The following is a 71,943-nucleotide window of genomic DNA, read 5'->3' on the forward strand; positions in this document are numbered from 1 at the left end:
CGAAACATATTCTCCCAGTCAGGAAAAATGCTAAGGTGGAGATTCAGAAAGGCCTATAAACTTGTAGACTAGTAGAAGCAATGCCTTGCCTGAAAAGTAGGATCACAGCAGTAGCAATGGAGACCTTGGCAGGGCGAGAAGGGGCCAGTATAGGCAGTGACCAGCTCTGCAGCCCACTCAGCGAAGGCTGCTTCCAAAGATCAAGGGTCAGCTAGGTGCTGAGGGATGGACAGATCACTGGACAGTGAGAAGGAGAGATCGGGCATGGATGACTTTCCCGGCTGGAGCCACAGAATGAGAAAAAACTATGGCCATCACTGCCCTGAGCCTGGCTGGAGTTACCAATTTCTGCCTCTAGAATCATCTCACGCAATAGATTTATCATCCTGTAAATCCAGCAGCTGCTCTTGTCTGTTGTTGCAAACGAGAAACTCATCAGAAAGCTCTGGAGTGTTTCCACCGTGGCGGACCTGCCTGTCAAGTTAGAACAAAAGGGAATGTCACAAACAGTTTCCATTGTGGAAACGACAGCCCGTGCTCCTTGGCTGGAGACAAATGTGATTCCATAAATCCAGACCCCTCCCCGCTTGCTCTCAGGGAGGGAGTGTATATGTGTGTATTTATAGGCCTCAATATTATTTTCCTTTGTTTTGGAAGAGGCCTGTACCTGCTGGGACCAGCGGAGGTCTGCAAAGAGCACGTGGGGCTCACAGGCCTGCTGGGACCGGAAAGTTTGAAAGCTGTTTTGGGTTTCGGCCACCTCAGAAGTGCACTTCTACAAGCCTTTGATTGGATAGAAAATACCATGTGCTCTCATTCCAGTGTTCAATGTGTGAGCCTGTTCAAGGCTTGCCCTGTGGCCTGCTTTGTGTCTCTCTTAGCTCGTACATTCCTCCAGAGCAGGGGCTCCACTAAACCTCTTCCTTCAGTCTTGTGTACCAAGAGCCCTTAACACACTTCTGAACGAGACAGAAAAGGGGAAGCAAGTGCAGGCCGTGGTCTGCCTCCCCACATCTACTTCCCTACTGGCTGGAGTCAGCAGGGCCTCACCTGCTTCCCTTTCCCTCCTGGCTTATTTACCTTACTCTCCTCCTCCTTACTCTTCACAGAATCTCCATGGCCCCCAGGGTGGGAAGCTGGGGAGCTGAGAGCTGAGCTCACACCTGGCAGTCCCCCAGGATAGAGACTTGTTCAGGCCTGAGCCTTGGGTGGGGAGATGTGGAGACCAGCAGGCCTGCACTCTGTGGTTGGTGGAGGTAAACAATGCCAGATAACAGCCTTTTCCAGCCCCGCAGCACTTTCAGCGTGTGCAGAGAGGCCTAGTCCTGATGCCAACCTCCCCAGTCACATGCAACTGACAGGCAAGGTTTGACGTGCCTGGCGGGAAGAGAGATGCCTGAGAGAGGCCTGGCGGGAAGAGAGATGCATTCAACCACAGATGGCGGCCTGCTGGCTCATGGCCTCACCACGCATGCCTTCTACTGTGGGACAGGGGTGTGCTACTGATCTAGTCCAGTCCCAAAGGGTGCCCTTGACCTCGGCGGTGATATGGCTGCCTCCCTCTCCCTTCATAGGCAGGGAAGAGAAGGGAGACACAAAAGCAGACATAAAAGCTGCCAGAACGGGTCAGCCAGAAACAGCCCAACCCCTGTTCGACTCCACTGGAGGAGGATGAAAAGGGCCACGAAATCTCCTCACCCAGATGGGATGCTGTTCTGAGACTCCCATGAAACCTGTCTCCTCCCTCCCTGCTGGTTGCTCTGTCCTCTGCCTTGAAGAACAGGTCCAGTGAGCTTTCTGCACATGGAAGGATGACCAATGCCTACTGGTTGTTCTTTCAAAAGCTTTGCCTGCCTTAGGCCCTGGTCTTCTGGACAGAATTCCGTTGGGAGCCACGCGAGAGTGAAGGCTGAGATCCAGATTACCAGGACAGGTTCAGATCACGGTGCTGAGCGCCGACATTTGGTTTCTGCCTATAGAGTTTATACAGCATTATTACAGCTGGGGAGTTAGTTAACAGAAATTCAGACATGGCTTCTGAGTCTGGATAGTTTCTATTTGTTAAAAATAGACTGTCTTTTGGGGGCTGAGGAGGTGGCTCAGTGGGTAAAATGCTCTTTGTGCCTGCAAGAAACGTGGGTTTTATCTCTAACACGCAGGTAAAAGAGTGGTGGCCACGTCCATAATCCCAGAGCTAGAGGGGCATAGACGGGTGATACACGGGGCTCTCTGGCCAGTCACACCAAGTCAATGAGCTTCGGGTTCAATGAAAGACCATTTCTCAGAAAATGAGGTGGAGCGATCAAGGAAGGTACTTAGCTTTGATCTCTGGAAACACACACACACGCACATGGTCACGTTTCAAGAAACATGAACAGGTTTATAAGCACAGCTGAGTTGTGTGCCTAATACAGGGAATTTCCATATGCCCTTGTCCACATACATGCACAGCCTCCTTGGCACTGAGGAAGTGTTTGCTTTCGCACACAGACTGACCCTACTCCATCACTCCATCACTGTCACCTAGAATCCACGATTTACCTGAGGGTGTCCTCGGTGAAGAGCGTTCCATGTGCTTTGATCAGTGCGAGAAGTCCCATATCGACCACTGCAAGCGAATCATGTTGAACACTGTCACTGCCCCATAGACCTCCCTTTCTCTAGTCCCCTTCCCTTTCCACATCCGCTGATCTACTGTCTCCATGGTTTTGCCTCGTCTGCTGTGTGATATAATTGCAATTTATCAGTCGATTCATCAGTTATTGACTTTGGGCCCCTGAAAGATCACACAATTTATGTTTCTTCGTGTGCGTTCTCATCTTGCTAGCTCGTTTCTTTTTAGGGTGGAATAATATTGTCTGATACATTTACTTAACTCATTTGCAGTGCGATTACAAAATTCCAGAGACTGGATAATTTATAAAGAACACAAATTTGTTTCTTCTCATTCTGGAGGCTGTTGACAAAATGCAAACAGATCTGATGCTCTAGAGGGGTTTGCTGTTCCCTTTCAAGATGCCGCCGCATGGGAGTAACTACAGGACAGGAGTGAGCCTTCAAATTGTGTGTGCGTGTGTGTGTGTGTGTGTGTGTGTGTGTGTAGATCAAAAGTCAACTGCAAGTATTGTCTCTCAGGAATGCTTTTACAAGGTAGAATTTTTTTATTGGGCTCTGAGCATCACAGAAAAACTAGGCTGGCTGGTCAGTGAGCATCAAGGATCCTCCTGTTCCTCCTCCCCCATGCGCAGTGTTCACCACCACCTACAGCCTTTTTACATGGACTCTGGTGACATGAACTCAGGTCTTCATGCTTGCATGACAAGCACTTTTCTGTCTGAGCTATCTTCCCAAACTCTTATTACAAGCTTTATTATTTATTTATTTATTTATTTATTTATTTATTTATTTATTTTTCAAGACAGGGTTTCCCTGTGTAACAGTTCTGGGACCAGCTCTTGTAGACCAGGCTGGCCTCAAACTCACAGGGATTCACTTGCCTCTGTCTCTGGGATTAAAGGCGTGTGCCACCATGGCCCAGCACATGCTTCTTTTAATTGGAAATTTTAAAAGCGCTCACAAGTGTCTCTTAATTTGTGTGTGTGTGTGTGTGTGTGTGTATGCATACCTACCACTTATGGGAGTGGGTTCTTTTCTTCCACCGTGATGGCCTTAGGGATCAAACTCAGGTAAAGCTTGGTAGCACAAGCTTTTGCCCACTGAGCCAGCTGACTGACTCACAAACTTTGAAGTAATGACCTGAATCACCTTGTTAAGACCTTTTTTTCCTTAAGGCTATCAAACTGGCCTTTAAGTTGCGTCAAATAAATAACAAGAGATAAGCTCACAAAAGGGGCTGTTCAAGAAAAGGCTAGGGGGAGGGAGGAGAACTCGGAGAATATGCAGGCACAAAAGACAAGAAGAAAGTTCCCACAAAGGAGTCAGGCCCCTGCTGCTGGGAGGCAGGAGCCAAGGAAGTGTCTTTGGAAGGTTGTAGGCTTCTGGAGTGGGGGGCACGGTGAGTTTCCACTAAGTATAGGAGTAGCTGGAGATTCGGGGCGCTTGGATACAAGTGAGATGCAAGTGTAGTTGTGAAAGCTCAAGCTAGTGGGGCTGAGGGAGCCGCAGATTTAGGAGGCTGATCCTCAAGTCCTGAGCAGTGGCAGCAGAGATCCCGGGTGGGAGGTATGCTGGTCCCTCGAGCATGTGCCAGGATGGGGCTCACCTAACAGGCCATTTGCTGGCTATCTATCTGGACACAGTAGAGCAGGGTTGGGAGGACTATTCACAATGAAAACTTGCTAGACTCTACACATCAGCACAAGTTGGGGAGAGTGAGGGTCTGGAGGGGCAACCAGGCAGCAGAACTTTGGGATCCGAATCTTGAGACAGTTTGGTCTCCATTGGTGGCCTGTGTGTAATGGGACCAGGAAACCACCTAGCCAGCCTTGCTGACTGACAGCGAAAGACTCAGAACCAGTCAAATGCAGAGTACAGGGTTATACGGAAACCCCTTAATGTTTCAAGAATTTGATTTAGCTCCAAATAAGGCTGATGCATTGTAGTTGTTTGACGTTCCTAAAGTCTTCGATTTACTGCCCACTTCCCCCTCTTACCCACCCACCCCATCTCTGTTTTGTTGAAGAAATTCTGATTTAGTTTTCTTGGGACTCAATCAGGCCCGGCCTCAGCAGGACTGCTTAGAGGCTGCGCCCTGTTTGCCTGTGTCAGGCCCTTTATAAGTTACACTGAGATCCATTATTCACGAAGGTATTAGACAGGGATATTACTTCTTCCCTTAGCCAGCTAGGCTCCTGCCGTGTAGATCTTCCCTTCCTTACTCATTGGATAAGTGATAGTTTGCATAGGAAAAGGCAGGAGAGATGCTCCTTTCTTTTCTTTTCCTAAACACAACTGTTTAGGAAATATTAGGTGCATTGAAATATTCGACATGGAGTAAAATGTTTAACTAAAATTTAAATTTATTTTTATTTTGTGTGTATGCATATGTCTATATATTTGAGCACGCATATACATGATGCATTTGTAGAAGCCAGAGGATAACTTGTGGGAATTGGATCTCTTCTTCGCCTCTATGGATCTTGGGGATCAAACTCTGGTTGTCAGGCATGGTGGCACGTGCCTTTACTCATGGAGCCACTTCCGTGGCCCCACATTCATTTTTTAAAGAATCACGAAGCTGTGGGTGATTCACTGTAATTTCATCCTAACTGATGCTCAGCTGTATTCAGATCTTTGAAATCAGTTCCTTGTGGCAATCACTTGTGGTTGCCAGACTGTGGCTAGTCGTGGCCAGGGAGAGATCCATATTTATCACCCTCTGAGCAGTCCATCTTCCGCAAAAGCAGAGGACATTGGTATCAAATTCAGTTTTATAAAATAAGAAAAATGCACTTCTATTTTTATGTTATCTTGGAGGAAATCATATCTGGACCAGTCAAATGTGTCACAAATGACTTAGAAGACCAGGTTCGACCATGGAAGATTATAGATTTCAAACAATTATTTACAAAGTGAGGGTAGGGCAATGCTGGAAGTATGGGAAAGACAAATCCTCACTCTATAGGATTCCCAGAGTCCTACCAGGAAAGACATGGGCAGATTTGAACATGAGTTCAGAGGGATTGTGGGAAATACCCAAGGCTCTTAAGCTGTATGTACGGCTACATGTTTTCCTGGAAACAGTCAAGATAAACAGGTCCTTAAGTGATTTTAAGTTATCGCTTCATATGAGTAACCACGGGCTGGTTAGCTTCCGTCCATTTGACACAAACTAGAGTCACCGGGGAAGAGGGAACCTCAGCTGAAGAACTGCCTCCATCAGATGAGCCTGCCAGGCATTTCTTGACTAATGATTGTGGGAGGGCCCAGCCCACTGTGGGTGGCGCTACCTGAGCAGGTGGCCTGGGTTACATAAGAAGGCAGGATGAGCAAGCCATGGAGACAAGCCAGAAAGCTAGCAGTTATTTCTCCACATCTGCTTTAGCACCTGCCTCCAGATGTGGGCTCCTGGCCTGGCTTCCCGATGGCGGATTGGGACTTGTAAGGAGCCCCAAGGTACTTTTGATCACGCTGCTGATCATACTGACAGAAGCAAACTAGAATACCACATGCACATGAGGTCTGTGTCTTGTGGTTGGCTGGAGGTGGCCTAGATGTGTGGAAATTAAAACTCCGTATTCAGAAGCTCTAGCTTCCCTCCAGATCTAGGGAGATTCATATTCTAGTACATTCCTCTCCTGGGAACATGGTGCTCTGGACAAAGGACGTTAGGTTTGTAGGCTGAGCTATCACCTTGCTTATACATCTGAAATAAGTATTGTGTTGCATTTGCATACTCACAATATTAAACACAAAATAGACTTAGCTAGCATAAAAGTTGCCCATCAGGTCAGTAGGAAAGTCTTGTGACTTGGGGATGCTGTGATCACAACTGCTCTAGATAACTGGTTTCCCGTTATCACTTTGTGTGCGCACACCCTGACAGAGTGTTGAGTACCTAGGAAGAGATTATCCTTATAGCTCACTGGGGGGAGCTAAGAAAGAAACCTCAGCTTCAACTCTAAAAGAGTTAAGGCAATGTAAGAGGACAGATACATTAAGATATAATTTATCATTTATGTACAGAGATCGGCTAGGTCATCATAGTATCAGCATTACCAGGAGGAAACAAGGGAAAACATCCATGATCAGAGCTGCGTATGGTGGCATGTATCTGCAGTCCCAGCACTTGGGAAACAAAGGCAAGAGGACCACCGTAGCTTAAGAGCAGCATGGGCTACACAGTGAGTTCTTGGCCAGTCAGGGATCCCCAGAAAGACTATCTCGGAAAACCGTCACATATACTTGAATGAAAATGCCCTTATATAACCAAATAATCCACAGCCAGCTCCCTCTTCCAGCATCTGGATCTAGTGAAATGATGCGAGCGAGGCCTAGTCACTCTTATTTCTTAAAGCATTCCTGACTGCTGGTGATGCTCAGACAAGTCAGAGGACTGAGCCGAGGTCACTGAATGTCGCCCAACAGAGGAGCTGCTCCTGAGGAATCCTCAGCTCCTGTTATTACTGTTTATTTTCTCCCGTGAGAGAAGCAAAGCAAGACACCTTTAGATAAAACATCACTCCATTTACACCATCTGAACCACTTGCTTCTCTAACTCTCCGGAAGCTGAACAAGGCCACTGTGACAGGAATTAAACTCGATGGGACCAGTTCCTTGCTTTTGGGTGTTGCAGATCCCACCACAGGTGTAAGAGACATATCTGAATTTGAATTTCCACAGTGAGGAGGCTGAGAAACCTAGACATAAGAATCTGGGCTTAATCAAATTAATGATGGCATTGCTCTTTGCTTTACTACTATATCTGGAAGATGTCAGCTGTCTGCAATACAATGGTGACTTCTGATTCCATTATGTCCTTTAAGATCACAGGGCTCACAAGATTTCAGACTATTGTCCTTTCTTACTTATCAATGAATTTCAAAAGGGTAAATTATTTGGGATTTCCTTAACCATTGTAAGGTTTGCATGACCTACCCCCCCAAGCTAAATCATCAAGTTCCAGAGGATGTCCCACCCCACAAATATCAACCAGGCAAGAAATGTTTTGGGTTATTATGTGTGTGCTTTTTTTAATTGTATAATTCATTTATACAAAGAAATCATTTGATTGTTCTATTTACAGCCTTTTCCAATTTTCATTTCCACTGGAGATATATTTCACATAACGGTTAACGATGACTTGAACTGATCGCCAGTTTAAATCTGGGCTTACATGGGACCTCAGTCCTCCTCCCTCAAAAGCATGACCACATTTCTAACACAAACATTTTGCAGTGAAGAATCACCAGCTTCTTTTTGAAACAAAGAAATCCAACCAGAATTAACCTAACATAGTCAAATTTCCAACACGTTTTACAGTTTCTTTTCAAATTCCGTATTTGCAGGTATGAGAAACCAAAGCAAATACAGTTCGCGCCCCCTCTGGCCTTCTACAACTTCCTACACACTGTCGGGTCAGACTTTCCTGTCACCCTCTGCTCCTCTGGCCCAGCCAGACATTTTACTTTGGACGAACTCCTCTTTCCTTCCCTTCTCTTCATTATTCCAGTCTCCTGCCTTCTCTTGCTTTCCACACAACACGAAAACTTTCACCAAAGTCCTTCTTGTGGTTCCTCTCAGTAGTCTAGAGTACACTAAGCCATCCCATGGGTCTTTACTACCCTGACATGATACACTGTAAAAACTGCAGTTTTCTTAATTGGCTCAACATTATGGCTTGGTTTCACTTAGTAAAATTAATACGATTACACACACACACACACACTTTAATCAGAAAGAAAAACTTTAAGGACATGCCAATTTTGAAAAAGGCATCAACGTAAAAAAATAAAAGCAAATACTAAAAACTACTTTACAATAAAAAAATTAAATAGTTGGCAGAATAAATGAATGAAAACTGAGGAATGTGCAGTGAAAACCTGACACAAGGCATTCCAGTTGACAAGATGGAAAACACACCAAGTTTGGTGACTGCTTTCCAAGGAAGCAGTGCTTCACTGTAAATATGGAAATATTTCAAACTCAAAAATCTTCCATGTAGATTGTAGGTGTCATTATTAAAATTTCATTCATCATTTGAGGTTTAACAAGGAACACTGACAGAATTTCAGCATTTACAAAACTAAGTTTGGCAAACACTGTAAATATCACATTTGGTTGCAATTGGGAAGTCAAGGTGAACCCAGAGTCAGGACAACACTGGTTTCATATATATTTCTTCTGATAAAAAATACCAGGTTGGTATGTTTCAAATAATCCATGAAAATACCTCTTTAAAGTCTGCAATTTAACAGTAATCTGTATATCTTTAGCTGCCATTAACAACGACGACAATGACAATAACGGGGGGAGGGAGGGGAGAGAGTAAGAGAGAGAGAATCCCAAACCATGAACACACTGCAGCTGGTACAGAGTAACCCTAGGATGCTCCCACTGCAAGAAAAAACTGTACAAATTTATAAATAAACAGCCTTCCGCCAGAGAACACACATTTACACCAGAGTCTCTTTCCTGTTGCCACCTGACTGGGCTTTGTCCCTTGCTCTTCGCAAGCCAGGCTGTGCTCGGTGTGCCTTCCCGCTCTTGGTGTCTTCTGTCTGCACACTGGAGCCACATTCCAGCGCACTTTCACTGTCTACCTGCATGAGCCCCGGAACCATGGACGACCTTCGCTGGGCTTGGAGATTGCCAGCTGGGGGGTTGTTCTCCTCACACTCTTCATGCAGCTCTGGCAAGCCCTGCAACTCTAGGGGGCTGGCAGCCCGCTGGAAAGGGGCGATGGCGGAGCGAATACAGTTGAACCATTGCTGCTTATGGAACACGTCATTGGCCTGTAGTGTGTGGGACTGGCCTGGGCAGGGGTCTTGGAAGCGGACTCTAAAGATATTTTTAGCTGAAGGGAGAAAAAAGGAATCAAGATTAAGAAAGTGGTCATATAATCTAAGGAAAGTTCTAGTATTTATGTGATACACACTCTTAAGATGGCCACTAGCTAGAGGTCCCTGACCAAGTTCAATTTTGTGCCAGTACATAACTGGGGAACGAGTTTATTCTTATACTTAAGGGTCAAGACTAACTTCATTTGGGTACATTTGTTTCTTCTCATTACTGTTGTTTTTCGAGATGGGGCTCTCTGTAGCCCAGAATGGCTTCAAACGGGCGGTGATTCTACTTCAGCCCTTTCCCACCCCCCAGTCTGGGTCCTTTGAGAACTTTCTAGAACTTATATCTTACCTTTGTCTGAGTTGCCAAAAGCCCCTCGGAAGGAACCACCCATGCGCACATCTCCATCCTGCAGGTCTTCCAGCACCAGCTCCTGCACAGGGATTGGCTGCCGGTAAACCTGGTAAGAGTGACGCTCATTTCGTGTGACAGGCCGAGTCAAAACCAAGATGTCTTGAAACAGGAAAATGTACAGTTTCTGCAGAAATGAAGAAAAAACCCAAACTTCCTAAGTAAGGAACTTGATTGTTAAAGAACTGGATTTGACATTTAGAGTTCTGATTTTCCTTTATAAATGGCATCATAAAATAGTGGTCTCAAGGCCATGTGGGTTTTACTTGGAGCATTAAACTTCAGGCTACCTGAAGTTCTTTTCTTTCATTGGGCCACACTGACCAGGTTAGGCAACAGCTGAGTAAACACGATGTATCGCCAAGACCTGCAAATCAGCAGGAACAGGTCTGAAACTCCAGTACTGTCCGCATGCTGCTACAGTGTTCATGGTTCATCTGTCTACAGAAGCCTGTTTGTTCAGAACAATTAGGCCCTGGGATAGAAATCAGATAGGCTGGATTTCAACTTGTTCTTGTTCTTAAACAGCCCCAAGTTATACATACAACACTGGAAAGTACATATAAAACAAAAATACCATTCCTGACTCCTATCCTGAAGGTTCTTTTGTAATTAATATTTAAAAAATAAAATTGCTTTATTTAATGTGCTGCAGAATTTCAGTGTTAAAACCACTAACATCACTATAAAAGATCCACTTCCTGAGGTGTGTGTTTATGAAACATTAACAGGAGACCCCAGCCACACACATTGGTTTACAGCTCACAACTGGATATGAATGATTACTTGCCGAGGTGTTTAAGTATTATTTTATTCTTATTTATTCAGAAACCAAATGCTTGCTTTACCAAAGCTGGTCACATAAACAAGCAGCAACCTTCTTGCGAGCAGTGGGCTTATTTTTACAAACCTGCCTCATAATTTTGTACGGGAAATTAAGCAGGCTGGGAAAAGGGAAGTAATGGCTTCCTTCTGGTTCGTATTCTAAGCACTCACATGGCCACTTTTATTCTTCAGCTCCCCATGGCACAGCAGCACTTTGCTCGCTTCGATCCTGGGGTCCTTCTGCTTCTCGTCCAGGTATTCCAGCTTGTCGATGTAATACTGACACTCGGATTCCCCTTTCTTCAAGTTGATGTCGGAGAGAACCCCTTGTATTATCAATACCTAAAGATGATAAGAAAACAGAGCGGATGGAACAGCTGCTGCATGTCAACCTCCCTCCCTCCACAGAAAATATTCACAAAGGATGGAATCTAAAGCCTGAATGGATCCTAGAAATCAGCCCAGCCAGTCTCTACATTATACACGCAAGGACTCAGTCCCAGCCACACTGAGTGACTACTCCACGGCCTCCGGACAGTGGAAGGAACCAGATTCAAGCCTAGTCTCTTGATGACGTGAGAACTGAGAGGATCACGCTATGCTTTTCTAAGGTGATTGATGCCAAACTTGGAATACTTGCTTATTACTTACTGCTTCCTCCAGCAGCTGAACATCTGGGTGGTCTTTTGCAGTGTGTCTAAGGATTTCTTTTAACAGTAAAGGGTATTTGACGAGGCGACTTCGAGGGATATCCAGGAAACTCCAAAGATCTAGTTTTCGACTGAAGGGAGACTCCAGACAGCGCTGGAGGAAGTCCTGGACTCTTGGGTCTTGTTTCTTCTGATCCAGAAGAGCCTTGGCTGCCAGCTGGTTACTACAGTAGCCTTTGTAGGCATTCAGGCCTGGTAACTGGAGATTAAAAACAAAGCACGACACAACGCTGCTATGACTGGTGCATGAGCAAACGAAGAGCACAAACCACAACAGACAGCACAGCTACACGTGTGTTTCACAGGGCAACTGAAGACTCGTGACTCTACTTTCCCGCCTCACTAAGATGTCAGCCATTTGTGCTCCCAGACACCCGAGCTGCTTCTATCACCAGCCTCACAATCCTGACACTCCATGGGCCTGGCTCCTTCTCCTGTGCAGTCATAAACATAGAAACAGCCTTCATTTCTGAGTCCCCAGGAATTCTCCTTCAACAGCAGGCACTCAGGCATGTACATGAGAGACTGATGCATAGCATTATGGGAATTCTGCTTAATCAAGGACATTATTTGTAAGCAGGTCTGTAACACAATCAAGCTCTGTACTTTTTACAAGATTATAAGCTCGTATCATCACAACTTTGCTGGAGTCTGGTGTTTCACAGTTTTTAGAATCTAGTGGAGTAACATCCCAGGCTGCAGCACGTCCTGTTACATATGATGACCTGCTGACATACCCAGTTCACGAGAATGTGACCGATGTGTTCCACTGTCCCATCAGGCTTGGTTGCTTCTCCTATTCTTGCCAACAAATCTGAAAAGTGTACAAGAGCAAAAAGAGCAATGATATGCTTATTGAAAAAGAACTGGTAAGTACCACATTATTATTAACTTAAAATTACATGTGTTTAGTTCTAGTCAGAGACAAATGGAAACTAAGAGCAAAGCTGACCTTCATGCAGAGGTATGTAAGCGTCCAAATCACCAAATATATGTGTGAGTTCCTCTTCTGACATGATAGACAACTTTAACATGGGATCATGGTAGGCCTATTAGAGGAGAAGAAAGCATCACACAAAGAATGGGCATAGAAAACACTTGAGCAACCTGTCCTTGAGTGCACCCTAGTAACTACATAGCAATGGCATAGTTTTGGAGAGACTTCAGTTATGTTCATCCCTAAAGGCTTACTAGAGGTCACATTTGAAAAGCTGTGCTTCAATCTCAAGTCAGAGATGTCTTCAGCACTAAAATGCTTTTACTTTCCACTTTAAAGGTTAAGAAACCACCTTGTAGAAGCTGTGAAATGTCATTTGTAAGACTGGCACATGTCAAATGCCTACTGACCTTCCTAGCAAGCTTGAGGTCCTCGATTAAGTCCTGTTCGCCTCGGGACAATTCATATATTGCCTAAAAACAGCCAGAAACACAAGAAGTCAGAAATGAAAATGATGCAATTAATATTTACAGTGCTTGATGTTTTAAACAGCTATTTTAAAGAGACCTGGTCTGAAAATTCTACTTCAAGATGGATTCTCAAGTAAATTTGCATTTTTTCCTATCATTTACCCACCAGAGTTGCTGAATCTGATGAGCACTACCCATTACAAATTGTTACAGACTGGGTGGCTATGAACAGTTGCTTAAATAGGAAAATTAGCTTCTATTTGTTCTGGCAAGACATGCATTTAAAAACTCTTTTCTTTCTTGGTGTAACTCAGTAAACACGGTTTGGGTACTGAGTGCCAGCATACCTCCTGACGTTTGATCTCTCGAGTGGTCAGGGACTCCTTCATACTGATGTCTAGCATCTCTGACCATAGCACACTACTTCTTCTCTTGGTGGGTGTTGGGACTGTAGACCTGCTGAATGACTTCTGGGCAGAGGCTGGGGATCTATGGTCACCACGAAGGGTAAATGACTTAAAAGAGGCAAATGAAAGAGAAAATGAGATTTGGAGGCTACAACAATTATCCTATATTAAAAAAAAAACACATTATAACAAATTAAAACACATTTTTAAAGAATATTTCAGTATGTAAAGCAATCATTTAAGTTTTAATCTAACAGGCAAAACTACTCCAGTTAGTTTTGGGGAATTAAAATGTTCTAAGAGGAGCCTTTGACAAAGGATCCAAGTGAACAGAGCTTATACAAACACTGCTCTGGTAAGATGTATAACAACGCAAACATGTTTGTACAGCTCAAAGGAAAACAAATTGTAGGCGTCCATAAAAAGCGTCCTAAGCACACTCTTCCTTCTCTCCTTTTTACCTGGATGGTTTGACCAAAGCGCCTGACGGCTCCATTTCTGACGGGAGAGATTAAGTTTGCCAAGGACGTGACCCGAGCTAGAGGCCGAACTCTTTTATTGCTTGGTTCCTGGGAAAACAGAACAGATCACAATAAATATGTGTTGAGGTGTAATGATTTCATACAAGCCCAGACAAAATTAAACCCTCTTACAAAACAGTGTTTGTATAAGACAGGGAGACAGGGAACTACAAAAATGACTGTTGTTCTTCAGGTTAAATTAGAACAATACCAAATAACAACAGCTTAAGAAAACCAATGTCTCATCCCTGTCCCAGTATTGTATGATTCCATTCTTAACTACTTTAGCTGGAGGACACCTTTAAACATGTCTGACACTGAATTAGGTCAAAGAATGCTCAAGCCCAGGCAGAGGGGAGGTTCAAAGGACTCCTAGGTTTAGACAGGCCTAGAATCCTGGCTCCAGCTCTTGTAACGGCCCAGCCAGAGCCTCGCTTGTCTGGGCTAAGAACCAGCAAAGCCTTTAAAATATCGCATAGCAAATATGCATTAATATTCATAGATTTCAAAACTTCACAAAGTTAGTGTGAGACACCCGGGACATATCATCAGATGACTTTAGACAGTCACCGAGATAAGGAACTCCCGATAAGGGGATCTACAGGGGGAGCATATGCTGTTTGCATATGGGACCTTTTAAGTGTCAAACATGATAAAATAATTCTGATGAGAGTTCAGAAGGATAATTTAAAATTACATTAAGATCACCAAGGCCAGGCATGGTGGTGTACACCTTTAACTCTAACACTTGGGAGGTAGACTCAGGTAGATCTCTTTGAGTTCACGGCAAATTTGGTTTACAAAAGAGTTGTAGGCTAGCAGGGTTAGAGACCCTGTCTCAAAAAGAGACCATCATTAAATTAAAAAGTATAAAAATAACCTTATAATGTAAGAACGAACTGGGAGAAAAGTTTGAAAGTAGGTAGAACTTAATGAGTCAAACAGCCCAAGCGGCATGTGGGCACACACACACAAAAAGCAACGCCAATGACCGAGAGACTTCAAAGGGAATTCAACTTTGGAGGCTTTAAGAGACAGAGTTGGAAACCACTCCCTCCCTCCTCCAAATACTAACTGCGAAGCAAAATGTAAACTATGAAAGCACGATGAGCTGAGAAAGAAGCCTTTGAGACGGGTAGTGAAATGGCACACGCTGCATGACGGAGGCCATGCGTGAATGTCTGCAGCACACATCTGCGCTGACTGAGTGACACAAGCGTGTGCAGGGCAGCTTGAGGCATTCCTTTCCATTTAGTAAAGACAGCACAAAGAGTCTCCTGTTTGAATGGAGATAGAATTACCTCACAAAGCAAGATATGCCAACATTAACCAGACACAAAGCAGCTGCCACGACTCTCTTGTGCTTTGGGAAGCAGAGGTTAGCACCTCTTCCCTGTTCAAAGCATAAAAATTTCACTTCCCAGTAAATCACCAAATCTTTAATTTCCAGTGGAAGGTCCTTAGAAAGGTGTACCTCCCAGGGAGTCAGAAAGTAAAAGTCAGTGTAACAAAGATGAAAGGGATTTTTGATATTATCGTACTAAATAAAATAACTGATAGATTCTTGTCTTTATAAGACTAGTTATTGTAAAACTACTAATTTCTTAGTAATGAAAAGTTCTATCGTGTTTAAAGTGAAGGAGCATAAGTATGATTAGTACTGTGCTAAGGACCAACCCAGGCCCCTGTGAGTGTCAGGCAGGCGTCCTCTCACTAGAGCATTTAGACTTAGGTAACAACATGTTGATTGATGTAAAAACACACTTATAGTTTATAATTTATACAGATTTCGCTCATGCATTTCTTCAGGCTAAACACATTCTTAGTTCTTTAAAACTAGCTACAATCTCTCTTCTTTACAAAGGATATCATTATTCAGTCTGTAAAGTCTAAAATGATTTATAAGGAAGTATATTATACTTGGTGGATTTGGACAGATTGCCAAGAGTTCTAGACAACCTGGCCTAGCCTGAGTGACCTGAGAAAAACCAAAACAAAATAAAACATGTAAACAAAAATGGCAAACATGGTGGAACAACCACTTGGGGACTCCTACTCAAACAAAGGAAATTTAATGAAAAGTTAAGTGTAACACTGGAAATGGCCTGCTGTCAGTCTCAGGACACAGACGCTGTGTGAAGACAAGATCACACATAAAAGTTTTTGTGGAGAAGTGAAATGGATTAGGCACTCAAGAGTCACCATAATAGCAGGGACAAAAATCCTTATCTTTAGGAACATGGGTTATAACGTGAACTGTGTAAATCACAAGCAAAAGTAGTTTTTCTTCTACAGGTCCAAGAGAACCACTTTAGTTATATGGATTTATTAAGGACATGAACATCTGTATTACAAGTGTTGTTAAACCCACATTCACCTCTCCCTATAGACAGGACCCAGCAGGGACATCTGGAGGTGATAAAAGTGCACACCCACAGGCACCCACACATAGGGACACACAGACACACCCACACCCACAACTCCAAAGGCAAGGCTTAATTATATAATGGTGGTGGTGGTGACGACTTGCTTGGAGTGCTGGAAGCTCATTACAGCAAACATAAACAGATTAAAGACATCCATGGACACTGACACCATACACTCTCCCCTCAAGACAAGCAGCAAATCTGGGAACCTAAGAGTGTTAAGGAGGCTTACCCTAAAGGAACTTCCGTAGGCAACCTTTTATGAGGGCTAAGTTCACATGGAAGGGAAAAACACTGCTCTCAGAAGGCTATTCTATTTACGCAGGTTAATCTTTAACCAACTATCTAGTTTAGACAGCCAGAGAAATCTGCCTGACCCTGGGGTTTTAAGTTACTGATTTTCACAATTCACCTCCATTCACTTTATGTGCCAAAATATTTTCTGAATGTCTATAAACAGAAAATGAAGTCTCCTTTAAAGTCTGACTGGGATGTATCTCTATAAACACAGCAGCCTGGATGAAACCCTTCGTGAAGTGGGCTTTTGTAAAGTTTTTTACCTAATGATGCCATTACTGGGCATATTTTAGAGTCCAATAAAACTTTAAAAAGAATGTGTCTCGCTTTATTCCTTTAGGATTGCTCATAATTTCTCATTTGGCAAGAATTTTAAAACCAGAAAAAGAATAAAAAAAAAAAGTGTTTTTTTTTTTTTTTTTTTTTTTGAGAAAGATGAAGCCAACATTTAATTACACAGCAGCCTCTCTTTACACTCAAGTCATTAAGGCTGTGTTGACAGTTCTAAAGTCTGAACCCCATCCCTGGAGAACACTGTCTCACCAACCAAAAGGCTCATCCTTGATGGCCCAAGAGATAGCTACTTTGAGTATTTCCAGTCATGGCATTGTATGAAGCACATTCTCTTCCAAGAAAATGCTTATTCATTTTATAAAACATAAGTACAACCCAAAACCAAATAGTAAAACTCACTATCAGCCCCCAAATAAAGGCATTTTCTGAAGATGGTAGTTTAATACCCCAAATGTATATATAGCAAACAGCTTCCCTGAGACACGAAACAAACTGCTCATGCTTAAAACAGACAATTACATCTATTTTGGCAAAAAACATCACTACCATTAAGAGATTTGTTTAGTTGAACCCATAACCATTTCTACCACCTAAGTGAGCAGGAAGCAGGACACTGAGAGACACAATCAACTGCTAAGATTACATGAAGTGCGTAAGATAACTTTTTTCATAAACGTTCATAGAGACTTTTGAAAGTCAAAATGATTTCAAAGCAAGGCAGGCTGAGTGTCAGGGTTCCACTGGCTTGAATCTTCTTTCAGAAGAAGAAGGGCACAGGGAAAACTGAACTAAGTACGTGTGGAAAGGAAAAGGAACACGAATCCGGGGTCAGGCTTTACTCACTTGTCCACCAGCGTCGAGAGGAAAATATTCTTATTTTTACTTCCTCCCCTAAAGCGGTCCCTTAGACTTAGTAATGTAAGTTAAAAACAAAGACAACTCATAAAAGCACAGTCATATCAAACATGAGAAATGTTTACTCGGCGACGCATATGTATTTTAAATCTTCTTTGTATGTAAGCAGTACACAATCTAGCGATGTTACATACAAAAAAGCTGCCTAAACATAGACCACAGTTCTTAAACACATTTCAGGCTTGCTTAAAAAGTTACACATTTTAAGATTTAATACGATTAAAAGTTTAAAGTAAAATTTTAAAGTCTTAGAAGTTCTGCGGAGTTGGAAAACATTCCTTTGATCGATCTGTTTCTCTTACCTCCTGCTCCCTGAAGGGCTGGTTATTAACATCTAGGACTCGGATCGTCCTTTTAATGGGCAGAAGACCTCCGATCTCATCATGAGCCACCATGCTTTACAAGTGTGCCTTCGAACCTTTCGGGTTAGTCCCCCTGAGAGTCAGCCCCGTAGGGCACTACTTCCAAGGCGCCCCGGCTTTTCTTCCCAGTGCTCAGCCTGGCCCGGCAGCCATGCGCCCATGCCTCCTACCCGCGGTGGAGCTCCGTGCTTCTGCTAAGGCAGCGAGCACGCACGCAGACCTCAGGACTCCGGGGCGGGGCCAGGCCCCACGTGACTCCAGATAACTGCCAGAGGGGCGCACCTAGGCTGCCGCCTGAGCCGTGCAGGTTGCTTTGACTCAAAAAGGCCCTGGAACTTTTTGTTCAGGAAGAGCTAAAGCCCACAGGAGGCCTAGGTGAACAACAGAGGAACCTACCTCAGTTACCTCTAGCACTGTTACAGACAGGGACACTCTTCCTTAAAACTGATGCCTTGGAAAAAAACTAAGTACAGGTTAAAAAACTATGTAGCAAAGAGTTCTGGGTTTAAAAACTATGTAGTAAAGAGTCTAATTTCCCAGCAGTGCTGGCATATGAGCAACTGTAAAACTACCGGCTTCTTAGAACATGGTTCCCATGGTGGTCAGCGGGAGGGAGCATAGGGGGAAGAGTAATGGGAGAGGAAAGTATGAAAATATCACAGTGAATCCCTTACTTTGTGCAAGGAAAGTCAACGAAAACTAAAGTAGGTCCTGCCCCCACCCTGCCCCCAGGGCCGACACGGGAATAAATACAGCGGACACCCCCAGTTCACTCTATACCTGCTGGAATGCCCCAGTCCTGGGGATACTGGGTCAGTTAAGATTTTCAGGTTCAGAATGTCTGCCACAAGACATTTGTTTGTTTCAAAAATTTTAAGAACTCGGTGTGAGAGATTTTTATCTTTCCTAAACTTATCTTGATGTGGCTCTAATAGTGTCAAAAGAACCATTACAAAGCCTTGCATTTGATAAGGGCCTCTTGGAGATGAGGTCACACAGGAGAGGCAAGGTTCTGACTTTGCAAAGACTTTCCTTTATGGAAGGGCAACATTTCTCAAGGTTGGTCCTAAGATGAAGGAGACTTTCTTCTGTACTTGCTTTACAGAGCAGGCTCATCTTGTGCTAATATCATATGCTAGTAATCTGCAAAGCTATTTTTCTTAGTATTTACAAGCGTAAAATAAACCTTGTGTGAAAAAGGCACTATTCTAGATACTTGGGCGATAAAATGTAGGCTTTGTAGCTGAGATCCCACTGTGTAAAGGCAAAAGGCAGGTCACATGAAGAGGGATGGATAGAGGGAAGGAAGCTTTTGCAAGTTCCAAGAAAGCTGTGCAGCTATCTAGCAAGCGCCACTTGCTCTGACCTGACACGCAGGTAGGAAAGCTCCCAGGGAAAAGGTGTAAGGTGGTGTTTCTGTGGGGCTTGAATGCCGTGCTGCTTCACACAGGTTAGAGTAAGGGTGTAAGGATGAGAGACAGACCCTACAAGGTCACAGGCTAACAACAGATGGCAAAGTGCCTTTGCTGTGAGCCAGGTTGCTAATGTCTGTGTGGCTGGTGTGGAAGGTAGCTAAAAGTTGACTGGGGAAACAAGGCAAAACTCAAAAGGTGGTGCCAAGACCTCTGCCTAAGGCGGGGGTACTGGGAAAGAATGGATACATGCAAGATGTCAAACAATGATTTCCCACAACAATGTTAATTTCATTTGAGACACTGCACCTGAAGAATAGTGAACACATGAGTGTTCACAAAACAGAAGAGCATGCAAGTGAGCCAGCATTTGGGACCGAGAAAAGAGGTTTGCATAGATTTACATTGGAAAATCTGGATGAAAAGAACACATTCAAATGACATAACACCAGAGGAATGAACACCAAGGGAAAGAGAATTCCACAAATGTCTTGAGAGACAGCAAGAAAGCAGGGGAATAAACAGTGTTAACCATAAGGAGAGGTTAAAGGAAGGAAGGAAAAGACCCACGGATCTTTACTGAGGATCTCAAGGGATCTGTCAATAGGGACATGGGTAAATTGGGGGAGGTGAAGAATAGTGAGCACGAGACTTATGACTGACCAATTTACAGCCTAGTGCCATCCCATTTAGGAAGGGCCATTGCTATCCCCGAGGCTACCAATGTGGTTTTCCTGAGACAGGGCAGCCATGGCTGGCCCGGAACACACTGTGTATATCAGGCCCTGCCTCTGTCTCCTGGGTGAGTGCTGGATCACAGCCCTGTGCTACCATATCCAGGCAACCATGAGTTTCTCACAAGATGATATCTTGTAGTTTTGAAATGTTTAACCTTGGAGTGGTGGAGACTGCTATAGTCGCCATCCACTTGTTACTTGGTTGTATCTGGGTGACATGTGCTTGGCTTTAAAGCTGGATGACTTTTTGTATAAAATGCTTCTATAAGCACCACTCGAAGGTGCCTGGAGATTGTGGACTTTCAGGTAAGGTCAAAGGTCTGTTTAAGTTCTTTGAGCTAATTAAATAGTGTAGGCCAGGACCCACTGAGTAGTCTGGTTCTGTTAGCCTCATCAATTAAGAAACAATGCAAGTGAGGCCAATACTATGGCCACACAGTCTCACGAGAGAGTAGAGGGTGAAGTGCACTGAGAGTTAGGAAAGAGAAGGCCAGGGGGTTCTCATGGGTCTCTTACTCAATGTCTTCTCGAAACTGTTTTTCCATTTGTTCTGTCTGAAGTATGGCCAAGATAAGGAGGGGAAAGGATAGCTTTCCTTTCCTTCTTTCAGCTGGGGACTCAAGAGGCAAAGACCCAAGTCGCAAACAGAAAGTCTACATAAAGCAAATAGGATCTAGCAGTAACAGACCGCTCTAAAACAAAACAACAGCAAAACCTCTTGGCTCAGTCTCATTTTAAATGTGCAAGTTTATGGTCTAACCATGAACAAGACAACGAGGTACCATTCCCACGGGCACAATGTAGACATGCACGTGCTCACTTGGCAAAGCTTACTAACCCACTCTCCTCAGTTTACTCAAGGGGTAAACTGAAAAGGGGTGATGAACAGGAGGGGCCTTCATGGTCCTACCCTATAGCTCTATGCATGCAACTTCAGTTAATAATGCTATAAAACTGTAACCACTGCCGTCATCTGAAAGACTGGGAAGATGGGAATTTTAACTTAAGAAGTTTGTCTGAAGGTGTCTGGTGACTCAGTGCCTGGAGAGAGCTGATTCTGTTTGACTCTGTTATGGTGCACCTTTCAGACAAGGAAGCATACACAAAATCCTTAGCATATGTTCTTGTACCTACAAAGTGTCCAGAAAGCATCAGATGCAATTTGGTTCCACACTGATGTTCAGTTAATAATTGCCAATACCTTACAGAGGAAGAGACCAAAGGCAAAGACCAGCACATTAGGTGATTTACAATAGCAGGGCAGACACAGAAAATTCTAGTTGTTTAACTTTAGGAGAGGTCTTATTTCAACCAACGCTCGTGCCTTATCAGGCTGCCAATAGCAAGTATTTCATAGCTCTTGACTGATGGCACCAATGGAGGTGCAAGCTGGTTGAATTTTCCTTGTATGGGAAATAAGATCTGTAAACTTAAAACTTAACATTGAGTTCTCTAGAAATAACAACACAGTCTGGTGAGCAGGATCAAGTTTCTGATAAAATGACTGGTTTCCAAGGTCCTGATTTAGTTATAGTCTTTGTTCTGCCTGGATGGAGAGGGCAAAGAGAAAGGTCACCCTGTATCGACTCTCGACAGAAAGGGACTCTTAGGTGTGCTTACATCCCTCCCACATTTAATGTTAAAAACAGAGTCAAGAAGTAAACTAAATCTTGAAAGGAACCACTACTTTTTGCTGTAAATACTGTTTCCATTTTCTTTTATCTGAAGCAAACCAAGTTGGAGAGCATTCGTCACAGCTAGCCAAAGACCAACTAAGTTATCTGCTGCCCTCTACAGGAAATACTGTGAAAAGCAGAAGCAACCTGCTTTTCTGAACTTGGTAATCACGTATGGGTTGTTACACAGATGATTACATCTACAAATTTTTCTTTTGAAAAAAATATGGATATCAACTAAATTTATACCTCTATCCCTCATGTGGCTTGTATGTTTATATTACTAAAACATATTTAAATACTGTATGGTGCATAAAACACATTCTACAGGTCACAAGAAATACTTTCGGACCTTTTCTTACTGTAGGGAGCTGTTTCATTTTAAAACTCTAGAGTTAAAATCACCAACATCTACCATTTATCTAGCTAAATAGATAAGTTAAAAATAACACTTAAAATTTTACTTAAAAAGGAAGCAGCAATCAAAAAATGGGAACTTCTGAGACTAGTGTTCCAAAGTGTGAACAAGCTACAAACAAAAAAAGGGCAGATGAATATGAAAGAAATGAGTTATTTGTGGATTTGTTTAAAAAAAAATAGTGGATTAAAAAACTGAGTGTATCCAAGCTCTACTAAGAATGTTGCTTCAGGAAAAAGCTCTGTTGGAATCAATTAAGCGCTACTAAACAAGACAGTCCAAAACATGAGTTTGTATCTTGTTCTTTGCAATGACAACACAAACAGCAAACAAAGTGGGCACATATGCTGTTAATGGTGACTTTGTCTCAGATATACACGATAACAATTTCTAGTAAAATATGTCATCTCTTACTCTTGTTTTGAAATCTTTTATAATTCTCTATGTATGATACTTGTGTGCTCCCAAGTATGGGTGAAGAAGCCAAAAAACAATTGTAGGGCTTGCTTCTCTCTTTCTACCATAGGTTCAGGGGATCAAACTCAAGTTATCTGGCTTGAGTGGCAGGTGCCTTTACTTCCTGAGTCATCGTGCTGGCCCAATAGGTCTTCTTATGCACTAAGATGCTGGATTCCTCCCGTTCCCTGAGCCTAGTGCTAGGGCCACACGGCCCAGGCTGCTGTGTCTTCAGCCTAGGCTCTTCACTCTCCTCACTGCAGTTTCAGCCCTAGCTTCCTCACAGCATCAAGCCTCACCTGCATTATATACTGCTTGCATCCACTTGTGCTTACGCAATGCTGCTGTGTGCAATTTGTGCACGGGCTATGAGGAACAGATGACACGGAGGGCATTGCTGACGAACGCACATTAGGAGCTGGTGGCTAATAAGAGCTTCTCTTTAGTTCCTTGAGAAAACAATTCTGTGGTGTCTCTTACATGGCTCTTCAGTGTGTCCCAGCAAGAACAATTCTGCCTAGTGTGGTCATTAGCTTAATTACACACATTGCATGTGCAGTCTCCTGCCTCACTGCCCCATCCTATTACCTGTGAACACATCTTAAGACAGACCATCTGTCAGTCAAGTGCTATTCATGGAGGGATCCCAGGTTAAGACACCTAGGGATCATTCAATGATACAGTGGTGGTAAGGACTACAGGGCTGGATCGAGATGTGAGGCACTACTGATGGAGAGGTAAGACCATGTAAAAGTGGCAACAAATGAATAGAGGGGCAATGGTAATTTTATGAGCTGCAGAACTGGCTTTTATTGATTTTTAAAAGCCCTGAATAAATATTTAGAAGATCCTTCCTAATGTTTCAGAATCATGGTGACAGTAGCCAACTTCAGAGACCTTGACACCTCAGTCTCCCCATTTAGACCAAGATCTGAAGCAGTACTGCACACTAGGGATGGACAGAGAACAGCCATTAGCTAAGGAACTAACTGTTGCCATGGTGGCTCACTCTATAAACAATCAACTAATACGTGCTTCTTGTGGGACTGTGGTGAATAGCAGTAAATCATGGTAAACTAATGTGCTATTTCTTACTCCATTGATGTGCAAAATGCTGTCTTACTGGGACAGATCCTTTGGCATTTGGTCTACGACTATTAATCTGCTCTGTGTTCTGGGAACCTCCATTCGTATGGATGACCACAAGCAATTAGTTTTTACGAGGGAAGGACAGCAGTTCATATTTTCTTTCATGTTCTGAGGTTGCTTTGTTGCTTGCCACAGATTTTGCAGTGACATGGATAGTACACAAACATTATGTCAGTCTACTATGCCAATAGCATCAATATTAAAAAGGCTTAGTAGCCACTTGTGGCAGTCAGGAGAGCTGGCCCTGGAGTCACGAGAGTGGGAGAGCTGGCCCTGCCCTGTGCCTGGGCAGCGTATTAGAGATGACCCTGTTGGAGGAAGGTGCAGGTGAGCTGGCCCTGAGGGTGTGAGAGCAGGAGAGATGATCCCACCCTTCCCTCATATGCTATACAGTGGCATGTGTGAGGGAAAGATGTCTCCTCTTAACACTTGAGGCAAGCAGGAGAGCAGGCCTCGGGGGCATAAAAATGGAAAAGCTGACCCTGCCCCTTACCAACTGCAGCATTTGGGAAAGCTGGCTCTGCACCTCACCTGGGCAAAAGCAGCAGCGCTGGCCCCGAGAGTGAGAGCAGGAGAACTGGCCCCACTCCTTGTTGCTGCTGCATTGGGTGAGCTAGCCAGGGCAGTGTTGGAGAGTGCGCCTGGGTGGTGACAACAAGAGAAAGCCGGTGGGCTGACCAACCCAGCTACCACCCAGGCCCAGAACCAGGGCTATAAGTTAGTGCACCCCAACATCCACCTTATCCATGAACTGCTGGAGCATGTAAAGAGGCTGGATCTGCAGATCCAAAACTGCAGATCTCCATGACGCTAGGCAACAACAGGATGTCTAAGAGTCCCAGTGAGGGCCCAGTATGGATAGTGCAGCAGAAGTCAGAGGCCTCAGACCAGACCAACGACCAATGATGTATGAACTAAAGGGCATACTGTGTGACTCACTGGGCTATACTGCAGCTTCCACATGGAGAATTGTTTGTTTGTTTCTTAGTTTTTCTTTTACATTTTATTTTTTAGGGGAGGTTGCAAGGGCAAAGGGCAGATATGCAGGGACGGGGAGATGAATGGGATTTGGATGCATGATGTGAAATCCACAAAGAATTAATAAAAAGTATTTCTCTCTGTGAGTTCGAGGCCAGCCTGGTCTACAAAGGGAGTTCCAGGATAGGCTCCAAAGCTACAGAGAAACCCTGTCTCGAAAAACCAAAAAAAAAAAAAAAAAGGTTTAGTAAACAGCAAGTGCTCTGGAAATCAAACGCATGCCATGAAAATTCAGAGACTGCCACTGGGGAAGTTTAAATAGAGCCAATGGCCCGAGGCTTTCTGGACTCTCTCCTCTGAAGGACAGGCGTGGTAAAGGGCATCCACTACTTACTAGAACACGGCAGCAGGCAGGACCCAACATCTTTTAGAAGGGGCATCTACTGTACCTGGGAATTCTCTCATCCAAGAATGAGACAGCCTGAAAGGTTGAATGTCAGGTCCTTCCAAAGTCTTGAGGTTTTAGTGGGACTCTGAGAAAAAGAAACCTCTGTAGTAGGCCAAGGGTGTGGTTTAAACTACAGGATGCTAACCTAGCACAACTGATCCAGTCTACTGGGTTAACAGCAGACAAGAATGCTGGGTGATACCTCTGGCCATATCAGGAGCAGTTCCAGAATACAAAGCCCTAGGATATTAGAGCAAGAAAACTGCTACTTAAAACAGCTCCTGGTGTGCTGGTGCAGCAAAATAAGGACGCACCCAACACCCCAAGGAACAGTGTCAGACAGAGTGAAGTTAAAGGCTGTGCAAGTGCCACAGCAATCTATTATATGATAGTCCATTTGGAATCATGCCTGAGCAAGAGTACAGGATATTGGTAAATTATATCAATTCAAGATCCAGACTACCATGCAATCCAGTATATTTATACTTTAACTGTAATTGGCGGTGGGGTAGCCAGCCACTCTCTATAACAAATTGACAGGAGATAAAAACTTGGGCAGCAATTCAGTGGATTAGCGTCCATGTTTGCACTGCATACACTGAAGCAATGTCCTAAGGAGACGGGCCTAAGAATGTACTTCCAGAAGACAGAGTATAGTGGTCTGAATAAAATGGCCCCCATACGTCCAGAGAGTGGCACTGTTAGGAGGTGCGGCTTGTGGGAGTAGGAGTGACTTTGCTGGAGGAAGTGCATCACTAGGTGGTGGGCTTTGAGGTCTCAGAAGCACAGACTATGCCTAGTGACTCCCAGTCCTCCTGATGGCTCCCGGCTGATCTAGATATAGAACTCTCAGCTCCTTCTCCAGCACCATGTCTGATGCGCACCGTCATGCTTCCCACCATGATGATAATGGGCTAAACCTCTGCAACTGTACACCAGCCCCAATAAAATGCTTTCCTTTGTAAGAGTTGCCATGATGTTATCTCTTTATAGGAATAAAACCCTAACTAAGACACAGGGCAATAAGGTACACACTCAGCTGTACATCCTATAGGACAGGTGGGGGACAGGGGCATAAGAACAGATTCTTACAGGCTCCTGAGCAGTAGCAAACATTCAAGCTAATTGGTCAGGAGCTTGAGAAGCCACACCAAAAAGCTAGACATAAGAAACCGTGAAAGACACATATGGATGGATACACGGGAGTGGTCACAAAATGAGAGGGGCTTTGTTTTGTGTTAATCAGGGCTAGGGAATAGGAGGACTCTGTAACAGAATAATTTAGCTTATGTATCCTAGTCCTGATGCAATAATCCATGATGCTAAAAACTGGACATAGAGCATCATTCCAAACAGGAACATCAGCTTATTCCCTTAGGATAATATCTTCATGGTTTGTCTGTGGTTTAGCATGTATCCTAAGTACCTTCATTTTTACGTCTGAATGTTCTATTGTGTGCATATATCATTTATTTATCCTTTCCACTCATTATGGTGTAGCAATTGGAAGGTCCCGGATTATGTACCCTCTCCCTTTCATTCTGTTAACTTGATGTGTTCACGGACTGGTTTTATTTATTGAACCTACTTTGTGCTCTAGCAGTGTGTCCCACATAGTTATTATTGTACATAATCCTTTTAATATGTGACTGAACCTACTTTGTAAGTATCTTGTTGTGAACTGCTACAGATCATATTTATAAGATACTGGTTTATCATTTTTTCTTGTATCATCTTCAGCTTTGGTATCAGTGTAATTCTGGCTCCAGAATGAATTAGGGAGTATTCCCTTCCTTTCTCTTTCAGTCTCTCTTTCTAGAGAGTTTGAGAAGAACTTTTGATAATCTTGAAACACTGAGCATAATTTATCAGTGCAACTGTCTTGTTCAGGCTCAATCTTCTTACTGGCCATAGTCATATGCAGCTCCTCTCACTGTGTTTGGGTTGGCATGACCAGGCACCTGTCATTTGTCTAGCTGATCGACATGCTAGTCTAGCTTCTCACAGTGCTGCGTTAACAATGCATTTACTTTCATATAACTGGTAGTAATGATGGCACAGCAATAGTTTCTCAGAACTTTATCAGTCTTTTATTTAATTTATTTTTGGCTAAGAATCATCACTTTCTTGCATCTACCTCCAGGTGTTCTTTACTTTCTTCACTGGTACCAGCAGTTGGCTTTACTTTATGGACCTTGTCACAGAGCAGTAATATTCTGTATTATACAAGATGATAGAGATATATCAGTTATATCAAAAGGCAGATGGCACAGGTATTTATCAATTGAAAGTGGCTAAATCCTTAGCTCTTATATGACAGCTACCTTCAAACTATTCATACCAAACTACTTACCATGGTTCCAAGAGGTCACTTATCAAAAGAGGTGTTTGAAATGTTAAGTTGAAAGCTGCCAAAACATTATTTTCACTCAAAATAATCCTGTTTTAAAAATAATTCTCATTTATTTATTATTTTATTATGAATAAAGGACATAATTCATTATTCTTAATCCCCAAATGGCAGAGTATACTAATACTCAGAATGTAGTTCCCGACACACCTTTAAACTTTTTAAAAGAGCCAGAACCAGGCTCCCTACACATGAACAACATAAAAATAACAAACATTCACACGAACAAAGATATTTTTAAATCACCTCTTCTACTTAAAGAACACTTACATAAAAATACAGCTCAGCATTGTTCACCTGAGAACCTTCCTTAGTAACAAAGTCAATGGCCACTTTTGACTTTATGTCAAAAGAAAAAGGCGAGTTTTTAGTTGGTAGCAATATAGAAGTAAGAAATGCCTTTAAAACAAAACAAAGCATGGGGCTAGGAAAATGGCTCAGAGGTTGAGAGCACTATCAGCTCTCCCAGAGGCCCTGACTTCAATTCTCAGCAACCAGGCTCACAACAATCTGGAAGGAGATATGGTGCCCTCTTCTGGCCAGCAGGCAGACATACAGGCAGAATACAGTATACATAGTAAATAAGTTAATCTAAAAAAACAAAACAAAACAAAACAAAACTCAAAGCAAAGCATGTACCCCTTTACCTATAATATAGAAGAGTAAGGCTCTTTAGCAATATAATATATATATATATATATACACATGTAGATATATGTATGTATGTATATATGCATGTATATGGTTATGTGGTATTTATCTGAAGAAACATAATAATCAGTTATAGAATAAAATAAAAAATTTCCAACATGAAAATTCAACTACCATTAATATTAAATTAGTAAGATGTTCAAAATCAAAGGCATAACCTAATGACCATACTATCTACTTGAGACCACAGTTTTAGTTCATCTGACATTTATTACTTCATACATTCATCTGTCAGGTATTTGTTGATCACTGACTACACATCAGGCTATGTGGCTACATTACTTAACATAGAGGTAAAAAGATAAAACAGACCCCAGCAATAGGACAAGCATCAAATAATACACATTGATTATATTTAGCAAAAAACAAAAAGTGGACAGCTGCTGGCGGAATACCATTTTTAATGTGTTTTTCTAGAGCGATAATTTTGAAAATGCCATATTCCAACTCAGTGGCTTTCTATTCTGGCTACTAAAAACAATCATTTGGACAGACAAAAAGAAAAGTAAACTCCACTCCCCAAAAGCATATCCATATCACCCATCTTCACTCTCTACCCACACCCTAACATTTACTGGTTGTAAAAACTGGTTTATTCCAAGGACACTAGGCTTTGGATCTAAGAATAGTTTTACATTAAAAGAGTACCTAAGTATTTTATATATAACTGGGTTTCAGTTTACTACAGGATGCATATTTGAAGTCCATGGGGCATCTCTGACTTGTAGGTTTGCTTAGTTTTTGTTTTAATGAAAAGAAAAAAAAACCTGCCCAATGTGGGATGCTCCTCTGTATGGTATAAACATGTTTTACTAGCAATGGTTAACATAGAAGCTCTTTTGGCAGGGTATAAGTAGGCATGAAAACAAAAAAGAATGCAGGGAGAAATAACGTGGAATCAAGCAGATGCATTTAGCTGCTGAAGGAGAAAAATGCCTTTTCCAGTAAGCTAGAACCTTATGGCAATACATAAAATAATAGAAATAAGGTAATTTAATATGTAAGAGCTAGCTAGGAATATGCCTGAACCACGGGCTAAATGGTGTTGTAATCAATAGTTTCTGTGTGATTATTTGGGTCTGGGTGTGATATAGGAGGGTCTTCTATCTATCTATTGTTTCATTGGTTAATTAATAAAGAAAACTGCTTGGCCTGATAGGTCAGAACATAGGTAGGCGGGGAAGACAGAACAGAATGCTGGGAGAAAGAAAGCAGAGTCAGGCAATCGCCATGAAGCTGCGGCCTGAGATGGACATGGGCTAGAATCTTCCTGGTAAGCCACGACCCCGTGGTGATACACAGATTACTAGATATGAGTTAAAGCAAGATATGAGAGTTAGCCAAGAAAAGGCTAGATATAATGGGTCAGGCAGTGTTTAAATGAATACAGTTTCCGTGTAATTATTCTGGGTCTAAGCTAGCCAGGCGGGAGCCAGGCGGGATGAAGAGAAGGCCTGCTCTGCCTAGTCACTACATGGGTGGCTGGGAAATGAATGGGTACTCTCCATTTACATAATGGCACCCAATGTGGGGAATGAACCCATGACCCTGAGATTAAGAGATTAAGAGTCCTGGGCTCTAAAATGAAAGTGCATTCTCTGATTACATAATGGTGCCCAAATGTTTGGGGCTATCCAGTGTGGCCAGTCACCTGCTTCAGTCTGGGTGCTTGTACATCCACTTGGGATTAGAAGAAATGCAGCACACCATGGCTGAGCACTCTCCGCCTGGGCAAGTGGTGGGATCAGGTCTGCTGGGCATGCACAGGCAGGAAAAGCATGGCCTATTCCTGCTGTCACACAGAGACATTACAGGCCATGCAGTGTGCTGCATGGCAGTTTTAGCCCTTACTCTGAAAAACAAAAGGGCTTATGTGTTGCATGTTGCTTCCCGGAGTTGAGGTGAACACGGCTCCTACCCAGCAGTTCCAGAGCTGGCAGTGAACGTACCTCTGCCATGTTAAAAGGCTGAAAGAGGCAGAGCCAGCCTCCAGCACCACCACAACCACACTGCTTACTATTTTAAAAGTGCTCCTTATCAGAAAAGATTTCAGATACACATAGGACAGATTCAGACAAAAGACCTCTAAACAAGACACAGTGTGTTTAAAAAGTGTACTTAGGCTTGGAAGAGAGGGGAAAAAGAGCATAGACAGTTACAAAAAGAAACAGTTTTAAAAAATAAAATGAAGTCTTTAAAGAGACAGTAAAAGTAATATAAAAAAGCAACATAAAGCCAGGAGGTGGTGGTGTATACCTGCAGAGGCAGGCGGATCTCTGTGAATTCAGGGCCAGACTGGTCTACAAGAGCTAATTCCATGACAGGCTTTGGAAGCTACAGAGAAACCCTGTATCAAACACAAAACAAAACAATCCAACCAACCAAACAAACAAAAGATGAAAAATAACACAGAGAGTCTGGATTGTGTATATCATTGTGTTTTCTTTGAATTTTTTTGACTGCAGAGAGACATTTGATTCTAGGGGCTGCTAAACTAAACCAACACACACACACACACATGTATGTATGTATGTATGTATGTATGTATGTATGTATGTATATGGTATCTTGACTTCAAAATTTGAGTCTAAGGATATGTTACTTTGGAAAAGAGGTTCTGCTTTTGTTTCCACAGAAGATGAAAACCTGTGGATTCCTTCCAGGCTAATGTGGTTTGACAGAACATGACCCTCTGAAAGGTCTCCATGAACCCTAAAAATACTTCACCCAACAAACAGCAGAAAGCAGTTTGGAGAAAGCTATATCCAAATTCTCAAAATGATTGTTTATAAATGTTTATTTTCATTTAAAAGAGGTTGGGTATAAATCGTTAATGGTCACAGTCAATCTCTTTTTTTTTAAAGGGGAGATATCATATAGAGATACTTTGCATTGGTATAAATCTTTGTTTATTGATACAAATTTAAGGTCCATTTCTTATATGTATATTTCTACTCTTGTTTAAGGTATTAAGGTTTTACAGCTCATTTAAAAATGCAATGTATAATTAAAAATTATGGATCAATAGTCATTTACAATAGTCAAACTTGTAGTTATGTTTTCTAGATATATATAGAGATATATTTCAGTTAGACAGATCAACACTTCAAAGACCTACAGAATATGACATTTAAAATATTTAAGAACTTAGACTTTTCTTGGCAGTGAGACATGTCTGCTTTTGGCAGCACCAATCTGCTTCAAGAGGATGATGGGCATTGAAGAGGCTCTTTATGGAGTTTACTAGCCATTTGGGCAAGACACTGTTCTTGCCTGGACTGCTTGATGGTGTACTGTATAAGCTGGACACACAGGACCCACAAAAAAAATGACTACTGAACTTGCCAGAGAAGGCAAGACAATCCTTCAGGGTTACTGGTTCACGAAAGAGTCTTCCAGACATTCTGCAGGACACAGAAGAAAGTGAGTGGTAAACTGCCAATATAGGTGAAATAGTCTTTCAAATTTCCTGCTTCAAGGAAAAGTCTGCCAGATACTATGAGCCTATAGGCTGAAGATGGATGCCTCAATGTTACAAAAGAAATCTGGGTGACTGTCCAGGCAATGAGATGTCCCTGTCATTTCTAGATCTTTGGAAGTTGCTTATAAGTACTTCCTGTTTACTTAGGTAATATTATATCCTTCTGGGGTCTATGATGGAGTTGAGGACAGGTAGTTATAGTTTTCCTTAGTTATGATCAAAGATATATTAGATATGACATTGTAAGCTGTGTCAGTTTTATTCCTCGCGACTCCATTTCAGCCGGTTTAGGGAATCTATGTTGGACCCACATGGGCTCCGACAATTTTGCCAGATTCAAAAGACTAAATATTTTAACTGTAATTCTTGCTTGATACCTGTTTTGTTATATGTATTTTTACTATGTTAAATTTAAAGTCTTCCTTTTTATTTAGACAGTAAAGTGGAGATGATGTGGGATTGCCTTCTGTATGCTATGAATATGTTTTATTAGCATTGGTTAATAAAGAAGCTCCTTTGGCTTATGGCAGAATATAGGTAGGCAGGAAAACTAAAAAGAATGCAGGGAGAAAGAAGGTGGAGTCAGGCAGATGCCATGTAGCTGCCAAAGGAGAAAGACTCTGGAACCTTATTGGTAATTCAGGGCCTCGTGGCAATACATAAATGAATAGAAATGGGCTAACTGAAGATATAAGAGCTAGCTAGAAATATACCTGAACCCTTGGCTAAACAGTGTTGTAATTAATACAGTTTCTGTGTGATTATTCGGGTCTAGGTGGCAGGGAAATGAACACACAGTCTCCATTTGCACCCACCCAATATTTAACACTTGGGAAGTTTCCCACAGAAGTTTCAACTCTGATGAGTCTTATTATAGCAATGGGCTGGAGCCCAGAAGTAGTGCTCCCTTGTTCTTATGACTATCCCCGCTACTACCTTCTTTGTTTACATAGATCATGCCTGGCTCTTTACTACTTACATCTTACTACTGTTTTGAGAACGCTATTCCTCTCATTCTTAACCAAAGAAGAAGAACCACAAAGAGGGTGTCTTAGGATTGTATAGCTATGAAAAACCACAACGACCAAGGCAATTATTATATAAGAAACATTTAATTGGTGCTTGCTTATAGTTTTAGAGGGTTAGTCCCTCATCATGGTGAACAACATGGTGGTATGCAGGCAGGTGCAGTGCTGAGAAGTTGCTGAGAGCTTTACATCCTGATTAGCAGGCAGCAGAGAGAGAAAGGGAGGGAGGGAAGAAGGGGGAGGGGAGAGAGAGAGAGGGCCTAGTATGGGCTTTTGAAACTTCAAAGCCTACTCCCAGTGACACATCTCCTCTAACAAGGCCACACCTTCATTTAAGCTTTTCAAACTGTTCATTAACTGGGGACTAAGAATGAAATATATGAGTCTACGGGAGGCATTCTCATTCAAACCACCAAAGGGTATCTGTAGACATACTGTTCTGTTTTGTATTTAAAAAGATGCAGTGAATCCCTTTTCCCCTCCCAAACTCAACACGCATCATTCCCACAGCATAGGAATAAAGTGCTATCTGTACACATTAAAATGCTTTTCTTTACATGGCAGCAGGGCTTACCTTCAGATCAAGGCTGCTAAGGCTTACAACATCATCATCTTTCTCTCTTCGCTTTCTTTTCTAAGGAAAAAAAAAGATTTGATTTATATACAGAACTAAATGTTACTGTATTAGACAAAGATTCCACACAAATAGAAAAAAAAATCATTCCAAGGAGCTGCAGCAGTTAAGAATGCTGGCTACTCTTTCATTGGACAGGAGTTCTGGTCCCAGCACCTATGTCAGTAGCTCACAACCACCTGTAACTCCAGCTCCAAACTGGACAGGGACATACACACAATGCCCTTTTCTGACCTCTGTGTGCATGCACACACATACACACAAACACAAATAAAATAAATATTTTAAAAAGAAAAAAGTATATCGATTATGGAAACTCACAAATTATCTCTGGAATTGCACTGCCTAAACAGTACCCTCTAACTAAGTGCTCTCTTGCTGAAGTCATTCATTCCACACCACTAAAACCTTACTTATGTGTGTTTCAGACTAGAATTCATGTAAGTTATGAGACATCTGCTCATAAAAAGAAAATATTTTATACAGAAACACAGCAAGGTTTTGTTTTTTTTTTTTTTTGGTTTTTGGTTTTTTTTTCGAGACAGGGTTTCTCTGTGGTTTTGGAGCCTGTCCTGGAACTAGCTCGCAAGTTTTATGAAAGGAACTTACTGTTTATCAAGGGGTGAGGGAAGTCTGTTTGTGTGTGGGGGCATCCTCTTCTCATAGCCCAAACTCGAATTTAATACCTGAAGCAGGATTTATCAAATGAAAAGGAACATCTATGTCCTGGAATGACCCAGGTAATCATTTAGCTCTGCCTGGTGCAGGCGTGGCATAACTGTGTACATATCTATCATTTATAGTTCTTAATCAATTATGCATAAACACCATTAAGTAGCATTTTATCATTTCACATCTTAAAATAACACATTCCTTGGGAGCCAGACTAGCTCTAGCAAACGCCTAAAACTAACCATCTAAGGTTCTCTTCAGTTCCTGGCCCCATGAGAAGAGAAGATTTGGAGTTCAATTACAATTGAACAAAATAGCTAGAAGAGAAAAGAAAACTTCTGGATAGATGCAGGGGGAATAACAGAGCCAGAGAGCAGAAAAAGCAGCCTCCATGGAAATGAGAGGAAGTCTGTGACGTTAGAAAAGTCATCTAAGCCCCCTTTTAAAAGGGAAAGAAACAAGAGAAATGAATTTAAGTGGAAAAAAAAAAATCTCAAATTCAAATCCTATAAAAATCATCCTGTGGGAGGTGGAGAGATGGCTCAGCTGATAAGAACACTTGATGGTCTTGTAGGGGACCCAGATTTTATTCCCAGCACACACAACATGCTTTCTAACCATCCACAACTCCAGTTCCAGGGGATCTAATACCCTCTTCTGACCTCCATGGGCACCAAGCAGGAATGTGGTGCATATACATACGTACATGTAAGCAAAACACACATAAAACAAAATGAACAAATCTAATTAAAACCAACCCCCCAAACCAAAATTACTCCGGTGTATGTGGGGGGGGGGGGAAGCAGAGTACCACACTACTAGGCAATGAAGGCACACCAGATTTAAAAAAAAAAAAAAAAAATCACCATTCTCAACTGAGTTTAACAGGCACTGGAAAATGATATAAGAAATAAAGAAACATTATAAATCAGAACTGGGAAAAACTTCAGAACCAAAGTGATAGATTTTAAATCTTTATTTACTTGAAGGTCATGTTACAAAAAAGAAAAAACAGGAAGGTATGAACGATATGATCATGGCTTTGCAAAGCCAGCTAACCCCAAGTCCTTAAGTATTTCTACCTATCTGGGGAACCTGCATATCAACAGGCAAACAATAGTAATGAAATCTAGAGCAATACGCGTGGAGTTGCTGAGAGGGGTCAGGAGACACTGGAGATGTACAAGCCTCCAGGGGGAAGGGGAGACATTGTGAAGCAAAGGAAGAGAATGAGGGAAAAAGCACATGACCATTTGAGTTGTAAATACAGGTGTGCCCACAGGAACAGAGAAAGCTAACAGGATTTGAGATGGTGTACTGTTGTTCTCTTCAAAAACCTGCAGGTTTTATTTATTTAGATTTACCTAGAAGTTACTTTTGTTAATATGCAGCAAGTAGTCATACAATCAGCTGCCTCCTTCTACCCTAACACTGTTTGCCAAGAGTCCCATTCACTGGTTATCATACCAGTGAATAGAGAAAATTCTCAAACGTGTGGGTGTTGTGGTTTGGATGTGAAATGTTCTCTGCAAGCTATTCATGAATTGAAGGCTTGGTCCTGACACAAGCAGTGTTTAGAGAAGGGACTTCTGGGTAAATGACTGCATCAGGAGGCTCCTACCTTCATCAGTGATAATCCAGCCATAGGAACAACCCCAAAGACAACTGGGAGTTTAGAACTATAGGAGGAGCCTAGTTGGAGAAAGTGGGTTGCTGTGAGTATGCTCTGGAAAGACAGACTATGTCTGGCCCCTTCCTGTCTCTCTGGATTCTTGGTTTTGTTTCCGGGTCTACTTACCAAATGTGTGTCCCTATCATGCTGTGCCTTAACTAACAGCAGTTACAGGCACCCTAATCTGTACAGTTGTGTTCTGGGTCTCCTTCCATGGGAACTGTAGAATGGGGGCTAGGGAACTCTAATCAGATCTCTTTTAAAATTACACAAAATATGGAGTCTTTCGAGGAGAACTGACTTTTTGTTATGGCAGTCTTTTCCTGCATGAAGATTAGAGGATCTCTCTTCTCAACCAGCTCTTCCATGTTTAATGCTTCCCAGATTTTCCCATAAGTGTTATTTTCATGGATTTATTTCTACTAAATTTGATACTATTTCCACAATAAGAATATAAAATAAAAACAAATCTTAAAAAACATCTTGCCCTTAAAAATGGCAAGGGGATTCCTCTGTCTTGAGGTAGCCAACAGCAGATAATCAATCACTCATTTTATATATATGTATATATAAATAGTCAAGCATTTATATATTTTTAAACATAGTATAAAAAGTTGTCAAAGAATGTACATAAAACAATGCCTTGCTTTATAGCACTCAAAGGAACAGAAAGGTCCAGTGTTAAAGATGAATTCATATGGGTGCTTTGAAAAAGATTTCATTTACTTGAAATAAAACTTCCAGCTTTTGGCAACAAAGGACTAAATAAGGTTGCCAATAGAGCTTTAGAAGTTCTGCTTCATGAGCTACTCAGAGCACAACTGAGTTGTAGGAAAATGAAAGACAGCCCAGGGATAGATCCCAATGTTTTGAAAATCTAGTTATCTACTCACCAAAGTGAAGTCCCAGTGAGGGCCAGGTGTTAAAAACGTGAAGGAGCTGCCTCTCCGAAGGGAGCATCTATTGACAGAAGAGTCAGATAAACAGAGTAAGTTCCATGTAGTAAGGTGACCAGCAGATAAAAAGCCACCATGTTTGCAGTTTCCAAACTAGTTAAAACAGTGATCCAGGGTCAGCAGCTGGAGAGCACACTGTCCTTGTGGCCAGTATACACACATAACAGGGCATATGCGGTTCCCAGAATCTCTGCACTGAAAAGAGACTATATAAAATTAATGGAGGGACAACTATTAAAAAACAATTCTCCAAAGCAAACAGAGTTCATCTCGGGAATATATATATATAAAACTCAACAATATAAAAACTACTAATATACAACAACAGCTTTAATATTTTATTAATAATAAAAACAGCAAGTGAATTTATAACTACATTTGGTACAATTCAAAACTTACGTCCATATTTAAAAATAAATGAAAAACTAACATATTAAAGCCAAAATGTTATTTACATGAATGCAAATCTCTTTTGATTTTTGACAATTAGAATTAAAGCAAGAGAGTCCCGTTACAGAATCTACCTTTACCTTTCTAAAATACAGGTCTGTATATACACAAGATGGAAATATCTGTATTTACAAATATGTTTAAAAAAAATCACAAAACATGGGACAGGTGATGCCCATCAGCTGTACTGTTAATCACTTGAGAATACAGAATGTGGAGATGAGGTTTTCCTCTCATGTGGATAAACGGCAGCCAAATAAGGAGAGCAGAAGCAAGGGAGTTAAGTTGTCATCACTTGCCCTTTGGCAGAAGCTCAAAAAAGTAAGAGGAGTGTGACCTTTATAACGGAACAAAATGGGGGTGGGGAGAGCTCAAGTATAACCCGGATGGAGCTGACATGGGGAAGCTGTTGGTAGGCTAATCAGAAGAGAAAGACATGGAGTGCTAATCTATTGTGACCGGAGAGAAGGTATGCATTTGGCCTTTTTTGGTTTTAAATGTAGGGCTGAAGAGATGGCACACTGGTTAAGAGCACTTGCTACTCCTGTAGAGGACTTGGGATCCCAAAACCCACATGATAGTTCACAACCACCTGGAGCTAGAACTCCTAGGATCTGATGTCCTCTTAGCCTTCATGGACACTAGACACATAGTGCACATATACACATACAAGCAAAATACAAATTTTATTTTAAAAAAAATCTTAAAAAAAATCAATTTAAGATATAAGCAGGACAAAAATTGAATGTACACGGTTACTAATAAATTTCTAGCTATTTTAGACCAATTATTATACAAGTTATTATTTGGCTTCTTAAGGCCAGGTCATGGTCTATTTTTAAATCTGACCCTTACCATGCCTCTCATGCACGTTCTTTCTTTACCATAAATTTCCATAACATTACAGATGGCAAAAGCTTCAAGCTGAAATCAAGTACAAGGATTCCTATACTTTTCTAAGTTAAATAGAAAGAAGTCTGTATTTCAGCAAGGACAATAAAGGAAACATGGCTATCAGAAAAGCCTCACCAGACAACAGTAAAGTTGGCTGTTAAGGGAGTTTAGCCTATAAGAGGCACCAGTCACCAAAGCTGTCACTCTAATCCTGCATGAAGCTATATGAAGATGAAAAAACCCTTTCCTCCCTAAGGTGCTTTTGGCCATGCTGTTTATCACAGCAAAAGAAAGCCAACTAGGAAAAGTATGATGGAGAATTATAAAACCAAAACTATAAATTAATTACATACAACTATACTAACCTTAGAATTTGATGTCTTGATAGTTGGAAACAAAAACTAGCTCTTGAGAATCTTTAAAAAAGCTAACTGGAAATTACATTCAGTCTGATGGTAAGATTCTTTTAAGCACTATTGACTATCAGCTTACAGCAGTAACGCCTCCCATTTCAATAACACATTTCTATTTATTTTAAACATCATGGGCAGAATAAACTGAAATAATAAACTGTACCTAGAAAACGTGGGTGACACTGCCAACTTCCAAAATTTTTGAACAGACATACTCTTCTATTTTCCCCTTCTAAGTAAGAGTTAGACTCAAAATATAATCACTATTTAAGTCTTGTGGAACAAGTCCAGTTTCATAAAACATTAAGAGCATATGTGGTTTTTCGAGAAGAAACATTGAACTCACTTCCAAAGGGATGAAGTCTGAGATGTAGAGCTGCGGAGCATCAGTATCTCTATCTAACAGACATAATGTTATTATATACCAAAGTGATCACAGCATTTAAGGCAGAAGATAAACTAGCACGTTAAGGAGCCAGTTTGGCTCATTAAGCTGTGTCTTCCTTAACTCCAGCGTGCTGTCACTGAGCCTCTGACATCCTTCCTTTTCCTACGATGTGCTCCTGAGCAGTGTAAAGTACAGTACACTTCATCAGTTTTAGTAGAATTGAAGCATACGAGTGTTTTGCCTGTCTGTAAGTGCATCACACGCAAGCAGTGTCTGTGGAGGTCAGAATGTATCAGACCCCCTGGAACAGGAGTTACATCTGTCACGTGGGAGCGGGAATCAAAATCTGGTCCTCTGAAAGAGCAACAAATCCTCTTTCACAGCTGAATGATCTTTTCTAGTGCTCTTCATCCCCACTGGTACCTCATGTTTTATCCTTTCTTGCCCTTGGGATCCTTGACTCCTTTTCTTCTCACCCTTGCCTTCTCTTTGCTTACTTCCCTCAGCGTATCTGCTTATTCTTGCACAAGAGATTTCTCCAAAGTTGTGTCCCTTTGATTATTCGTGCTTCTCTGTTGGAGGGACATTTCTTGTAATACACACCATGCACTCATTCTCCAACCAGTGCTAACCATCAGATTAAAATGCTCACCATTATCCATCCAGGTTGCTAAAGACTGCTCTTTTTGTTTTTAAATCTGGTGTAAACACTTAAGCTTTCGGACCATAAATATGAAATATTTTGTATATAAGCACTTTATAAGGAAAGAGTTTTTATAAGATTTAGAGTGCCATGAACCCCAGATGTTATTTATTTTTCAAATGAAAGACAGGGTTTTTAAAAAATATCAACATGCTCGCATCACTGGCTTGTTTAAAATCTCCCAGTAGTTCCTATCACCTACCATGACATACTGAACCTCTTCACAATGAGGCTTTTGCCTCAGTATAATTTCTAATTACTTCCTCTTCCATAGTCTTACTTTAGGTTCTGCAGCTACAGTGAATGGTACGTACACTCGGAATTCAGCATGCCCATTTGTTTCAGGGTCTTTTATATAAGTAAAGTTATTAATCTATCTACCTGCTTACTTATTAATCTGCTTAGTGTGACAAGGTTTCTTCTAAGATGACCTTGAACCTCTGATCTTCCTGCCTCTACTTTCAGGGTGCTGTGATTACAAGAAGGTGCCAGCATGCTCAGTAGTAGGAAGTGCAGGGATTCAAACCCAGGGCCTTATGTATGCTAGACAAGCACTCTATTTACTGGGCTGTATCTCCAGCCTTATAGTTACCCACTCATTATGCACCCCAAACCAACAATCGTCCTGGACTCAGGGATTGCAACAGGGAGTTATTTCCTGTCTTCTCTAGCCAGGATGGAGTATTCCTTTTATTTGCATCTACGCCACTGTCTATCACTAGAAGCTCTTATCAAATACTATTGCTTATTTGTTCCTACTAGATTACTTCCCATCTCTAATTCTTTGTATCTGGCATTCATTTATTTTCTGAATAAATCACACCACATTTTTTTCAACCCACTGCTCTATATTCAGAGTAAGAAGGGGTTAAAGCCTGACAAATTCTTATTTGAAAGGGCTGAAAGTAGCTAATCACAGTGGTACACACTGGTAACCCCAGCACTCTTGAGGTAGAGGCAGGAAGTTCAGGAGTTCAAGGTTATCCTTGACTACATATTGAGTCCCGGGCCAATCTTGGGAGGTTTGACTTCAAAACAAGTGAATGAACAAAAAAACCAAACCCAAAAAGCTGAAAAATGTATAAAAGAATTTAACACACTCAACCAATTTAACATTCTTAAAAATACGATTGGATAAATATTCTCTAATGTACTGTTGAGTACAAATACCTGTATGCACAGTCTCTAGCAACATATACCATACACACAAGCATGTGTCTATACCATTTCCTCTAACTTCCTTCCTAATTTGCTAAATTAAACTTGAAATTCTTTAAAAATATTTTTACAATTATGTATGTATGTGTGTACAGGCCAGAAAACAACATGGAAGTGGACTCTCTCTTTCCACTATGTGGGTCCTGAAGATCGAACTCAGGTCAGTCTTGTCAGAACATACCTTTAGCTGCTGAGCCAGCTCCTTGGTCTGGATCTGAAGGTTTTACAATGACTGTCCACCAGGCACTAACTACTACAAGATCCCCTCTGTCACTCCATTTCCCACATGCCCCACTTGCTTTACTTCACCCTCCTCGCCTGTTCTGAAGTTCCCTGAGATATCCAGAATCTTCTCCCCAGATGAGCACTTGCTGCTCCTCTATGCTCAGAGAAGTTTCTTCCAAATTCCCACATTTCCATCCCTCCTTTCTCTCCAACTGCATTATCAAGAAACTTTCCCTGTGATCTCTGAAAAATAGTAATGATCTCTATGCCTCTCACGAGTCTTTCATTCACTTCATGTGACCAACCCTTCCCAAGAGCAAGAGCTCCAGCTATTAGCGTTCTAAGTCCCCACTATCTACAACAGAGTCTTTGTCTGGGCAGGGGCAACAGTTATCACTGAATGAGTGCAGAACTGCCTCCATCCATCTTTTGGAATCTCCCCCCCAACTAGTCTTTCCTGATTTTCCTAACTCTCAGTCTTAAGGATGACTTCCTTCTGCACGCTGACTTCTTCTTAAACACAGGATGAGAGGATGATTCAGAAGGTAACAATTCAGGTAAATTATTACCTTAAATTTCAAACTAATAAAAATCTGTACCAAGTGAAAGAATCTAGCTCTTTACAGAGTTACTTAACACACTGGGTTTACCCATGCATTGGTAATGAAAGTACAGTATTCCTCAAAACCATATGGCATAACTGAACAGAAAGCTTTATAAAAGTTTAAAATCATAACAAGTGATCTGGGTGTGGTGGTATACACTGTAATCCTAGCACTGGGGGAGACCAAGGAAGAAAGACCAGCTTTTAGGCAGAAAGGTTTGCTGCCTGCTCAGGTGACAATTCTCCTCCTCAACACCGTTACCCCGAGGTTTGGTCTGAGCCCCTGCAGCCTGCTAGTTTTAGTAGAGAACAGCTCCGGTGCAGAATGGCCGGTGTGAGTTTCTGCTCAGCTTCCTTACATAAGGAGTTCTGGGATGATCAAGTTACATAGTGAGAACCTGCCTCAGAAACAAAGCCACCACCACCGAACCGAAAACCGCAGCAAGTGGGACGTGGGCTTCTGAAAAGATGGAGCAGATACCGGATGGTCACCTTCAAAGATAAAAACTGACAGACAAGATTTGTGTGGAGCATTCTTCGTGCAGGCCCATGCTAAGCACTGAGGTCCACCAATGCCTTATGTGAAGCAGGAACTATGGTATCCTCAGTGCACAGACACAGAGCTCATACAAAGTTATGGGACCTGACACTTCATCCGAGTCCCTCATTAGGATGGGAAACACTATGTTCAGTAATTTAAAACAATTTTCATATTTCACGGGTCAAAAGCATTGCAGAGCAGCACAGACAAATGCCATTCCGATTTCCTATTCGATAATAACATTGTGATTTCCATGGCCTCTATTCCAGATGCAGGTTTCTAAAATCAATCTAACGTCCACCTTTTCCAGACATACAGAAATGAAGGCACAGAATTTGAAATGTGCTAATAATCGAAAAGTCAGACAGTGTCTTTCTGATCTCTTCGTGCCGGGAGCCTGGCCTATTCTGGTCTGGAAAAAAAAAAAACATTTCATTTCAAAACAGCCGCTTTTAGGCTTAAAGGGCTGGTGCCTGTTCAGGTGACAACCACTCCCCTTGCCACAGGTTCCGTGACAGTCTGGGTCTGCTAGAGTCGCGTAGGGGACAGCTCTTGTACAGAAGAGTATGGCTCCCCAGGAAGGGGTTAAAGGAGACTGTCAACAAGTCCAATGGGTCCCGCCCCTTCTAAGCAGGGCCGAGCAGTCTCTGTTTGGGGCCTCATCTCAAGGCTGGCGAGTCCTCGGAGCCTCCGGCCTGGACAGCAAGCAGCATACTCTCCTCCCGTGGGTTCCCGCATTTCTGCCCGGCCTGCCTCCCTCCGTGCTCCTACCTCCCTGCTCCATTCCCAGCGCGCGGTGAGCTCCGGCTTCTCCAGGAGCATCCACCCCTTTCCGAGTCTCTGGATTCCACGCCTGATGATCCCCATCCACCCACTTCCCGGGTCCCCGGGATCCAGCTCTGGCTCTCTCCAGCCACTTCCTGCACACTCACCTCCCGTCCGCCGCCGGCCCGGGTGTGTCGGCCGGAGGCTCTGCGGCTCGGTCCTCGCAGAGCACTGAGGCCCTGCGGCTTCTCCTCCGCGGCCGGGGCTGCTTCTGAGCCGCTGGCTCTGGCTCCATGTCCGGAGACAGGGGGTGGGGCGGTGGCCCAGTGCCCGGGAGACCGACCGTGGCGGGCACGGTGCCCGCCAGGTTCTGCGAGGCAGTATTTTGCCTTCTAGCAGAGAGCGGCTACCGCCATCATCCGGGGATTTGAAAATGGCGGCGGCCCAGCGGTCAGCCAATCAGAGAGCGGGAAGCGGTTGCTAGGATATGTGGAGTCCCGCCCCAGTCTCGAGGCTCACACAGCACACTCCTGGAAGCCTGAGGGGAAAGGAAAAAGAAATTAGCAGCAGCAAGGTGAAAGTTAGGGGTTTCCTGAATCTCCCAAAGTCAATCTTTATTCACATTTGCTGCAGGCCAGAAAAATGGAGAGAAAGCTGTTTACCATTTGATGTTGCTTACCGTTAGATAGGTTGAAAGGAAAGCAAGGTGCAGTGGGCATATAAAGACTAAATTATTATTGTGGGATATATGCCCACTTGCCAAAAAGCAATACCTGTGTTTTCAGTTATGCCTCCAGATAACCAGTGTAGTCTAGCTAGTCCTCCTGTCTTCCAGTGCTTCCTCTGCTGGCAAAACTGAAAATGTGCGGCATGAAACAAAAGGACAGTTCTCAGGTTATTTTTATGAAGACTGGTAAATAAAAAGTTCTTTATTTTAAATATCGATAACAGCCTTAAATGTGGACTCTTATTTTTGTGGGAGGTTATCCTAAAAAATAACGCCATATGTGTAGGAAGATCTTAATGGCCTTGTACATAATAGACTATCTTCAGCTATAAAGAAATAGTCTTCCCCAGGGAAGAACACACCAATTGGCCATCTGACACCAAGCGGTTAGCCCTGAAAACATATACAGGTAATATCATACAGACTGAGCAGGCTGTATTTATGTATTTAGGAACATGTATGTATATATGTATATGTATGTAACAATAATTAATGAAAAAAAGAGACCACAAATTTGAAAGAGAGCGAGAAGGCTAGGAGGGAGGGAAGAAAAGGAGGTAAGTGATGCAATTATAATCTCAAAAAATACAAGAAATAATTAAAAATAAAAGGTATGACAAGGGGATGGTGTCATATGCCTTTAATTCGAGCACCCAGGAGGCAGAGGCAGGTGGATCTCTGTGAGTTTATAGCCTGCCTGGTCTACAGAGTGAGATCCAGTGGAGCCAGATCCACACAGAGAAGCCTTATCTTCAAAAAAACAAAACAAAACAAAAAAAGCATGTAATAAAATTAGACATTTTAATTTTAAGCAAAAACATGAGCTATAGAACTGTGCTGGCTAGGTTTATGTCAACTTAACACAAGCAATAGTCACCTGCGAGGAGAGAACCTCCACTGAGAATATGCTGCTATAATATCGGGCTGTAGGCAAGCCTGTAGAGCCTTTTCTTAATTAGTGATTGATGAGGGAGGGTCCTGCTCGTTGAGGGTGGTGCTATCCCATGGCTGGTGGTCCTGGGTTTTATAACAAATCAGGCTTAGCAAGATATGAGGAGCAAGCTAGTAAGCAGCAGCACCCCTCCATGGCCTCTACTCAGCTTCCGCCTCTAGGTTCATGCCTCTCTTGAGTTCCTGTCATGACTTCCTTTGGTGATGAACTGTGATGTGGAAGCATAAAATAAACCCTTTCCTTCCCAACTTTGTCTCAAAAAATCAAAACCAACCCCTTAAAGAAAATGGTATTTTTTTTCTTTCTTTTCTTTGGGGGAAACCCCAAAGGTGGGGTGATTGTGGGCCTGGGAAGACTTGGAAGTGAGTGTGGTCAGGGTGCATTATGTGAAACTTCCAAACAATCAATAAAAATATTGTATCAGAAAAAGCAAAAAACTAAATCAGGGCTGGAGGGATGGCTCATCAGTTAAGAGTATTGGATGATCTTGTAGAAGATACAAGTTTGGATCTTAGTACCCACATTGGACAGCTCACAGCTGCTTGTAACTCCAGCTTAAATGGATGCCTTCTTCTTATCTTACTCAAATGCTCTCATTTTCCCCATTAATGTTGACTCAATTCTTAATATTAGAGGAAAAATTTAGGAAGACATTTGTGAGGGCTGGGAAGATAATGAGCAAAGCGCTTACTGCAAAAGCGTGAGAGCTCGAGTTGCACCCGTGTTGAACTTGTTATACCAGGGTGGTGGTTTGTATAAAAATGACCCCCATGGGCTTATAGACTGGAGTACTTGGTCTCCAGGGAGTGGCACTATTTGAGAGGACTAGGAGGTGTAGTCTTATTGGAGGAAGTATGTCACTGGGGATGGGCTTTGAGGTTTCAAAAAGCCCCTTCTAAGCCCAGAGTTTTTCTCTTCTGTTGCCTGTGGATCTGGATGTAGAATTCTTGGCTACTTCCCTAGCATCATGTCTGCCTGGGTGCCACTATTCTTCCCTCCGTGATAATGGACTGAACCTCTGAAATTGTAAACCAGCCCCAGGTAAATGTTTTCTTTTATAAGAGTCCCTGTAACACAACTAAGACCAACACCAGAGGCTGTCCTCTGGCCTCCACACACACACACGTGTGTGTGTGTGTGTGTGTGTATATATGTGTGTGTGTGTGTGTGTGTGTGTGCATTCACACCCACACAAATACACATGTGCATGTGCACACACACAGTAATGTATTATAGTCAACGTGCATCTAGTTTAGAAGCAGTTGCAGGTAAGCTGTCACTACTGTAGAAGACTAAGCTGTAGCTGGCATAAACTTTAACACAGCCTGTTCCGTCCCATTATGGCAACATTGTCATGTGTGAACTGAAAGATTAAAAATTGGGTGTGTTGCTTTAAGAGAAGATTGTTTTCAGTCCTCAGGTGGAGTTACTTCCGGGCCCAGTGATAAGGCTGGGCTAGAAATGACTGCTCCTCAATCATCACCACAGGGCTGTAGGGACACCTTCAGATCACCATGGTAAGTGGGCACAGTATGCAATTGACAGTGTTGAGTTGGGATGGTGGTGGATTTCATAGATTCTATTTAGGTACTTTCCTCTACCCTAAATCTTTAATAAATCAAAAGTGTGTGGCAGATCAAAGGACAGAGCACTGTCTTTAGCTTCTTTAGTTCTGTGTGAGAAGGAACATAGTTACTTGGGGCTGCCTTAGAGGACTGCCTTTAGAGAATTCAGGGATTCCCCCCCCTACGGAAACCACAGTAGTTTTCAGTATCTTAGAATTTTGAATTCTTTAATGGAAGAAACCTTGCAAACTGCTTTTTCATCTTTGTCTCCCCACAGTGGACTTTCCTGTATTCAGGTTGCTTAAGTTGTTTTTAACCTTAAGAACCAAGGCTTCCAACACGAAAGATACTTATATTAGACCATCCTGTGTCTTGACTGGATCAGTGTCAGCATTCTGGGTGGGATGTTGTCCTGCAAGGTATTTCCTCTGGGAGCAAATGAGTAAAGGGTATGAAAGGTCTTTTGCTTATTTCTTAGAACTGCATTTGAATCTGCAGCTCTCTTCACATTAAAAGCTTAATTGAAAATTATCCTTTCTCAGTAACTCAAATCAGTTTTGGAACAGCGTTTATTAGTGTTCTGGGACTTATCAATGCTGACATTTAGTGGGTAGTTTACAATCTTAGACTATTTAATACTATGGCTAATGTTCTAATAGAGAGTTTTGAAAGATGGCAGAGGCTAAGAGAAGAATAAGGTCTCTACCACCAGATGTGGCTATTTTGTAGAGTTGGATGTTTCTACAGCCAAGAACAGGGCTTGTCAGGCCACGTTATGCAGTGTTGAGAGACCTTTTATGTCGAGAAAGAGTAGTACTACTTACTGTGTTGTTTGAGCATGCGAAGGGTGGCAATTTATTCCTGTTGGTGATTGTTTTTACTGTGACTTACTGTCAGTGAGTATGCCTCTCAACAGAGTTCCCGGTGTGGCCACTGACAGTTGGCAAAGGGAGTCACTGGGAGCTGTCTGCTTGTGAATTTTGTAGAGTTTCTTTGGGATACAGACACAATAAACAACCTTCCTCTCTAAATCGGTCTTAAACTTAGAGGACAAAGGTCTGGTTTAGTTAATATATTTACAGCTTTTAAAGTCCAAAAGGAGGGAGAGGAATGGAATTGTCATTTGCAGATAAGGATTTATGAAGCTTGTTCATAATGGAAGGTACTGCTTTGATTGTCATATGCCGAGAGATGTAGGGCTATTAGTTTGTTCTAAGTGATGTTGAAGTTAAAGTCAACAGCCATTGTCACCAGAAACTGATAGTCGTGCAAATTAAACAAGATGAAGTTCTAAGCATTAAACCTGAAATTTTCATGAAGTGAAGAAGTCTATGGTATGCCGAGTCAATTGAGACAAAGTACAAGTGCTTGATGCTGCTGAGCATGGCAGAGTCTGAATCAGATTGCTGGGGTGTGGCAGGTCAGAGCTCTTGACCTCGTCTCTGACTTCTCGTTCACGCAGGCAGGCCTGGCCAATTAGTGGGAGGTCTGAGGTCTGTAGCTGAGTTCAGACTTTGAGTCAGTGCATTTGTGGTTGCTCCCCCTCACCCCCCATCACCGCCTAGCTTACAAGGTCAAGCACCTTGAAGGACTTGAGAATGCAGAAGGCCGGGTAAGCCAGGGCAGACTTGGTACAGGACCACTGGCAATCAAAACGTAGCAACTTTACATCAGATAGTACTGTAGATTTCTAGAATTTAACCTTTTCTTTTCTCTGTTAAAAAGTAGTTAATATGACATACTGGAGGTTTTGTGTGTCTCCTTGAGATCCAGCCATAAGGCATTTTCTCATTTAGTGATCAACGAGAGAGGGCCTAGCCCATGGTAGGTGATGCCATCCCTAGGTTGGTGGTCCTAGGTTCTGTAATAAGGTAGGCTGAGCAAGTCAGTAAGCAGTTCTTCTCCATGGCCTCTGCATCAACTCCTGCCTCTGGGATCCTACCCTGTTTGAGTTCCTGTCCTGACTTTCTTTAGTAATGAACAGCCATGCTTAAGTGTAAGCCTAATAAACCCTTTCCTCTCCAACTTGCTTTTGGTCATGGTGTTTTGTTGCAATAATAGAACCCCTAACTAAGGCATGTGGCCTCTCTCTACTTAAAAAGATGTTTACTTTAAAAAAATAATGAATGCTGATGAGGGCACATTAAAAGAGTAACATTTACATAATAAAATTCCTATTATTCAGAAATAACTAGAGTTTGTGTAATCATGAATTTCCTTTCTTTTTTCCGTGTGTATGTGGACAGGCATATGGGGAAGTACCTGCATATGGAGGCCCAAAGTTGATGTCAGGAAGTGTCCTCAGTTGTTATTCCGTTTTATTCTTGGAGTCAGGTTATTTCAATCAAACCTAGAGTTTAGAGATCCAGCAACCTTTGCTCTATGTCTGGCTTTATGGATCTTCTATCCCTGCCTTCCCAGGCTAGAAGTATGGGCGAGTTGCCTCACCCATGCAGCAACTTCTGTGGGTACTGGGGATCTGAACTCCCATACATCAAGACACACAAAATGATAGAAAATAAATATTTGTAAAAGAGTATTTGACAAAATATTCCTTATAAAATTATGCATATGATAGGGGTTTCCTTAAATTATTACATTTATTTTATTCATTGTGTGCAAAGGGGTCAGGGTACTGGTGCAGGGTCAGATGCCAACTTAAAGGACTTGGTTCTGATTCTCTCTTTCCACCATGTGGATCTGGGGACCAAACCCTGCTCTTCAGGCCTGGCGACAAGCACTTTTACCCACTCAACCACCTCTTTGGCCTCCAGTTTTTAATGCACAATGACGTGCTTATTTTGGAAAATAAGTGAAAATTTCTATTAGTTTTAACCTTAGAATATTCTTCCTTGTGGTGAGTACATATGAATAACAAAATTTCAAGACTGAAGAAACAGCATATTTAATTTGTCTGCAATGAGTTTTACTATTTGACAAGGCTGGTTGATTTAAAATTTACTCTCTTCTAATAACTTTTTTTTCTGGGTAAATTAGTTTGATGTAAACACCCATTTACTACGAGCAAATGGACAGAACTATAAAAAAAACCATACTGAGTGAGGTAACCCAGACCCACAAAGACAAATATAATATGTACTCACTCATAACTGGATATTAGAAGAAAGCAAAGGTTAACCAGCCTATAGTTCACAACCCCAGAGAACCTAGACATCAAAGAGGACCCTAAGAGAGACATACATGGAGCCACCTAGGAAGGAAGATTTACTCAAGATCTCCTGAGTAAATTGGGAGCATGGAGGGTAAGGGTGAGGGTGGAAGGGAAAAGGGGAGGAACGAAGGGGAGTGGGAAAAATGTATAGCTCAATAAAAACAATAAAACAAACAAAAACACCCATTTACCACACCCACATTTTACCCTTAATTACTGTTCTGTGTCGGTCATATAAGACTATACATATACAGTCTTAACTCCGTTCTCCATCTAGCACACACTAGTAGGGACTTTATAGAGTAGAAAAACTTCTAAGACATTTTTGTCTTATTTATCATGATTGTATGTATGCATGTGTATGTGAATACATGTGAATTTGCATGTCACCACCCATGTGTGGAGGTCAAAATGTAGCTTTGGGTAGCCTGCTCTCTCCTTCTGTCTTTACCTGGGTTCCAGTGATCCAACTCACGTCCTCTGGCTTTCAAGGTAATTGATTTTACTCACTGAGCTGACTCGTCAGCATGACAGAATTTAAGCACCATTTCAGTTCTTGATTTTGTTTTCCATGAAACATGTCTGCTCCTTGGAATTTGTTATTCATGGAACACTTCTGTGGGGATGGTCATCTTCTTCCCCTTGTATGCGTGTTCTAGGGATTATATTCAGGCTGTCAGGATTATGTGGATGGCAATTGCTTTTTACCTGCTGAGATACCTAGCTGGTCCCCTTTGTAGAACACTTTAGATTAGTGCTTCTGAACCTGTAGGTCATAACTCCCTTGGAGGTTGATGACTCTTTCACAGGGTCACCTAAGACAATAAGAAAACACAGATATTTATATTATGATTCATAATAGTAGCAAACTTACAGTTATGAAGTAACACCAAAAATAATTTTGTGACTGGGAGATTATTACAAAATGAGGAATTTTATTGGAGGGTCACAGCAGTAGGAGGGTTGAGAATCACTGCATTAGATTACAATGAACTTCCCTTATAATTTCTAAGCTAGTTTGACCTTTTTAGTTGTAATCAGTAGTGTTCATGTTATCTAAACTCCTACTCCATTCTAACTCACTATGGCTTATTCCAGAGGGAGTGTCTCTCCATTCACATTGGTCAAGCTGGTGTCCAGATCGGGGATGCTTGCTGGGAACTGTATTGCCTGGAACATGGAATCCAGCCAGATGGCTTTATTTTGGACAGTCAACACAATCATTTGGAAAACGCTAAGACGGAACATAGGAGCGCATCTTTAGATACTTTCTTTGATGAGACAAGAGCTGGGAAGCATGTGCCCAGAGCACTTTTCATGGACCTTGAACCAACTGTTATAGGTAATCTAAATTTGACTTGCTAGTGCTTTAACCAAGTCCCAACTCAAACAAACCAGACAGGTGAGTGATGGTAGAGATATTACCTTCCTGCAGCAGGTGAGATTACAAGATGGTGCTCATCTAGATGAATAGGATTGTGTAGACCTTTTCCAACCTCAGTCTATACCACGACAAACATACCCAATGGACATTAGCCCTCTTTCCTGGGGGATGAACTAAGTAAAGCTTCTAATTTATCCACCCACATACTTCAGCAGAACACTGAATCCTTTTCCTGGTCTGAGAGCAAAACTAGAAGCTATCAGCAAAAATCCTGAAAATTTGTCATTATCTTCTACAAAAGAGTAGAGTATTTGAAAATTATTACACAAAAATAAGATACCACATAAATCTTAAAATTATGGGGGAAGCTAATGCTATTTTAAAATTCTACTTATTTTTCTTTCTCTTTCTCCTTCTCTCTCTTCCTCTCTTCATTTTCTCTCTCTAGAATCAATCCTCTCTCTCTCCCTCTCTCCTTCTCCCTCCTTCCCTTTCTCTCTCTCTCTCTCTCTCTCTCTCTCTCTCTCTCTCTCTCTCTCTCTCTCTTTTGTATGGAGGTCAGAGAACAACTTGAAAGGTCTCAGGGGTCCAGCTCAAGTAACCAGATTTGGTAACAAGTTTTTACCCATTTTCTATCTTGATAGCCAAAAAGCTATTTTATAATTAACAATGAAAGACTTCACAATATCCTGTCATAAAACTTCTAACATGCAGCTAGAAAAATATTGGACATAGAAAGAAGGCATTGTCTTAAGAGAGAGTCTAGAGAGGAGGGTAAGTTTAGATTTGATGTATATTAGTTATCTATTTCTACACAATAAGCTTCCTTCAAATACAGTGGTGTAAGGCAGTAGTAGCCATTATTTTATTCATGAATCTATAATTTGTGTGGAGCTCAGAAGATACGAGTGCTCACTGTTTCACATCATTCCAGATTTAAAGATTCAGATGGGAGCCAGGGGACTCACTTGGATAGTGGCCCACTCATCTATCTGTCAAGTTGGGGTTCTGAGTCCTGAGCCGTGGATGCCACTGGGGCTTTGAGTTCTTTTCATGTGAACTGTCTTTGTGAAGCTTTGACCTCATCATAGCATGATGGTCAGGTGCCAAGACCAAGTATCTCATGGGTACAAGGCAGATGTTCATGGCGTTTGTTACCCAGTCCTGGAAGTTACATAGTTCCATTTCAGCTGTTCAATGAGTCAAGATAGTTATGAAGACACAGGGAAGGGATATGAACCCCCCTCCACCTTTTAATGCAAGCATAGCGGGCTTCTAGAAGCAATGTGTAATAGAAAGTGTTTTTGTGGCCATCTTTAGAAAATAGTCTGCCCTACTAGAAAAATGCGATCTGTCTATATTAGATTAGAGTTGATTTCCTTATTAGAATGGCATTAGAATGCATAATAAATTGATGGGACAAAGTGGGTTGATGCCAATGAATGTTAATATAGTACAAATATTAAAAGTTTTATTTAAGTGGATAGGGTGAAAAGGGTAAGGCTAAAGATCCTTATATACAGGCTATGTATTGCTCTGCTAGGTGTTATGAACAAAAAAAAAACCTAAGAAATTATTGAGAATGTAGCTCGGTTGGTATAGTGCTTGCCTAACATGCAGGAATCTTGTAATCACTTCCTAAACTCAACATTAGAGCAGATATGGCCGTGCACACCTGTAATTTCAGCTCTTGGGATGTGGAGGCCGGATGACAGACAGTCCAGGGTCTTTTGGAATACATAGTACCTTACCAAAAACACCAGCAAGAAGGCTTCTTTGTTTTTCTAGACTAAGAAAAGCTGTTTCTGCAGAGTAAATCTCGTTCCTTTGCCTTAATATGGGAAAAGGACAGGGATCAGAGCATAGAGTCCTGTCAGGGTTCGAGAGGAGCCAGAAGCTACTCACTGATCACACTTCCCTCCCTGCAGACGGGATCCGTGTGGGAAAGTACCACTCACTCTTCCACCCAGAACAACTTGTGAATGGAAAGGAAGATGCAGCAAACAACTACGCACGAGGTCGCTACTCCGTGGGCTCAGATGTCATCGAGCTTGTGTTAGAAAGGATCCGGAAGCTGGCAAGTAGCCCCTCTCCAGCTATGAATGGGTCAGGCTGGATACTTCTGATTTTGTGGGAGCAGTCACAGCCTTGCTTGCTCCCATCTTCCCTCCCCAATTCTCTGACTCTGGGCCTCCAGAGATACTTAAGGGATCCTGATGTTGGCTTTGGTTACACCGTTACAAAGGAGGTCTTTACAGTTGTCAGGTGGCGCTTCTTTACCCTTGTTTCTCCTATTGCAGTGTGTGTGTGTGTGTGTGTGTGTGTGTGAGAGAGAGAGAGAGAGAGAGAGAGCGCATGTGTGTGTTAGCAGAGACTTTCAAAGTTCTCAAAAATGAATTACTTTCCAATAGTCACTACTACTTGTGAAGGTGACAAGGGACAGACCTGTTAAGGATACTTACTGTTCTTTCTCATAGTTCTGCAAAGGTTTGACTCTGCAGATCCTTTGTTAGGTAAGTGGTTCGGTATAAGCGCTGATAAGAGTACCTTTCATATCTTCCTGGACGTACTGTGTAGCTTAAGAGGTACTTTGTCTACAGTGGACGGGACTTTATTTTACTTCAGTATTTTGCTCTTTTTCTTTTCTTTATTATTGACAAAAACCTTCAGATCTCATGTAGATAAATTCGTGGAAAATAATGAGACAGCCAATTGCTTCTATAGGCTGAGTCTCCCTTGCTGAATGATTGGGACCAAAACTACTTGGGTGGGTATTTTCTCCAGGTTTTGGTATATTTGTACACACACACACACACACACACACAATTTTAGGGGATCAAGCAAGACGAATGTAAAACTCATTTAAATTTCCAATAACCCATATAGTCATAGGTTTATGCGGTACTTTTAATGTACCTGTATGTTGACTGTTACTCACTCACTGCTCTAAGCACAGATATGGAATTCCCATTAGTGGCATCATGTAAGTACTCAAAATGAAAAAAAAAGGAGTATTTTGGAGCATTGTGAAGTTTGGGATTAGAACTGCTCAAGCAGTAGTGAAACTCTAAAGCCTTCACCAAGCCAGAAGGATCATTCAGGAATATTTCAAAGTAGCCATGTTTGTAGTGTAGCTGATAAAGACCGAAGAGGCCATTCTGAGTCATTTTTGAGGTGTATATTTTTGTGTGTCTGTTGAAGGAGCTGCGGGCTGCTTCCTGCCACCCGGCTCCTGGCCGCCAGCTAGTTTATGCCCCGAAATAACAACACACAAACTGTATTCTTTTAAACACTGCTTGGCCCATTAGCTCTAGCCCTTACTGGCTAATTCTCATATCCTGATCAACCCATCTCTAATAATCTGTGTAGCACCAGTCTTACCGGGAAAGATTCGGCATGTCTGACCTGGCGGCTGGCTGCATTGCGTCTGGCTCTGAGAGGAGCTTCCCTGCATCTGAGCTCACTGCCTCTTCCTCCCAGCATTCTGTTGTTTACTCTGCCTATCTAAATTCTGCCCTATCAGATGGACCAAGGCAGTTTCTTTATTGACCAATGAAATTCCACATTATGTGTCTTTGTACACACAGGTGCATGTGGGGACCGGAGGACCCCCTTTCCTGTCGTGCCTTTGATTCCATCTTCTTTGTTGTTTCTTTGAGACGGGGTCTTGTATGACCTGGTACTGGCCAGCCAGGAGATGATGGATATCATCCAGCCCTGGTGATCTGTCTACCTCCACCTCTTCAGTGCTGGGTTGATGACTGATGACGCCATGACCAGTTTTTTTTTTTTTTTTCTTTTTACAATGCAGCTTCTGAGACTCAGACCTGCATGCTTGTAAGACAAGCCCTTTGCTGATGGAGCCATTTCATCAGCCTCGTTTCTCAATATTCTCTTCCTGGAAACTGATATTCTGTCATCACCATTTAGTTCATTAGTTTGCATGTATCTGGTGGAATTTTCACATTGCTTGTTCTTTCCACAGGCAGAACAATGCAGTGGACTTCAGGCGATTTCGATTTACCGAAGCTTTGGAGGAGGCACAGGGTCTGGATTTACATCTCTCTTGATGGAGCAACTCTCGGCAGAGTATTACAGGAAGACAAAATTGGAGTTCTCTGTCTACCCATCTCCTAGACTCTCCACCGCTGTAGTAGAACCTTACAACGCCGTCCTCACCACTCACTCTACCATAGAATACTCAGACTGCACATTCTTGGTGGACAACGAGGCTCTCTATGACATCTGCCGTCACAAACTTGGTGTTGAACGTCCTTCCTATGCTAGTATCAATAGGTTGATAGCTCAGGTGTTATCTTCCATTACCGCTTCACTCCGCTTTGAAGGGCCTCTGAATGTGGACTTAATCGAATTCCAGACCAACCTAGTACCTTATCCCAGAATACATTTCCCCATCCCATCCTTTTCCCCCATCATCTCTGTTGACAAAGCCTACCATGAGCAGCTCTCTGTGCCTGACATCACTGCTGCTTGCTTTGAGTTCTCCAACCAATTCGTCAAGTGTGATCCTCAGCTTGGGAAGTACATGGCTTGCTGCCTACTATACAGAGGAGATGTGGTCCCTAAGGATGTGAATGCAGCAATTATAGCCATGAAGTCAAGGACCTCTGTTCAGTTTGTTGATTGGTGTCCAACTGGTTTCAAGGTGGGCATCAATCAGCAGCCGCCTACGGCAATGCCAGGAGGGGATTTAGCCAGGGTTCAGCGAGCTGTGTGTATGTTGAGCAATACCACGGCGATTGTGGAAACCTGGGCCCGCCTGGACCACAAATTTGACCTCATGTATGCCAAGAAGGCATTTCTGCACTGGTACATCTCGGAAGGCATGGACCAAGGGGAGTTTATAGAGGCCAGGGAAGACCTGGCTGCTCTGGAGAAAGATTATGAGGAAGTGGGACTGAGTTTTTGATGTAAAGATGACAAAGCAAATGGACACTGTTAAAATGTCGTTATTTGTTTTCAAGCTATTATATACTTAATGAATAAAAAGAAAACAAAAATCCAATCATCAAGGTCCCAAATTGTGCATTAAATTAATAAATCAATATCAACAATACAGTCATATTTTCTTGTGCACAGTAGAATTCAGTTCTGCTAATTGAGAATCTTCTGAGGATTGCAGTCATTTGAACTACTTAGTCTCTTCTAGGTAGAGTTATTTTGTTACTAATTCTTATGTCACAGCAAAAGCCTGACTTTAATCTTTGCCCCTCCGCTTTAAAAAACAAAACAAAACAAAACACCAAGCAAGTATGGAACCTTAATGTTCCTTGCCTTTCCTTTCCTGTATCTAAGATGGAAAACACACAGATTATGAATGTTATTTCTCTATTATTTATGTATTATACATCAATTAAATCACAAAGGTTTCAGAATATTTCTTTTCCTTTCTCCAAGTGTGGGCTTTAAGTCCTTAGTTTTATTTTCAAACAAACAAACGAGAACAAACTGTTGGGCATTTTTAGAATTTAGGTGTGAGTATCCTGCAGGTAAGAAACTATGTATCCCAGCCGGGCGGTGGTGGCACACGCCTTTAATCCCAGCACTTGGGAGGCAGAGGCAGGTGGATCTCTGTGAGTTCGAGGCCAGCCTGGTCTACAAAGGGAGTTCCAGGCAGGCTCCAAAGCTACAGAGAAACCCTGTCTCGAAAAACAAAAACAAAACAAAACAAAAAAAAACCAAACAAACAAAAAAAGAAACTATGTATCCCCTCTTTATTTGATCTGTCCAGGATGGGCAGTTGTATTTGTTTTGCATGTGTATATGTGTATGTAGCATGTTCATATGTGTGTGTGGGTGTTTGTATGTCTTCTAGAAGTGTGGATATGTGAGCATGTTCATATGGCAGCCAGAAACTGATGTCATGTCTCTCTCAATTTCTCTCCACTGTATTTGTTAAGGAAGGGTCTCTTCATGAACTGGGAGCTCACCGATTAAGCTATCTGACCCCATCTTTGCTATCAGGCACTGGGATTACATGAGCAACCATGCCCACTTTGCATTTATGTGGATGTTGGAGATCCGAATTCAGTGTCTCACACATGTTCAGCAAGCCCTTCATTCACTGAACCATCTCTCCAGTCTTAGAAGGCTTTATTGGTTCCTCTTAGTACTGCTATGAGGACACATTTGACAAAAGCAACTTAAAGGTAGGGTTTATTTTGGCTCACAGTTTAAGGGGATACAGTCTATCTTATGGAAAGCATTTGTGATTCATGCATCATGCCTAGAGGATGGCATTCTGCAGCCCTTCTCCCTATCTTCCTGCTCCAACATTCTTCCTGCTTGCTCATCCTAGGTGCTCCCTGAGCCTTAAATGTCTTGTTTAGAATTACGTGTTCTATCAGACTCCTCTTCCACAGTCTTGCCCAGTGGAGACATTTTCAGCCCTCTCTTGTTGTTTATCTCACAAACACATGTTTTGAAATGTGACTGTCCACATTCATATCTCTAAGTTTTATTTCTCTGTTAAGTCTTACACTGAAATTTTTATTTTCTAGATACATTCTCCAAGATGCTTTGTGTAAATGTAAATGCTTTCTCCCTAAAAACGTACTCTTTACCTGAAATACATTTTCCCTTTAGTGGTCTCTATGTCTGTTTGTCTCATTATCTTCCCACTGATGCAGATTCTAAACATCACTGTTATTTTTTTTTTGCTAACTTTCCTGATTTCTTATATTATATATAGAACCAGCTACTGTTGATTCTGCTTCTGTAATTTTTTTCAGAGTCTACCTTTCTTTTGGAGTCATGAAGTTCCCTCCTTTTAACAGCTTTCCTGTCTTTCATCCTGTCTTCCTAATCCCTCTTCCACTGCTCCATGATGAGCATTCTGAAGTACAGTTTGCATGATCTTGCTCCCTGGCCCCAGGATTTAATGAGTTGCCGTTTCTTCGACATAAAATATAAACTTCTGCACGTGGTGGGTAGTCTTTCCCAACTCGTATCAACTACATTTCCACTCCTATCTGTCACAGTGCTCTCATAAATTACAACCAAGACAATCTCCTCCCCCACCATTTTCTAGTATGTACTTGTCTATGACTGGTGATATAACTCATGCTTTAGAATTCAATTTTAAGATTCCCTGAAACTGTGAAAATCTACTGCCTTGTGTCCTCAAGAGTAACCAGAGCAATCTAGAGCCTCCATTCACTCCCGCCCAGGATTTGGGGAGAGCTGAGCTATGCTATGGAATTTCTCTCCATTTTAATATATGATATTAAATAATAGTTTATGGTTCTTCCATTTGAATATACTACACAGTGCTTTACAGTTTTGTTACATTGTTTTTTCCTTAATGTACCTGTTAGCTTTTCTCTTTAGCCACTAGAGGGCACTAGTGAAATACATTCTCTCTCTCTCTCTCTCTCTCTCTCTCTCTCTCTCTCTCTCTCTCTCTTTCTTTCCCTCCCTTCCTCCCCCCCAGAAGAACATTTGTAGATTTTATTTTGTTTTAAAATTTAACAATATAACAATATTCAAATGAACACTTTCTTAAGTTTTAAAATAAACCTTGTGGATCCCACTATTTATAAGCCTGGTTTAGCTTTTCTCATGTGTATGTGTGTGGTGTGTGTGCTTATATACATATGTGCTTTTTGTGGGAAAGCATGTGTGTGTGCAAATGACGTTCCCATGTGTACCCTAGCATGTGGAGGACAGACACTGTATGTGTCTTCCTTAACCACTCTCTCCATTATTTACTGAGATAAGGTCTCCTAGATGAACACAGAGCTTGCTGATTGAGTTAGTGTAGTATTCGGCTTGCTCTGCAGTCCCTGACTTTATTTTCCAAGTGCTGGGATTTATTTTTTGAGTACAAGCAACTGCTACACAAGTCCAGAATTTAAGTGAGGCAAACTTACATACTTGCTTTTAAATAGTATCCACATACTTCATTTTTGGTACCATTTTTATACTTCAAAAATTGTGTCAAATATTTGAGATTGGCTATGGATTTAACATATTCCACTTCCTTCAAGGACTGTAGTAGTGTAACAAACTTTCTCACAAATCCTTAGGAACTCTTTTTAAATTTAAAGATTTAAACTATAAATATGGTGAGAACCCTTAACTGTTCCAAGAATGTTCATAAACTAGAAAAAATCATGATTTAACCTTATAAACTTTAGGTTACTTACAATGTCCATATTTAAAATAGGAACTAAAGGGCTTAATGTGCTTTTTCTTCTAAGTCAGCCGCTCTGAAATGTAAACACTATAGTTTAAAGTCAAATATGTACAACTTCTTTATCACAAGAACTTTGAGACATAACACTTGAATGCCATATAAGTAATTATCCAAAGCTTAATCACTTAGCAAAGCTACTGGGGAGACAACCCTGAAGAACGTTGACATAACAACATAATCCTGCCAGAGAGATGGCTCGGTTGGTTAAGGTACTTGCTGCTGAGTGACCTGAGTTCGATCCATGAGAATACATAGTGAAAGAAGAGATGACCCTTGTAAGTTGCTCTCTGATGTCCACCTGTGAGCTGAATCTCATGCTTGTGTGTGCACATGCACGCAATAAACAAAATGTAATTTAAAGGTGTATTATACCTAATAAATGAATTGCATTCAACTGGGTGCTTCTTCTTAACCCTTTCTTCCATGTCCATGTCACGGTTTCAGGGTTTGAACCAGACACGATCATCTAATATTCCCCTAAAGCTTGATCAACCAAAGCATGCTTACAGAGGGGAGGCCTGAAACCTCTGTGCATTTTTTGCATTGATCAGTAATTTTTTTTTGCTTGACTGAAGAAAATCTCAGTGACTCCCTTTAAACCATTAATCGAAGAGGGTGCATGACCATTATTAGAGAGTGACACAGTCTCTAAGAGGACATAGACATTGGGTAATCTGTGGGGCTCCCTCACTAGATATTTGAATTGTTCATGCACATCTGTCTTAGAGAATAATTTTAATAATGCATCTTAGGGAAATGGCAAATTATGGTCTGACAAGAGCTCATGGAAGTTTTAAGAGCAGTGTTTTAATTATTGTGCACCCCAAGTTCCCTTTGACACCTACTTATCACCAGAGTTGCTAGAGTTAAAAAAAAAAAAAAAAAAAAAAAAGCTCTTTAGCCATAGCAGCTTGCCATTGAGTTGAACTGCTATGTTTTTGCAGCTGGTAAGGCCATTCTTCACCTGTGCACCTGCTCTTCTCTGACTGGGGAGAAAGCAGGAGGACTAGGCAACTTCCTCATGTTGAGACAATGATGCCTGTCCTCCAAAGTAACGCAGCACAAAAGTGAAACTTGGCATGATAGAAAGTGACGGTGTTTTTTTGGATATGGCCAGCTCTACCTCCCATGTATCGAAGGTGTTATGACTAGCATGCTTAGAGGCATTATTTAATCTCAAGACAGGGTTTGAATGTGAAGACAGACAGAACTCTAGAATGGGAGCTCGCCAAAAAAGAATCTTCCTGTTTATCTTCTCTCCGTGATGAGTTTCAGATTTGGGCAGTCCTCCTAGTTCATGAATTATCTGCACATTTCATCATCAGGTTGGGGACATACTACAAAGTCCCAGTACCTATGTTGGTTTTTTTTTTTTTTTTTTTTTTTTTTTTTTTTTTGCATTTGTAGCTCATTTGAGTCTCAGGATAGCTCTATGACTTGGGGTGTTGGCTGGTGCTTCTAATGCTTGCAACACTGATTAAGAGAAAGTTCATGAGCAAATGAATGTGAGTCTGCCACTTCATGGATGGGAGACCTTGCTTATCATTCTGATTATATTCTCTGGTCTTCAGTCTCTGTCTTCAAAAGGGAAAATTTATATACCTTGGAATATACTTGTAAGAATTGAGATAATATTCATATATACTTATTGTGCTTTCAGGAACACCAGTGACCAAGGAACTTCCAAGATTTGATCATAAACATGTAATATTCAGAAAAACGTTCGTTTCCCTGTGCTTGGAGTATTGATCTAAGAGTTAGGATAATTAAAATTGAAAAATATTTAAAGTTTAAATTTTCCAAATTGCTTGCGAGAGGATGATTGTTAAATCCAAGGATGTAAAACTTCGTAATGTCACTAAGTATTGCCAAATTGTCTCTGTCTGGCTTGCAGGAACATGGTGAGTAATGGAGGATAGTGAATGCAAGCACCGCCAATGTAGCGTGTTGTGAAACTTACAGACCCTTGCAAGTATGACAGATGAGAAGTCGTATGTGGTGCTTATAACAGTGTCACTATTATGAAGCTGACCACTTTTTTGTAGCGGTAAAGCTCATTTGCATATGTACGTATGTTTTTAGGATCTGTCGTGTCCTTCTTGCTTGTTTTTCTTTTGGGTCAGTACCTAATGAGGTTTTTTTTTTTTTTTTTTTTTTTTTTTTTTTTTTTTTTTTTTTTTTGCTCTTTATATACTGATCAGAAAGCTGTGTGCCTTTTACATGAGTGGCAAACTTTTTCCAAATTTGTTATCACTTTATCTGTAGGTCTCTCAGTGTCTGTCTGTTTTCCTGTCTCTATCTCCTTTTTTTTTTTTCATTTGGTTATTCTGAGATTCAGTTTACTAATTTGTACAGATAAGGCATTATTATCTGTACTGAAAGATTCTCATAAGAGTTAGGAGATGATTACACGCAATTCCACCTTGATCACCACAGTTAAGATAACGAAATTTTTCTAGTGTTCCAGTAACCTAACAAACTGGGTGGCTTAAGAAAGAGACATTCACTGTGTTACAGCTCTGAAAACTAAACATCAGAGACAAGGAGTCAGCAGCCCAAACTCCCTAAGTTCTTAGGAAGGCTCTCCTCCAGACTATCCTCCTAATTTGTGATTATGTGTTGGGTTGTGACATAGCTTCAGTCTTCAGATGATATTTTCTACTTGTGTGTCTCTTTGGCCAAAATTCCTCCTCTCATAGGACACTGGTCATACTGAATTAGGGCTTATGCTACCCAGTATGACCTCACCTTAAGTAATTACATGTGTACCGATTGAAGACCTAGGGATCAGGAATTCAAAATGCCAACAGGGGAAAAAAGACTCACAGTTTAACTCAACAATTAGAGTGAGAAAACTTTGAGAGCCTAAATATTTGATAAAAATTGTTTGAGTGCCGAGACTCCAAAGAAACAGTACAATGGGCCATATCTAAGTCTTCAGCTGCATTTCCAAGCTGATTTGTTTGTTTGTTTATTATTTGTGTCTTTCACATCCTGCCTCCCAATCCCACTCATCTCCTGCCCCACCCCCAAATAAAACAAAATAAAATTTTAAGAGAAAAAAGGGGAAGAAGAATGAAAAAAAAAAAGAAGGGGAAATCTCGTCATGAAAGCTGCAGTGTGACCCAGCAAGTGATGCAGTAAACTTCTTTATCTGTATACTTTTACACTCAGGCATTTATCCAAAAGAACCATTGGTCTGGTTTGAGGCCCCTGGTTTCTACTGCACCATCAATGCTACGCTCTCACTGGGACTCTTCCTAGACATCCTGTTGCTGCCCTGTGTTGTGGAGATCCTGTAGCCCTGGTTCTACAGGACTGAACTGTGCTTGTCTTTCTCTCTATGCATGTATTGGACATTTAATCAAGGGCTTCTCACATAACTAGGCAAACATCTACCACTGAACTATAACCCCAGTTTCATTTTTATATTTTGAGTTTACCTGTGGTAGTGGTGCTGATGTTCAGTGTGTGTGTGTGTGTGTGGTGTTATGTTTTCTCATTCAGAAGTTCATTTTACATATTAATGATTTGCCACTGTGTGGAAGTCTGTAGGACAATGGTCTCTTTTCTGATAAACTGGCCAGAGGGTTTTTTTTTTTAATGTGGTCCAGTTTTAGGAAAATTTTGTTCATATTAAATATTCTCATCTTTGAATTCTTCATATAAATCATTGTGTACAGCTGCTCTCATTCTCAAGTTCACCATTTGTAGCATTGAGGTAACACTGGCTTCTTTCCAAATTTGCTTCTGTTTATTTACTTAGCTTATTGACTTTCAGACAGCAGAAGCCTCACCTTGCATCACAGAAATGTCAGGATCTGCCACAGTGTCCTACACAGTACTGGGTAGGTATGTGGGTCCAGGGAGGGTTCAAGCAAGGAGTCAGGGAGATGGCTCAGTGGGTAAAAGACTTGCCATGTGTGGTGGGTGGAATTAGAATGGCTTATATGTCTGAACACTTGGTCCTCAGGTAGTGGAATGATTGGGAAGGATTAGGAGGTGTGGCCTTATTGGGAAAAGTGTGTCACTGGGAACGAACGAGCTTTCAGGTTTCAAAACACAATTTGCTATTCTCCTTCTCTGCTTCCTGGATGATCCTGTCTCAAGATGTGTGCTCTCGGGTACTGTTTCAGTGCCTGCCTGCTGCCATGTTCCCCACTATGAACTCTCTCCCTCTAAAACTGTAAGCACCAAATAAGCACTTTCTTTCATAAGTTGTCATGGTCTTAGTGTCTTATCACGGTAATAGGAAATAACTAAGACACCATGCAAGCTTAAGAATAAGAGTTTAGGTTAATATTCAGGAGGATGCTTATATGTTTTTCTTTGGGTTCACCTTCTTATTTAGCTTCTCTAGAATCACGAATTATAGTCTCAATGTCCTTTATTTATGGCTAGAAACCAAATATGAGTGAGTACATCCCATGTTCCTCTTTTTGGGTCTGGCTTAACTCACTCAGGATAGTGTTTTCTATTTCCGTCCATTTGTATGCAAAATTCAAGAAGTCATTGTTTTTTACTGCTGAGTAGTACTCTGATATGTATATATTCCATACTTTCTTCATCCATTCTTCCATTGAAGGGCATCTAGGTTGTTTCCAGGTTCTGGCTATTACAAATAATGCTGCTATGAACATAGTTGAACATATACTTTTGTTGTATGTTGGGGCATCTCTTGGGTATATTCCTAATAGAGGTATTGCTGGGTCGAGAGGTAGGTTGAACCTGACTTTCCTGAGAAACCGCCACACTGCTTTCCAAAGTGGTTGCACAAGTTTGCATTCCCACCAGCAATGGATGAGAGTGCCCCTTTCTCCACAACCTCTCCAGCAGAGGCTATCATTGGTGTTTTTGATTTTAGCCATTCTGACAGGCGATGAAAGAAGACAGAGACAGAGACCAACATTGGATCACTGGACTGAAGTCTCACAATCCAAAGGAGGAGCAGAAGGAGAGAGAGCACGAGCAAGGAACTCAGGACCGCGAAGGGTGCACCCACACACTGAGGCAATGGGGATGTTCTATCGGGAACTCACCAAGGCCAGCTGGCCGGGGTCTGAAAAAGCATGGGACAAAACCTGTCTCGCTGAACATAACGGACAATGAGGACTACTGAGAACTGAAGAACAATGGCAATGGGTTCTTGATCCTATTGCACGTAATGGCTTTGTGGGAGCCCAGGTAGTTTGGATGCTTACCTTAATAGACCTGGATGGAGGTGGGTGGTCCTTGGACCTCCCACAGGGCAGGGAAACCTGCTTGCTCTTTGGGCTGAGGAGGGAGGAAGACTTGATTGGGGGAGGGGGAGGAATGGGAGGTGGTGGCGGGGAAGAGGCAGAAATCTTTAATAATTAAATAAATTAATTAATTAATAAAAAAAAAGAATAAGAGTTTAGATCCCCAGTGTCTATATAAACATGCAGGGCCAGCGTGGCGGCCTTTTTATAATCCCAGATTCTGGAAGGTGGAGACAGGATCCCCAGAGCACGCTGGATAACTAGACTATCTGAGCTTGGGGTTCAAGTGAGAGATCCTGCCTCAGTATGTAAGGTTGGGAGTTATCCAGGAAGACAAGTACATCAACCTTTACCTTCACCATGCATACTCACATGCAGGTACATCCAGCAAGATACAGGTGACCCACAATGATAACGTGCTTACACACATGCATGCATACCGCACACATAAACATAAAGCCCAACAAGGAATTAAGAAATTAGTGACTCCATACTCGACTGAGCTATGGGAGAATTCAGAATGTTATGGCCTCCTGCTCATCCACAGCCCAGTGCCCACTCTGAAACAAATCCCAAATTTTGCCATTTTTGTGGGGATGGCTTGCAGAGATAACTTGAGATGGAACCACGCAAGTTGACCGACTCTTGAGCCTTTCTTTATACTCTTTAGCAGACGCGGTTCCTGGGAGGGATGGGCAACTGACCCCTCAGCAACCTCCCTCATTAGCAGTTCCTATTCTAGGGTTAGTTTGAAAGAGAAAAGCAGAGACAAACAGAAGTTCAGGAAGCCACTGGCTTTAATCCAGATTGGGACAGAGTTGACATATTTGGGGGCGAGAGGGTGAGCTGTGCCTCTCTTTGTCTCTGCCGAGGCAGGGGTGGAACAGGGAGGGAGCCTCAACAGTCTCTCCTTAGATGTGTGGATAACATCTACTTGGAGAAGAGGGGCTCTGTGTGAATTTAGCCTGTTGCCGCAGGGAACCAGAAAGCAGACACAGGACACAGGGAGAGACGCTAACCTCCGTCATCTGCACAGGCTGGACAATACTGTGCTGAAGTGTGTATGTACAAAGGAGAGGGGAGAACAGGCTGGAAGGAAGAGAGGATCAGAGGGGCACAGCAGTCCTTTGAGAGTCAAGGGCATGTCCTCAGTTCCCCTCACCTTCTACTCTGGGGCTCCTGTCTCGAAGTGCTGCCCTCCCCCTGGCCTCTTCTTTACTTCTTCCCAATCTGTGCCATCAGCTGGGCGTTGGCAGCTGCCTTGGCTCGTAAATTCTTGGCCTTGTCAATGTTGAAGAGGATGTTCATGATGTTAGTGGGAACATCAAGGGACAGAGTGAACTTGGTACCCCGGTCACTTTTGACCTTGTCCTGGTACAGCTTCCCCTTGTGCTGTGCTTGAGACTGGTATCTGTACCGGAGGCTTCCAGCTCCACTCCCACCCGCTGGGCCTGAGAAAGTTCTTTTGCTCTTGCCATGCTTTTGTTCCTCCTCTTCTTCTCCCAAAGAGTCTTGTGGGGGCAGGTGGTGGAAGCTGTTCTTGCTCAGCAAGGGCACATCCTCCAGCTTGTTCTTCTTGACCTCAGACAGGGCCATGTTGAGGCAGCTGAAGACTGGTCCAGTGTTGTAGAACTTGCGAGAGAGGCTTGTCCCTGGGGACCCCAGGAGCAGCAGTAGGAGCAGCAGGAAGTAAGTGGGCATCAGCATCGCTCCCTGCAGCAGAAAAGAAGGACATGGAAATAGGCGTAAGAGGGACTTAGCTCTGAGAAGGACATGCAGTAACGGCCAATAGATCACTTCTAATGTTCTTCTGAGAGGGTTTCTCGAAGGTGGTCCCCAGACCAGCAGCATCAGCATCACCTGCAAATTTGTTACAACTGCAAACCATTCTCAGGTCCTGCCCTAGAACTGGGGAATCAGAGCTCAACTCTCTGTGTTTTAGCATAGTCTTCTGATTCATCTGAATGTGTACTGTGTCTGGAGGCTTGTGGATCTGAAGGCTTAGTCTCATGATTGAGCTGCTTTTCTGGAAAGTTCTGGAAACTCAGAAGGAGGAGAAAGTATGTTACTGGGGGAACAGGGGTGTTCCTAGGAAGTATATTATGCCTGATTGTTTCCCACTTGCTAACTGAATCTTCTCCATCGTGATGGAAGCTTCTATAGTCTGCCCTGTCATGATGGACTGACATCTGGGACTGTGAGCCAAACTAAACCTTTTTTCCCTTAGGTTGCTCACATCAGAAATTTTCTCACAGCAATGCAGAACAGTTCACCCGCTGTTAGTTCTAATGGTCTTTACAATCTGAGAATTTGCCAGTATGGTAGTTCTATCTTGTTTAATTCAGCTTTGCTACTGGGCCAAAAAGTGAATGACAGATGTACTAAGTAAGTGTGTGGCCGCCTTCCTGGTCATCTGTGCTCCGTCTCTACAATAATGGTAAAGTGGGCAGAAGCTGCCTCCTGCGTACAAGAGCCGATTCCATTTCCACCCTGTCCCCCTTTGCCTGGTCTGTGGATGTATATTTCCCCTTCCCCCCCCAGAAATAAAGACATGGGCTTAATTAGCTTCATTATAGCCCCTCCCATCATTTATAAGAAAAATGGAAATGGCTGGGGTTTATCAATGGCTGGGGTTTGTCTAAACACCTCACAGAGTAACCATGGCCGTTTTGCACCCTTGACATGCTGATAGCCAGCATGTGTGTTCTCGACCTGTCGTCAGAACACACTGTCCCCCGAGAGCATGCAGTGCATACTTAGCGCAGGTTTCCACTGCTTTCATCTGGGTGCGCTCCTGAACTTTACTTTGGGCTAACTATGAAACTTGGGTCATTATTTTCTAGTGCCAACAATGGAAAATTCAGGAAATATTCTGAAAATGAGCAAACACCAGGATCTTGCTGAACACTCAGCAGTGAGGAAGGTTGTCTCGTTAGCTGCAGTTATGGTGCACCGTGTCTCAGCTGCAGCTATGGTGACAGTGGCAGGAAACATGTAATCAGAGGCCTGAACTCTAAATCACCTTAATAACAGTGTGACCTTGGCTGTGCAGCTTCCCAGCTGATGAGTAGGAATAAACCCAAGGCCACCCCGAACTTCTTTAGGCTGTAAAAATGAGTCTTACTCTTTAGCTTAGGCTGGTCTGTAACTCAGAATGTAGCCCATGCTAGGCCCAGACTCCTGTTGCAGACTCCCAAGTACTGGGATACTATGTACAAGCCATTCCTCACTCCCCAACTCAGACTGCATTTGCCCAAGTTCAGGTCCTGAAGAAAGCTAAAAGTCTCACACATATTCATCACACACACACAAACCCACACAGACACACATTAACACATATGCATATATATAATACATACAGGTACATTCATCTACATGCATATATACCTGCACATACATGCACGTGTACACACATATGCACATATATTCTGCACTCACTGAAATTTCCTGTAAAAGTTGCTCCTTTCCTAGGAGTACATTGTAGCTGCCACCTTCCTTTTATTTTAAAGTAACTTCTTTATTTGCTCCCCTTTTTAACATCTCAAGCATTTTATCAATTTTTTTAATATTTCATGACAAAATATGTGACCTTTGCTTTAAATATTCCAGGTCTTTACACAGACCGGATATAAGCATGTCACAGGCTGTACTGACAAAACACACATTTTGGAATTAAACAGAAATTGGCTCAGATACCATATGGTCGTTTACCAGAAGGCCCTGGGCAGATTCCTTAGCTTCTGTGAAATTCAATTTCCTCATCAGACAAATGGGTGACAATAACTATCCCACAAAAATTAAGGGATGAATTAAAGTCAAAATACCAGTGTGTGAAAATGTATGCTCTAACCACATACTCACTAGGCTGCTTCATCCTGTCCACACATAAGTAATCTCTGCATCTAATAAGACAGAGGTGTAGTCTGTACACAGACTTTCAGTCATGTGTTTTAAGCAACAAGAGCATGCCAGATATTCTGAGTCAATAATTTGATCTTCCAGACTAATATATTTGTTGCAGTCCCTCTCTGGCTTATAGTTTTTGTCTGCATAATGCTCTTTCTACCACAGTCTATGCAGGCTTGGTTTGCCTTACACTTAGTTCAAGGAAGTACATTGCTCCAAGTTAGAGTGCTTCAAAAGTCCATGGAAAGATCATTTTACCACACACCATGGACCCGGGTGCTGAGACCGAGAACTTGCACCTGCAGGTGATGCTGATGCTGTGGGCTCATCTCTGTTCTATTCACTTCAACTTCTCTTTGTGATCGTTAGAATTTCTAGAGCTGGGTGTGGTGGTGCCACACACTTGTGCAACACAGAAGTGGCTAAAGCTGTAAGCTTGTGAGTTTGAGGCTAGCCTGGACTACCTACCTATCAAGAGCTTGATTCAAACAACAGCAGCAGCAACAACGACAACAACAACCTTGCTGGAGCTCCTGGGGAAATATTTTACAGAGCTGTATCATTGTTCTCTGTGAACAAAGACACACCGTGTTCAATAGCCAGACCTTTGGCTTGACCGTGTCCTGAGGATCTAGCTAGTCCTGTGGAGAGTTAGTGAATGTTTGTTGTCTGAGGCTTTGAAGACATCTTAAAAGTTAGGAACAATTTTAAGTGACATCTTAATCCTGAATGAATTTTAAAAAGCAAAACAAAAACACACAACAGTTCAGAAAGTGTTAATGCTGGTGGGAAAGTGGTAGAGAAACTCCCACCTGTTCCGTTGCTTTGTGCACTGGTTCCTTCCAGAGACTGCAAATGAACTCTTGCCCAAGTGCCCAAGAACCCCAGTTTCACTTGTGACGTCAGAGGGCTGAGTCTGAGGGTTTCTTTGTCCTGATTTCTTTCTTCTTTCAATCTTGAAAGCAAGAGGTCCTCCTCCACAGAGGATATGGAGGTGAGGCAACCCGTTCAGTTTAGAGTTGGTTAGACTCTTGAGTGAGTGTATGCTGTCGAGGGGATACCAGACACACACAACCTTGACACAGTCCTAGTCTTTCCTACATCCTCCTCCTCCTCTGCCTAAAACTGCTGCAGCATAGTGGCAGGGACCACCTGAGATTTTTTTTTTTTGATTTTTGTATTTTTTTTTAATTTTAATTTTTATTCTTTTTTAATTAAGATTTCCACCTGCTCCCCGTTTCCCATTTCCCTCCCCTCCTCCCAAATATTGCCCCCTCCCCCCCTCCCCTCCCCCTATCCCCACTCCTCTTCTCCTCCCCCCACACCATTCCCCCTCCCTCTCGATACTGAAGAGCAGTCCAAATTCTCTGCCCTGCGGGAAGACGAAGGTCTTCTATCTACGTCCAGGAAGGTGAGCGTCTAAACAGGCTAAGCTCCCACAAAGCCAGTTCATGTATTAGGATCAAAATCTAGTGCCATTGTCCTTGGCTTCTCATCAGCCTTCATTGTCCGCCATGCTCAGAGAGTCCAGTTTCAACCCATGCTTATTCAGTCCCAAACCAGCTGGCCTTGGTGGGCTCCCAATAAATCAGTTCCACTGTCACAGTGGGTGGGTGCACCCCTCGTGGTCCTGATTTCCTTGCTCATGTTCTCCCTCCTTCTGCACCTCATTTGGACCTTAAGAGCTCAGACCGTTGCTCCAAATTGAGTCTCTGTCTCTACCTCGATCCATCGCCAGATGAAGGTTCTAAGGTGATATGTAAGATATTCATCAGTATAGGACAGGGTCATTTCAGGTTCCCTCTCCTCGGTTGCCCAAGGTACCAGCTGGGGACATCTCCCTGGACACCTGCGAACCCCTCTAGAGTCAAGTCTCTTGCCAACCCTAAGATGGCTCCCTTAGTTAGGATATATACTTCGCTGCTCCCGTATCCACCCTTCCTATATCCCAACCATCCCAATCCCCCAAGCTCCTCCCATCCTCCCCTTCTCACGTTTCTCATCCCATTTCCCCTTTGCCCCATGCCACCTCACCCGCAAGTTCCCAGTTTTTGCCCTGCAATCTTGTCTACTTCCCCTATCCAGGCGGCTGACTATACGATTTTCTTTGGGTTCACTTTCTTATTTAGCTTCTCTAGGATCACAAATTATATGCTCAATGTCCTTTATTTATGGCTAGAAACCGATTATGAGTGAGTACATCCCATGTTCCTCTTTTTGGGTCTGGGATACCTCACTCAGGATAGTGTTTTCTATTTCCATCCATTTGCACGCAAAATTCGAGAAGTCATTGTTTTTACCGCTGAGTAGTACTCTAATATGTATATATTCCACACTTTCTTCATCCATTCCTCCATTGAAGGGCATCTAGATTGTTTCCAGGTTCTGGCTATTACAAACAATGCTGCTATGAACATAGTTGAACAGATACTTTTGTCATATGATAGGGCATCTCTTGGGTATATTCCCAAGAGTGGTATTACTGGATCTTGGGGTAGGTTGATCCCAAATTTCCTGAGAAATCGCCACACTGATTTCCAAAGTGGTTGCACAAGTTGGCATTCCCACCTGAGATTTTTATACAAGAATCATAAATATTGCTGAAAACTCGATGTATTTTGTGTCCAAGTCCATCGTGAGACCGAATCCACCAATACTGGCTGCTCCTTCAGTGTGAACTAAACCCTAGATTTACAAACCAGCACCTTTGATGGAACCACTTTGAACTCTGTACTTCTTTGGCATGTCTAGTTCTTCTGTGGTGTGTCAGCTTTTTTATGATGCAGAGATTTTTTTTTTTTTTTTTTTGGCCCTGTTCTTCCTTGGGGACTCTTGAGATCCTTGGTAGCTGCTGATAGAGTCAATAAGAGCCTTATATTAAGTCATATCCTCAATAAATATTTGTTATATAAACTGACATACAGATTAGCCTTCAGGCACTTAGTGAAATTAATTTCCCCTAAGGCAGAGCAACTTGTTTTCAAGTCTCTTTTTTGATGTATTTTCTCTGTGCATATGTATGCTATTATGTATTAATGAGGAAAAAATATTTGATGAGGCATAGGGGTTTGTTGTTCTTATTCTAAAGTCATGCATGTATGTTTACATAAAAAAGTTATGCCAAAATTACTGTCTACAGTTTTTCCAGATTACTGTCTATAATTTTCCCAGGAAAAACTTAAAATTTTTTTTGCTATGGCCTGGCCTCCATGGAACCCCAACCCCTGTTATGGATTTGTGTCCTGATCATCTCAATTACACATGTAATTGACGCTGGGACTGAGAGGTGAGATCCGTGATAATCTATTTAAATCCTGTGTGTGTGTGTATGTGTGTGTTTGTGCGTGTGTGTGTGTGTGAGAGAGAGAGAGAGAGAGAGCAATTTTCTAAAGTATGTTATCTTCTTATTCTTTAAATCCTGTGTTTCTATCAGAGAAGAAAATCATGGCTAGGAGGCCAAGGATGTCTGAACGAAACCTAAGATGTGTCTGCAAGCACATATCCTGTACGGGACTTCATTTGCAGACCCCAGGTCCTAGTGTGTGTGTGTGTATGAGAATGTGGGTGTTTTGGCTGACAAAGAAACAGCAGCCTTGGCACTGATGGAAAGTTGTTACAAAGACAATTATCCAGAACACTGCACATTACAGAGAAGCCTAGCTCTAACCCTGCATTATCTGAATATAAGGTTTCTTGACCA

At 42.2% G+C, this 71,943-nt stretch overlaps 3 protein-coding genes across 4 annotated transcripts; 1 reads left to right on the forward strand and 2 right to left on the reverse strand.

Annotated features, from left to right (window-relative positions):
• Positions 1–7,631: 7,631 nt before the first annotated feature.
• Net1 (neuroepithelial cell transforming 1) lies at positions 7,632–43,495 on the reverse strand. Of its 2 annotated transcripts, XM_057788000.1 has the most exons (12): positions 43,247–43,495; positions 36,816–36,882; positions 33,519–33,578; positions 13,687–13,794; positions 13,166–13,333; positions 12,759–12,821; positions 12,364–12,460; positions 12,149–12,225; positions 11,353–11,610; positions 10,873–11,043; positions 9,817–10,003; positions 7,632–9,475 (listed from the first exon to the last, which is right to left on the reverse strand). In XM_057788000.1, the coding sequence occupies exons 1-12, from the start codon at positions 43,372–43,374 to the stop codon at positions 9,075–9,077; spliced, it is 1,785 nt and encodes a 594-aa protein (XP_057643983.1). In that variant the 5' UTR covers positions 43,375–43,495; the 3' UTR covers positions 7,632–9,074. The 2 variants fall into 2 exon arrangements, with proteins under 2 accessions (XP_057643983.1, XP_057643984.1); XM_057788001.1 differs by lacking the exons at positions 33,519–33,578; positions 36,816–36,882; positions 43,247–43,495 and adding an exon at positions 17,981–18,230.
• A 5,278-nt stretch (positions 43,496–48,773) lies between these two features.
• Tubal3 (tubulin alpha like 3) lies at positions 48,774–55,809 on the forward strand. Its single transcript, XM_057788028.1, has 4 exons — positions 48,774–48,791; positions 50,594–50,837; positions 52,808–52,960; positions 54,869–55,809. Exons 1-4 carry the CDS (start codon positions 48,774–48,776, stop codon positions 55,807–55,809), a joined length of 1,356 nt encoding a protein of 451 aa, XP_057644011.1.
• Positions 55,810–65,552: 9,743 nt separating this feature from the next.
• Positions 65,553–66,044, reverse strand: Ucn3 (urocortin 3). Its single transcript, XM_057786913.1, has one exon. The coding sequence runs from the start codon at positions 66,042–66,044 to the stop codon at positions 65,553–65,555; it is 492 nt and encodes a 163-aa protein (XP_057642896.1).
• Between the last annotated feature and the right edge of the window lie 5,899 nt (positions 66,045–71,943).

Source organism: Chionomys nivalis, chromosome 13 (assembly GCF_950005125.1).
Source record: "Chionomys nivalis chromosome 13, mChiNiv1.1, whole genome shotgun sequence".
NCBI classification, from domain to species: domain Eukaryota; kingdom Metazoa; phylum Chordata; class Mammalia; order Rodentia; family Cricetidae; genus Chionomys; species Chionomys nivalis.

Bases quoted from the DNA above. Each gene is read 5' to 3' on its own strand.
- Net1 (XM_057788000.1), bottom strand. From the start codon at position 43,374: ATGGAGCCAGAGCCAGCGGCTCAGAAGCAGCCCCGGCCGCGGAGGAGA. The intron at 33,579-36,815 runs GTGAGTAGATAA...TTTTTTCCTTAG, and splicing joins CTCACTGGGACTTCACTTTG to AAAAGAAAGCGAAGAGAGAA. The intron at 12,461-12,758 runs GTCAGTAGGCAT...CTCCTCTAATAG, and splicing joins ACCTCAAGCTTGCTAGGAAG to GCCTACCATGATCCCATGTT.
- Ucn3 (XM_057786913.1), bottom strand. From the start codon at position 66,044: ATGCTGATGCCCACTTACTTCCTGCTGCTCCTACTGCTGCTCCTGGGG.
- Tubal3 (XM_057788028.1), top strand. The intron at 50,838-52,807 runs GTAATCTAAATT...CCCTCCCTGCAG, and splicing joins CCTTGAACCAACTGTTATAG to ACGGGATCCGTGTGGGAAAG. The intron at 52,961-54,868 runs GTAGCCCCTCTC...TTCCACAGGCAG, and splicing joins AAGGATCCGGAAGCTGGCAA to AACAATGCAGTGGACTTCAG.